Source organism: Petromyzon marinus, chromosome 74 (genome assembly GCF_048934315.1).
Source record: "Petromyzon marinus isolate PM22_M1 ecotype Great Lakes invasive population chromosome 74, UKy_Petmar_22M1.pri1.0, whole genome shotgun sequence".
In the NCBI taxonomy this organism is placed as follows: Eukaryota; Metazoa; Chordata; class Hyperoartia; order Petromyzontiformes; family Petromyzontidae; genus Petromyzon; species Petromyzon marinus.
Window position 1 is genome coordinate 7739424 of NC_133740.1, and position 72089 is coordinate 7811512.

General features: G+C 52.7%; 2 protein-coding genes and 1 long non-coding RNA gene across 5 annotated transcripts; 1 reads left to right on the top strand and 2 right to left on the bottom strand.

Moving 5' to 3' along the window:
- The first annotated feature begins 2132 nt into the window (after positions 1–2132).
- Positions 2133–9481, top strand: RPS18 (ribosomal protein S18). Of its 2 annotated transcripts, none has more exons than XM_032980766.2 (5): positions 2133–2276; positions 4239–4424; positions 5165–5266; positions 7295–7386; positions 9276–9481. In XM_032980766.2, exons 1-5 carry the CDS (start codon positions 2274–2276, stop codon positions 9349–9351), a joined length of 459 nt encoding a protein of 152 aa, XP_032836657.2. In that variant the 5' UTR covers positions 2133–2273; the 3' UTR covers positions 9352–9481. The 2 variants fall into 2 exon arrangements, with proteins under 2 accessions (XP_032836657.2, XP_032836658.1); XM_032980767.2 differs by lacking the exon at positions 2133–2276 and adding an exon at positions 2475–2498.
- On the bottom strand, positions 7373–7850 carry LOC142907074 (uncharacterized). Its single transcript, XR_012930758.1, has 3 exons — positions 7612–7850; positions 7485–7558; positions 7373–7431 (listed from the first exon to the last, which is right to left on the bottom strand). It is a non-coding gene; the product is annotated as an uncharacterized LOC142907074 (long non-coding RNA).
- A 10767-nt stretch (positions 9482–20248) lies between the features above and the next one.
- Positions 20249–50883, bottom strand: EIF3G (eukaryotic translation initiation factor 3 subunit G). Of its 2 annotated transcripts, none has more exons than XM_032980765.2 (10): positions 50733–50883; positions 48584–48630; positions 45926–46014; positions 44173–44232; positions 40426–40530; positions 37064–37244; positions 33372–33497; positions 30753–30886; positions 30502–30608; positions 20249–20917 (listed from the first exon to the last, which is right to left on the bottom strand). In XM_032980765.2, exons 1-10 carry the CDS (start codon positions 50744–50746, stop codon positions 20902–20904), a joined length of 879 nt encoding a protein of 292 aa, XP_032836656.1. In that variant the 5' UTR covers positions 50747–50883; the 3' UTR covers positions 20249–20901. The 2 variants fall into 2 exon arrangements, with proteins under 2 accessions (XP_032836656.1, XP_075912174.1); XM_076056059.1 differs by lacking the exon at positions 50733–50883 and adding an exon at positions 50323–50413.
- Positions 50884–72089: the final 21206 nt, after the last annotated feature.

The following is a 72089-nucleotide window of genomic DNA, read 5'->3' on the forward strand; positions in this document are numbered from 1 at the left end:
TTGGAGAGTAAACCCACAACATTCACTCTCCAACACACTCACACACAGTGGTGTGTTGGAGAGTAAACCCACAACATTCACCCTCCAACACACTCACACACAGAGGTGTGTTGGAGAGTAAACCCACAACATTCACCCTCCAACACACTCACACACAGTGGTGTGTTGGAGAGTAAACCCACAACATTCACTCTCCAACACACTCACACAGACAGCGGTGTGTTGGAGAGTAAACCCACAACATTCACCCTCCAACACACTCACACACAGTGGTGTGTTGGAGAGTAAACCCACAACATTCACTCTCCAACACACTCACACACACAGTGGTGTGTTGGAGAGTAAACCCACAACATTCACTCTCCAACACACTCACATAGCGGTGTGTTGGAGAGTAAACCCACAACATTCACTCTCCAACACACACACACAGTGTGTTGGAGAGTAAACCCACAACATTCACTCTCCAACACACTCACACACAGAGCGGTGTGTTGGAGAGTAAACCCACAACATTCACGAGTGGGGGGCGGGGTGGTGTGGGGGGGCCGGAGTGGGGGGCGGGGTGAAGTGGTGGGGGGGGGAGACCGGAGTGGTGTGGGGGGGCCGGAGTGGGGGGCGGGGTGAAGTGGGGGGAGTGGGGGGGGGGGGGTCCGGGGTGGTGTGGGGGGGCCGGAGTGGGGGGTGGGCGAAGTGGGGGGTGCGGGGTGGGGGTGGGGCTAGGCGTTGCCACGATAATAGACCTGCAGGAATTTACGTCACCATAACTTTACACTTATTTCGATTTAAAGCTTTCGTGATTGCAAGGATTCATCTTCTTTGGTTCTTTCGGTAAAGTCACCACCACGTAGAATGAGAATAAAATAATAAATTAATAAAATAAAATAACACAATAAAATTCTCACGACGTTTCGGCCACAACGCAAGCGGCCTTCATCAGGTGAAGGGACGATTTGTTTACCTTCCCGATACACGACTTGCACTTCCAGTAATAACAAATAATAAACATTAAAGATTATACTCTTTGGTTCTTTCGGTAAAGTCACGTAGGTATAAAATAAAATGTTTTAATTATTTATTTATATTTATCTTTTTTATAAATATTTTAAAATAAATATAAATAAAATAAATATAAGACAGTCTCGTCCCTTCACCTGATGAAGGCCACTAGTGTTGTGGCCGAAACGTCGTGAGAATTTTATCGTGTTATTTTATTTTATTAATTTATTATTTCATTCTCATTCTACTTGACTTTACCGAAAGAACCAAAGAAGATTTATACTTTGCTTCTTTCGGTAAAGTCAAAGAATAAGATTTATACTTATTCTTTATTATTATTATTTTTTAAATCTATTAACTTTCAATTACTTGCTCGCCATTCCTCTCGTTCTTTTCTTACACTCCGTGTTTGTTATTATTGTGGAAATTATTTATTGTGACTTGCTGATCGCCTGCCGTCCACTTACTTGGCCGTCCGTGACAATCAAAGAGCTTTAGAGCTCATCGGATTTCTCCACTCAACATCAATTATGATGATTCTGTACTTATATTTTTAATAAGTGATTTGTTTACCTTTTCCCATAACTTTGCACTACTATCGTGTTTATTTTTTGTAATTAATTGTTGTGAATTGCTGATCCTATTGCTCCCCCTCCCCCCGCCGCGTCCATACTTAACATCTGTGAAAGAGCTTGATAGCTCATCGTATTTCTCCAGTCGAAATTAACATTTTGTAAAAATTATACATTTTTAAAAAGTGATTTGTTAACCTTCCCGATACACGACTTGCACTTCCAGTAATAACAAATAATAAACATTAAAGATTATACTCTTTGGTTCTTTCGGTAAAGTCACGTAGGTCTAAAATAAAATTGAAAAAAATATTTATTTCATTTTATTTATATTTATTTTAAAATAAATATAAATAAAATGTAAATAATATAAATATAAAAATAAATAAAATAAACATTTTATTTTATTTTATACCTACGTGACTTTACCGAAAGAACCAAAGAGTATGGATTCCTGCAGTCACGAAAGCTTCAAATCAAGATTTAACATGATTTAATTAACAATGTAAATTTTATTATTTTATTGTTTCCCTTCTACGTGACTTTACCGAAAGAACCAAGAATATATAATGTAAATTTGTTACATATTTTCCCGCCTTTTATGTTAATTGAGCGGCGTGACGCATACTTCCGCCCAGCCCGCGCTCCCGCGCCACTTCCGGTTCCTTCCCCCCCTCCTCTCTCTCTCAGCCCGCCGCCATCATGGTGAGTGGATGCCACTGCTGCCTCATCCTCCCTCAACGCAATCCTCGTCCATCCTCGCCCTCCGTCCACTTCCATCCGCGGCGCCGTGGCGCTCTCGGTCGCTCGCGACGTCGACGACGGCGTGGGGGGCGTTTTGGCGAGAAATGAGGGCGCCGTGCGGCGGTGTGCGAGATATCAAGCGGGCAGGAGACGGGGCGGGCCTAGCGCGTTGGGATAGCGATGGTTGGTGGTGGCGGTGGTAGCGAGGAGGGTGATCGTGGCGAGGGTGATGGTAGTGAGGGTGATGGTAGTGAGGGTGATGGTAGCGAGGGTGATGGTAGCGAGGAGAGTGATGGTAGTGAGGGTGATGGTAGCGAGGAGTGATGGTGCTGAGGGTGATGGTAGCGAGGAGAGTGATGGTAGTGAGGGTGATGGTAGCGAGGGTGATGGTAGTGAGGGTGGTGAGGGTGATGGTAGTGAGGGTGGTGATGGTAGTGAGGGTGATGGTAGCGAGGAGTGATGGTGCTGAGGGTGATGGTAGCGAGGAGAGTGATGGTAGTGAGGGTGATGGTAGCGAGGGTGATGGTAGTGAGGGTGGTGAGGGTGATGGTAGTGAGGGTGGTGATGGTAGTGAGGGTGATGGTAGCGAGGGTGATGGTAGTGATGGTAGCATGCAGGGTGGAGGTAGTGAGAGTGATGGTGATGGTAGCGAGGGTGGCGAGTATCATGGTGGTGGTGATGGTAGCGAGTTGTGATGGTTATGCTGTTGATGGTAGCGAGGGTGGTTGAGGGTCGTGGTAATGAGTTTGAGGGTGATGGTCGCAAGGGTGGTGTTGGTTATGGTAGCGAGCGTGTTGAGGGTAATGGGAGTGAGGGTCATGGTGGTAATTGTAGCGAGTGTGATGGTGGAGATGGTAGCTAGGGTGGTTGAGGGTCATGGTGGTGATGGTATCGAGTTATAGTGGTGATGGTAGCGAGAGGAGGTCAGTGGCGGTGATTCCAGCTGCTGTACCGGTGATCGTCTTGGTGACGTTTGCCGATTGGTATTGCGATGTCGGTGGTGGCGGCGGTGTGTGATGGTAGCGATGGTGGTGAACGTTGATGGTGGTCTTGGTGGTTGATGGTAGAGAGATGTTTGCATAATAATAGTGGTGGTGGTGGTGATGGGAGAGAGGAGGCGATGTTTGTTGTAGCCACCAGAGCGCGGTCCGCATGTCCACCACGTGTCTCAGGTCCACGTGGCCTCGTGTCTCCCATTCTGTCCGAGTGTATCTCCCGTGTCTCGTGTCTATCCCCTAGTGCCCCCTCCCCCCCCCCCCCCCTGTCTCACCTGGTGTCTCTCTCGTGTCTCCCATTCTGTCCCCCGTGTCTATCCCCCGCGCCCCCCCCCCCGTCTCACCTGGTGTCTCCCTCGTGTCTCCCATTCTGTCCCAGTGTGTCCCCCGTGTCTATCCTCCGCCCCCCCTCCCCCCATGTCTGTGTCTCGTCTGTCTTCTTGTCCCCCCCTTTCCCCGTGTCTCATGGTTTCCCCATGTCTCCACTCTGTCCTCCACGTATCGCGTGTCCCCCCTCTGTCTCGCCTCTTTTCTCCGTGTCTCTCCACCTCCCCTCTTCGTCTGTCTCTCCGCAGTCTCTTGTGATCTCGTGTCTCCATGCTGTATCTCTCCCCCCCCCCCCCATGTCTCGTGTCTACCCCTGCGTCCCTCGATGTCTCATCAGTGTCCCACCTACCTTGTCTCCTGTGCCTCCATCATGTCCCTGTGTCTGCCCCCCCCCCATGTCTCGCGTTTACCACCGCGTGTCCCCCTATGTCTCCATTATGTCCCTGTGTCTGGTCCCCATGTCTCGCGTTTACCCCCGCGTGTCCCCCTGTGTCTCCATTATGTCCCTGTATCGCCCCCTCCCTCCCATGTCTCCCGTCTACCCCTCCCCCCCACATCTGTCTCACCCGGTGCCTCTCCATTCTCATCTTCCCCCCGCTAGTCGCTCGTCATCCCCGAGAAGTTCCAGCACATCCTGCGAGTGCTCAACACGAACATTGACGGTCGGCAGAAGGTGGCGTTTGCCATCACGGCCATCAAGGGCGTGGGGCGCCGCTACGCTCACATCGTGCTGCGCAAGGCCGACATCGACCTGAGCAAGCGCGCCGGCGAGCTCAGCGAGGAGGAGGTGTGGTGGAGTCCCGGGGGGGGGTTGGGTGCTGAGGGTGGTGTGTGTGTGTGAGAGGGTGGCGACGCTCACAACAACGACCGGAGCGCCGGGTGGCTAAAGCACAGCCTGTCAGCACAGCCTGTCAGCACAGCCTGTCAGCACAGCCTGTCAGCACAGCCTGTCAGCACAGCCTGTCAGCACAGCCTGTCAGCACAGCCTGTCAGCACAGCCTGTCAGCACAGCCTGTCAGCACAGGTGGTGCATCAGCCGGTCGTCCCAGTCAGTCGACCCGTGGCACCTGGGTCTGCCCCCGTGACCTCCTGCCGGCGGGCGTTCGACACTTCACGCGGCCTCAACGTGCACCTAGCCTGGCACAGGCGTAGCGTTGACGTCACCGTCACTTAGTGGCGATGGCGGTTGTTGTGTGCGGTGTGAGTGAGACGAGGGGGGAGCGGTAGTGGGTAGCGGTTAGCGCTACGATCCTGGCGACCCGAGTTCGATTCCCGCTCACCGTGAACACCAGTGACGATGATCTGAACGGGTCCTGAGCCTCCCCTAGGTCGACTCGGCGTCAAATGAGTACCTGGTGCGGTGCGTAAACATCGCCACTAGAGGGACAAAGGTGACCGGGCGTGGTGCTGGCCACCCACCCCCTCGTGTGCCGTTCTGGCCTTCATAGGTGCTCGCTAACAGCACTTGCCCCTACAGTCTGTTAAGGCTACAAGGGGGATCTTTGTCTTTTGTGTGTCCCCGTGCAGGTGGAGCGCGTGATCACCATCATGCAGAACCCTCGTCAGTACAAGATCCCAGACTGGTTCCTCAACAGGCAGAAGGACATCAAGGATGGCAAATTCAGTCAGGTAAGAGACACCCCCACCCCCCTAGCTCTCCTCACGCTCACCATCACGCTCACCATCACGCTCACCATCACGCTCACCATAACCCCAACTCTGTGGCAGTTGCTGGGCTGTGTGGTCTCACCATCACGCTCACCATCATACTCACCATCACGCTCACCATCATACTCACCATCACGCTCACCATCACCATAACCCCGAACCCTGTGGCAGTTGCTGGGCTGTGTGGTCTCACCATCACGCTCACCGTCATATTCACCATCACGCTCACCATAACCCCAACCCTGTGGTAGTTGCTGGGCTGTGTGACATCGTCGTGTGTGGTGGTGATATTGTTAGGTGCTGGCTAAGAGGCTGTGTGTGTGTGTGGTGGTAATGTTTCTAGGTGCTGGCTAACAGGCTGTGTGTGGTGGTGGTAATGTTGCTAGGTGCTGGCTAACAGGCTGTGTGTGTGGTGGTGGTGGTGGTGGTAATGTTGCTAGGTGCTGGCTAACAGGCTGTGTGTGGTGGTGGTAATGTTGCTAGGTGCTGGCTAACAGGCTGTGTGTGGTGGTAATGTTGCTAGGTGCTGGCTAACAGGCTGTGTGGTGGCAGTAGTAATGTTGCTAGGTGCTGGCTAACAGGCTGTGTGGTGGTGGTGATGTTGCTAGGTACTGGCTAACAGGCTGTGTGGTGGTGGTGGTAATGTTGCTAGGTGCTGGCTAACAGGCTGTGTGGTGGTGGTGATGTTGCTAGGTACTGGCTAACAGGCTGTGTGGTGGTGGTGGTAATGTTGCTAGGTACTGGCTAACAGGCTGTGTGTGTGGTGGTGGTAATGTTGCTAGGTGCTGGCTAACAGGCTGTGTGGTGGCAGTAGTAATGTTGCTAGGTGCTGGCTAATGGGCTGTGTGGTGGTGGTGGTGATGTTGCTAGGTGCTGCCTAACAGGCTGTGTGTAGTGGTGGTAATGTTGCTAGGTGCTGGCTAACAGGCTGTGTGGTGGTGGTGGTAATGTTGCTAGGTGCTGGCTTAACAGGCTGTGTGGTGGTTGTGGTAATGTTGCTAGGTGCTGGCTAACAGACTGTGTGGTGGTGGTGATGTTGCTAGGTGCTAGCTAACACGCTGTGTGGTGGTGGTAATGTTGCTAGGTGCTAGCTAACACGCTGTGTGGTGGTGGTAATGTTGCTAGGTGCTGTCTAACAGGCTGTGTGGTGGTAATATTGCTAGGTGCTGGCTAACAGGCTGTGTGGTGGTGGTGGTGATGTTGCTAGGTGCTGTCTAACAGGCTGTGTGGTGGTAATGTTGCTAGGTGCTGGCTAACAGGCTGTGTGTGTGTGTGGTAATGTTGCTAGGTGCTGGCTAACAGGCTGTGTGGTGGTGGTGGTTGTGGTAATGTTGCTAGGTGCTGGCTAACAGGCTGTGTGGTGGTGGTGGTGGTAATGTTGCTAGGTGCTGTCTCACAGGCTGTGTGGTGGTGGTGGTAATGTTGCTAGGTGCTGGCTAACAGGCTGTGTGGTGGTGGTGGTAATGTTGCTAGGTGCTGGCTAACAGGCTGTGTGGTGGTGGTAATGTTGCTAGGTGCTGGCTAACAGGCTGTGTGGTGGTGGTAATGTTGCTAGGTGCTGGCTAACAGGCTGTGTGTGGTGGTGGTGGTAATGTTGCTAGGTGCTGGCTAACAGGCTGTGTGTGGTGGTGGTAATGTTGCTGGGTGCTGGCTAATGGGCTGTGTGGTGGTGGTAATGTTGCTAGGTGCTGGCTAACAGGCTGTGTGTGGTGGTGGTAATGTTGCTAGGTGCTGGCTAACAGGCTGTGTGTGGTGGTGGTGATGTTGCTTAGGTGCTGGCTAACAGGCTGTGTGGTGGTGGTGGTAATGTTGCTAGGTGCTGGCTAACACGCTGTGTGGTGGTGGTAATGTTGCTAGGTGCTGGCTAACACGCTGTGTGGTGGTAGTGGTAATGTTGCTAGGTGCTGGCTAACACGCTGTGTGGTGGTGGTAATGTTGCTAGGTGCTGGCTAACACGCTGTGTGGTGGTGGTGGTGGTAATGTTGCTAGGTGCTGGCTAACGGGCTCGACAACAAGATGCGCGAGGATCTTGAGCGGTTAAAGAAGATCCGTGCTCACCGGGGCCTGCGTCACTACTGGGGGTGAGACAGCACGACCACACTACAGCCTACACACCACACTACAGCCTACACACCCTGCTGTGCACTAGACCACACTGTGTTCTACACTGCACTACAGCCTACACACCCTGCTGTACACTACACTAGACCACACTGTGTTCTACACCACACAACCTACACACCGCACTACAGCCTACACACCCTGCTGTACACTACACGACCACACAGTGTTCTACACCACACAACCTACACACCGCACTACAGCCTCCACACCCTGCTGTACACTACACTAGACCACACTGTGTTCTACACCACACAACCTGCACACCGCACGACAGCCTACACACCCTGCTGTGCACCACACTACAACACCGCGCAACAATCTACACGCCACACTACACACCCCACACCGCTCTACACCACGCCACCGACACACCGCTCTACATCACACTCTTCACCGCACGGCAGCTTACGCGCCCTGCTACGCACCATTCTACACGGCACCCACACTGCTGTACACCACGCAACCTACACACAGCAGTACAGCCTACATCTCGCTCTTCACCTCTCGCCCTACACACTCGAAATACCACTACACATGCCGGCTGAGCGTGGAGCTGGCCCACCCACCCCCTCGTGTGCCGTGCCGGACTTCATAGGCGCCCGCTAACAGCACTTGCCCCTACAGTCTGTTGAAGGCTATATGGGGGATTTTTGCCTCTTGTCTGAGCGTGTCTATGTTCGAGTGCGTGAGTGTGTGAGTGTGCTCTGTGGCCGGGCCTGGTGCTGGCCACCCCCACCCCCTCGTGTTGCCACAGTGCCGGCCTTCATAGGTGCTGCTACTCGCCTACTTACAGCACTTGCCCCAACAAGCCTGTTGAGGTTATACGGGAGATCTTTGTCTTTGTGCGAGTGTGTGTATGTGTGTGTGTACCGTTCCGGCCTTTATAGGTGCTGCTCCGCTAACAGCACTTGCTCCAAAAGTCTAAGGCTACGGGGGGGGGGGGGGTAGAGGGGGGGATCGTTGTGTGTGTGATAGTGTGTGATAGTGTGTGATTGTGTGTGCGAGAGCGAGTGTGAGTGCGAGTGTGTGTGTGTGAGTGTGTGCGAGTGTGTACGCATGTGCGCTGTGGTCGGGTGTGGTGTTGGGCGCACCCCCTTCGTGTGCCGTGCCGGCCTTCATAGGTGCTCGCGAAAAGGACTTGCCCCAACAGTATGTGTGTGAGAGTATATGTATGTGAGAATATATGTGTATGTGTGAGAGTGTGTGAGAGAGAGTATATGTGCGTGTGTGTGAGAGTGTGTGAGAGTGTGTGTGAGAGTGAGTGTGTGTGAGAGTGTATGTGTGAGAGTGAGACTATATGTGTGAGTGTACGTGTGAGAGTGAGCGTATGTGTGTGTGAGTGTATGAGTGTGTGTGTGAGTGTGCGTGTGTGAGTGTGTGTGTGAGTATGTGAGAGTATATGTGTGTGTGAGAGTGAGAGTGTGTGTGAGTGTGTGTGAGAGTGTATGTGTGAGAGTTTGTGTGTGAGAGTGAGAGTGTGCGCGTGCGCTGTGGCCGGGCGTGATGTTGGCCCACCCGAACCCCCCTCATGCTTGCCAACGGTGCCGGACTTGGTAGGTGTGCTGCCCGTCGCCACTAAAGGAGGACACTTTCTGCGTACAGTCTGCGAAAGCTACACCGGGGTGCGGGAGGAGGAGGATATTTACCTGCGCGTGTGTCCGTTGTGTGTGTCCCCATTGTGTGTCCGTTGTGCGTGTCCGTTGTGCGCGCGTGTGTGTGTCCGTTGTGTGTGTGCGTGTGTCCCCGTTGTGTCTCCGTTGTGTGTGTGTGTCCGTTGTGTGTGTGCGTGTGTCCCCGTTGTGTGTGTGCGTGTCCGTTGCGTGTGTCCGTTGTGCGCGTTGTGCAGCCTGCGTGTGCGTGGACAGCACACCAAGACGACGGGGCGACGAGGCCGCACCGTGGGTGTCTCCAAGAAGAAGTAGACGAGGAGGAGGAAGAGTTGGCGGTGGACAGCGACCGCCCCTCAACCGCGCCGCACCGACACCACCGGCACCGCTGCCGTCGTCACGCCTCAATAAAAACTCCCACAGCGTTGGCAAAAAAACCCCAAAATGCCTCTCTCTGTCTCTCTGTCTGTCTGTCTCTCTGTCTCTCTGTCTCCGCCGCGTCTCTCGTGCCTCGCGCAGCGTGGCTGCCGCGGGAAATTCGGATCGTGAGTCGTCTTGTTTGTAGACTCGAGGTGTTTTATTTCAGCGGGCTAAGGCCCCCTGAGCTGTATATTTATATGCGGCTCTTTATTTCAGAAGCGGGCGACCCCCGGCCCGTCACAAATGATAGCTCCGACCGAGCCGCCATCATCGCCGCCGCCGTGGCGGCGGCCGCGGGGAACTTTCCAGCGGCAGCCAAAGCCTCTTGAAACGCACGGGGGGGGGGGGGGGGGGGGGGGTGGAGGTTAAAACCTGGGGACCCGGAGAGAAATGCACGAAGACGTGCAAACGGAATCGAACCCACGACCTCCTGTATACCAAGCGAGGTAGTTAACATCGGCCACCGTGGTGATGAGAGGCATGTAAACTCGACATACACAGCAGGGGTCTGGATCGAACCCACGACCTCCTGTATACCCGGCGAGGTAGTTAACATCTCAGCCACCATGATGATGATAGACACGCAAACTCCACAACAGCAGGGGTCTGGATCGAACCCACGACCTGTATAGCAGGCGAGGTAGTTAACATCAGCCACCGTGGTGATGAGAGAGACGCAAACTTGACATACACAGCAGGAGTCTGGATCGAACCCACGACCTGTATACCGAGCGAGGTAGTTAACATCTAGCCACCGTGATGATGAGAGACACGCAAACTCTACATACACAACAGCAGGGGTTTGGATCGAACCCACGACCTCCTGTATACCAAGCGAGGTAGTTAACATCTCAGCCACTGTGGTGATGATAGACACGCAAACTCGACATACACGGCAGGGGTCTGGATCGAACCCACGACCTGTATAGTAGGCGATGTAGCTAACATCTCATAGCCACCGTGATGATGAGAGACACGCAAACTCCACAAACAACAGTAGGGGTCGGAGTCGGGATCGAAGCCACGACCTGTATACCAAGCGAGGTAGTTAACATCTCAGCCACCGTGATGATGGTGGTGATGAGAGACACGCAAACTCCACATACAACAGCAGGCGTCGGAGTCGGGATCGAAGCCACGACCTGTATACCAGGCGAGGTAGTTAACATCTCAGCCACAGGTGATGGTGGTGAGAAAGAGACACGCAAACTCGACACACAACCGCAGGGGTCAGGCGTCGGGATCGAAGCCACGACCTGTATACCAGGCGAAGTAGTTAACATCTCAGCCACCATGATGATAGACACGCAAACTCCACAACAGCAGGAGTCTGGATCGAACCCACGACCTGTATACCAGGCGAGGTCGTTAACATCTAGCCACCGTGGTGATGAGAGACACGCAAACTCGACAAACAACAGCAGGGGTTTGGATCGAACCCACGACCTCCTGTATACCGAGCGAGGTAGTTAACATCTAGCCACCGTGATGATGATGATGAGAGACACGCAAACTCCACATACACAACAGCAGGGGTTTGGATCGAACCCACTATCTCCTGTATACCAAGCGAGGTAGTTAACATCTCAGCCACTGTGGTGATGATAGACACGCAAACTCGACATACACAGCAGCGGTCTGGATCGAACCCACGACCTGTATAGTAGGCGAGGTAGTTAACATCTCATAGCCACCGTGATGATGAGAGACACGCAAACTCCACAAACACAACAGCAGGCGTCGGGGTCGGGATTGAACCCACGACCTGTATACCAGGCGAAGTAGTTAACATCTCAGCCACTGGTGATGGTGGTGAGAAGGAGACGTGCAAACTCGACATACACAACAGCAGGGGTCTGGATCGAACCCACGACCTCCTGTATACCCGGCGAGGTAGTTAACATCTCAGTCTCCATGATGATAGACAAGCAAACTCCACAACAGCAGGGGTCTTGATCGAACCCACGACCTGTATAGCAGGCGAGGTAGTTAACATCAGCCACCATGGTGATGAGAGAGACGCAAACTTGACATACACAGCAGGAGTCTGGATCGAACCCACGACCTGTATACCAGGCGAGGTCGTTAACATCTAGCCACCGTGATGATGATGAGAGACACGCAAACTCGACAAACAACAGCAGGGGTTTGGATCGAACCCACGACCTGTATACCGAGCGAGGTAGTTAACATCTAGCCACCGTGATGATGATGAGAGACGCAAACTCCACATACACAACAGCAGGGGTTTGGATCGAACCCACGACCTCCTGTATACCAAGCGAGGTAGTTAACATCTCAGCCACTGTGGTGATGATGATAGACACGCAAACTCCACAACAGCAGGGGTCTGGATCGAACCCATGACCTGTATACCAGGCGAGGTAGTTAACATCTCAGCCACTGGTGATGGTGGTGAGAAAGAGACACGCAAACTCCACATACACAACAGCAGGCGTCGGGGTCGGGATCGAAGTCACGACCTGTATACCAAGCGAGGTAGTTAACATCTCAGCCACTGGTGATGGTGGTGAGAAAGACACGCAAACTCCACATACACAACAGCAGGGGTCAGGCGTTGGGATCGAACCCACGGCCTATACACCAGGCGAGGTAGTTAACATCTCAGCCACTGGTGATGGTGGTGAGAAAGAGACGTGTAAACTCGACATACAACAGCAGGGGTCAGGCGAAGGGATTGAACCCACGCTCTCCTGTATACCAGGCGATGTAGTTAACATCTCAGCCACTTGTGATGGTGGTGAGTAAGAGACACGCAAACTCGACATACACAACAGCAGGTGTCGGGGGTCGGGATCGAAGCCACGACCTGTATACCAGGCGAGGTAGTTAACATCTCAGCCACTTGTGATGGTGGTGAGAAAGAGACGCGCAAACTCCACATACACAACAGCAAGGGCCAGGCGTCGGGATCGAACCCATGCCTGCATACGCAGGCGAGGTATGAGAAGAGGTTTTACCCCTCTCTGGCAATAAAAACGGGAGTTGTTGTGTTAAGCTGTTAAAAACGCCGAACAGAAACCGTTTGCGAAGGATTGTGCACCGCATGCACCACACGGTACTTGTGAACATGCAAACTAAATTATTGTCGGGAAATTTGGCGAGGTCGTTGACGCCGCACGTAGCCAATCGGGAGGTGTGGTGGGAAGGGCCGACGAAGTTAAAACGCACAAACGTCGGCTCGAAAGAAACTCGAGTTCGTTGTGGCGTAGCGTGTTTTTAACTTCTTTCACGCGCTTACGTAGCGGCCAATTGCTCATCGGGAGATGCGGTGCAAGGAATGGGCCAACTGAACGCAGTTCTAAAAGAAGTTTGAGTTTGTCAATCTATAGATGACGATTTTAAAAAGTCGCACGGCTCCCGGTTGGCTTCCTCATCTCGGAAGAGCGTTCCAGACGGCCGCGCAAAGCGCTTCGCCGTATTCGGATGGTTAGGCCAGAAGCCCCCCCCCACCCACCACCCACCGCGCCAGGATGCCTGACCGGAGTTCGTGCCACAATGTTTTGTGCTCCTTGCCGAGATTGGTGGTTAATTTGTGGCAAAGCCACTCTCTCTCTGTGCAACGCGCATGGGTGGCAAGACGAGGTTTAAAACAATTAGGTTTGATGTTTCAATTGAAAAAAAACCCCTCAATATCCCGAAGGGCCAGTTAGGGTGAGGATTTGAGGATTATTAAAAAAAACGCTCAATATCCCGAAGGGCCAGTTAGGGTGAGGATTTGAGGTTTATTAAAAAAAAAACTCAATATCCCGAAGGGCCAGTTAGGGTGAGGATTTGAGGATTATTAAAAAAAACCTCAATATCCCGAAGGGCCAGTTAGGGTGAGGATTTGAGGTTTATTAAAAAAAAACTCAATATCCCGAAGGGCCAGTTAGGGTGAGGATTTGAGGTTTATTAAAAAAAACCTCAATATCCCGAAGGGCCAGTTATGGTGAGGATTTGAGGTTTATTAATAAAACCTCAATATCCCGAAGGGCCAGTTAGGGTGAGGATTTGAGGTTTATTAAAAAAAACCCTCAATATCCCGAAGGGCCAGTTAGGGTGAGGATTTGAGGTTTATTAAAAAAACCTCAATATCCCAAAGGGCCAGTTCAGGTGAGGATTTGAGGTTTATTAAAAAAACCTCAATATCCCGAAGGGCCAGTTCGGGTGAGGATTTGAGGTTTATTAAAAAAAAAACTAAATATCCCGAAGGGCCAGTTAGGGTGAGGATTTGAGGTTTATTAAAAAAAACCCTCAATATCCCGAAGGGCCAGTTAGGGTGAGGATTTGAGGTTTATTTAAAAAAAAACCTCAATATCCCAAAGGGCCAGTTAGGGTGAGGATTTGAGGTTTATTTTAAAAAAAAACCTCAATATCCCAAAGGGCCAGTTAGGGTCAGGATTTGAGGTTTATTAAAAAAACCCTCAATATCCCGAAGGGCCAGTTAGGGTGAGGATTTGAGGTTTATTAAAAAAAACCTCAATATCCCGAAGGGCCAGTTAGGGTGAGGATTTGAGGTTTATTTAAAAAACCTCAATATCCCAAAGGGCCAGTTAGGGTGAGAATGTGAGGTTTATTTAAAAAAAAAACCCTCAATATCCCGAAGGGCCAGTTAGGGTGAGGATTTGAGGTTTATAAAAAAAAAACCTCAATATCCCGAAGAGCCAGTTAGGGTGAGGATTTGAGGTTTATTATAAAAAAAAACCTCAATATCCCGAAGGGCCAGTTAGGGTGAGGATTTGAGGTTTATTTTTTTAAAAACCTCAATATCCCGAAGGGCCAGTTAGGGTGAGGATTTGAGGTTTATTAAAAGAAACCTCAATATCCCAAAGGGCCAGTTAGGGTGAGGATTTGAGGTTTATTTAAAAAACCTCAATATCCCAAAGGGCCAGTTAGGGTGAGAATGTGAGGTTTATTAAAAAAAAAAACTCAATATCCCGAAGGGCCAGTTAGGGTGAGGATTTGAGGTTTATTAAAAAATACGACGTTTCGGCGCAGCAGGAGGATGCCGGCAGGTTTACAGCGGTTATGCTTCATAAGACCTCCTTTGCCAGTACCAAAATATAATAATAATTGGTGGGTTTGTCCCTTTTTTCTAGCAACAAACCTGAAACCTTCTTACGAGGAATCATGCGGTGCATTAACCACAATACTTGTGGTCAAAATGGGAACAAAAAAAAACACTTCTGCTAGTATCTGATGCATTGTCCTTGAAACTGATCGGTCCACACCAAGGGACGGCTTTCTTTTGAGCCTCGTCTCGATTTGGCTGCTCGACCAGATGACCCCACTTGGCGTTACACAGCTCAAAGACAACGCCGCTATCAACGTAATGAGGGCTCGGGGTTAAGCGTCAACATCATTGGACCTCCTCTGGCTCAATCAGTTTCAAGGACAATGCCATCATCATATTATCAAAGTGTGTGGTGGTTTTTTTCTTTCCTTCGCATTTGACCGCAAGTATTGTGGTGCACGCACGCACACACGATTCCTCGTTAAAAAAAAAAGGTTTAAGTTTTTCACGACCGGCGGAGATCTTCTGCAGCCTCGGAGCAAAACTTCTCGACCCGCGGGCTTTCGTGCACAGCGAAAATTCAGGGGGCAGCCTTGGGGCGCCCCCGTTCGGTGGAGAAGTTTGGGCGACTTCGAGAGCAGCTATGGGGCGTTCGTCAAATGCAGTTCGGGGTCGTCCATAAATGACGTCACGCACCTAGTAGGGGGGGGGGGGGTTTGGGTGAGGCATGTGAGGACGAGGCGGGGTGGTGGGGGCTGTCTTTTTTGTTTGCATTTTGACTGCTTGTGTTGTGGTTATTGCAAACGTGATGCCTTGAATACAGGTGTCAGTTTTTGTGCCAGTTAAAAGGGTAAAACCTATTACTATAGCTTGTTTCTGGCAAAGGAGGTCTCAATGTAAATGCTCACCCCGAGCCCTCAATACTCTGATAGTGCGCTGTTTTTGAGTTGTACGCCTTTTGGCGTCTTCTGGTCCAACACCAATGGAGACCAGGCTCTAAGTCTAAGAAAAGCTGTCTCGGGTGTGGACCAATCAAATTCAAGGACAGTGCATATTATTATCAGAGTTGTCTTTTTTGTTTGCATTTTGACTGCTTGTGTTGTGGTTATTGCAAACGTGATGCCTTGAATAAAGGTGTCAGTTTTTGTGCCAGTTAAAAGGGTAAAAACCTATTCCTTTGAGGTGGGGGTTGTTTGAGAAATGTGACGTCGCGTCAAAATGCGCAACTTTATAAGTAAATATAGACAACACGTTCCACTTAATGAAAGAGACTTTTTTTAAGGAAATGTTTTCTCCTGCGACATCGCAGCGCAGCGCCACATGAAATACACACTACTGCAATGACGATAGTTTAAAGCGATTTGAAGGTACGTTTTGATTTAAAGCTTTCGTGACTGCAGGGATTCATATTCTTGGTTCTTTCGGTAAAGTCACCACCACGTAGATAGGGAAACAATAAAATAATAAAAAAATAAAATTCTCCTACGTGACTTTACCGAAAGAACCAAGAATATCGATTTGAAGCATGTTCTATTTTGGGGGGGAGGGGGGTGGGGGCAGAGCTTTGTGACGTCATATTTGAGGGGGGGGGTCTGACTTTGTGACGAGGAGGGGGGGGGGGTCAAAAATCGTGTGACGTCATTTATGGACGGCACCTTTTATGTCCGAGGGTGACAACACCCTGCTATCACTACACCACACAGCCTACACACCCTGATATCACTACACAGCCTACACACCCTATCACTACACCACACAGCGTACACACCCTGCTATCACTACACCACACAGCCTACACCCTGATATCACTACACAGCCTACACACCCTATCACTACACAGCCTACACACCCTGCTATCACTACACCACACAGCCTACACACCCTGCTATCACTACACCACACAGCCTACACACCCTGCTATCACTACACAGCCTACACACCCTGTTATCACTACACCACACAGCCTACACACCCTGCTATCACTACATAGCCTACACACCCTGCTATCACTACACCACACAGCCTACACACCTTGCTATCACTACACCACACAGCCTACACACCCTGTTATCACTACACCGCACAGCCACACACCTTGCTATCACTACACCACAGCCTACACACCTTGCTATCACTACACTACACAGCCTACACACCCTGTTATCACTACACCACACAGCCTACACACCCTGCTATCACTCCACCACAGCCTACACACCCTGCTATCACTACACCACACAGCCTACACACCCTGCTATCACTACACAGCCTACACACCCTATCACCACACAGCCTACACACCCTGCTATCACTACACCACACAGCCTACACACCTTGCTATCACTACACCACAGCCTACACACCTTGCTATCACTACACTACACAGCCTACACACCCTGTTATCACTACACCACACAGCCTACACACCCTGCTATCACTACACCACACAGCCTACACACCCTGCTATCAATACACCACACAGCCTACACACCCTGCTATCACTACACCACACAGCCTACACACCCTGCTATCACTACACCACACAGCCTACACACCCTGCTATCAATACACCACACAGCCTACACACCCTGCTATCACTACACCACACAGCCTACACCCTGATATCACTACACAGCCTACACACCCTGCTATCACTACACCACACAGCCTACACACCCTGCTATCACTACACCACACAGCCTACACACCCTGCTATCACTACATAGCCTACACACCCTGTCATCACTACACCACACAGCCTACACACCCTGCTATCACTACATAGCCTACACACCCTGTCATCACTACACCACACAGCCTACACACCCTGCTATCACTACACCACACAGCCTACACACCTTGCTATCACTACACCACACAGCCTACACACCCTGTTATCACTACACCACACAGCCTACACACCTTGCTATCACTACACCACAGCCTACACACCTTGCTATCACTACACTACACAGCCTACACACCCTGTTATCACTACACCACACAGCCTACACACCCTGCTATCACTACACCACACAGCCTACACACCCTGCTATCAATACACCACACAGCCTACACACCCTGCTATCACTACACCACACAGCCTACACCCTGATATCACTACACAGCCTACACACCCTGATATCACTACACAGCCTACACACCCTGCTATCACTACACCACACAGCCTACACACCCTGCTATCACTACACCACACAGCCTATACACCCTGCTATCACTACACCACACAGCCTACACCCTGATATCACTACACAGCCTACACACCCTGCTATCACTACACCACACAGCCTACACACCCTGCTATCACTACACCACACAGCCTACACACCCTGCTATCACTACATAGCCTACACACCCTGTCATCACTACACCACACAGCCTACACACCCTGCTATCACTACATAGCCTACACACCCTGTCATCACTACACCACACAGCCTACACACCCTGCTATCACTACACCACACAGCCTACACACCTTGCTATCACTACACCACACAGCCTACACACCCTGTTATCACTACACCACACAGCCTACACACCTTGCTATCACTACACCACAGCCTACACACCTTGCTATCACTACACTACACAGCCTACACACCCTGTTATGACTACACCACACAGCCTACACACCCTGCTATCACTCCACCACAGCCTACACACCCTGCTATCACTACACCACACAGCCTACACACCCTGCTATCACTACACAGCCTACACACCCTATCACCACACAGCCTACACACCCTGCTATCACTACACCACACAGCCTACACACCTTGCTATCACTACACCACAGCCTACACACCTTGCTATCACTACACTACACAGCCTACACACCCTGTTATCACTACACCACACAGCCTACACACCCTGCTATCACTACACCACACAGCCTACACACCCTGCTATCAATACACCACACAGCCTACACACCCTGCTATCACTACACCACACAGCCTACACACCCTGCTATCACTACACCACGCAGCCTACACACCTTGCTATCACTACACCACGCAGCCTACACACCCTGCTATCACTACACAGCCTACACACCCTGCTATCACTACACAGCCGACACACCCTGCTATCACTACACCACACAGCCTACCCACCCTGCTATCACTACACAGCCTACACACCCTGATATCACTACACCACACAGCCTACACACCCTGATATCACTACACCACACAGCCTACACACCCTGCTATCACTACACCACGCAGCCTACACACCTTGCTATCACTACACCACGCAGCCTACACACCCTGCTATCACTACACAGCCTACACACCCTGCTATCACCACACAGCCTACACACCCTGCTATCACTACATAGCCTACACACCCTGTCATCACTACACCACACAGCCTACACACCCTGCTATCACTACACCACACAGCCTACACACCTTGCTATCACTACACCACACAGCCTACACACCCTGTTATCACTACACCACACAGCCTACACACCTTGCTATCACTACACCACAGCCTACACACCTTGCTATCACTACACTACACAGCCTACACACCCTGTTATGACTACACCACACAGCCTACACACCCTGCTATCACTCCACCACAGCCTACACACCCTGCTATCACTACACCACACAGCCTACACACCCTGCTATCACTACACAGCCTACACACCCTATCACCACACAGCCTACACACCCTGCTATCACTACACCACACAGCCTACACACCTTGCTATCACTACACCACAGCCTACACACCTTGCTATCACTACACTACACAGCCTACACACCCTGTTATCACTACACCACACAGCCTACACACCCTGCTATCACTACACCACACAGCCTACACACCCTGCTATCAATACACCACACAGCCTACACACCCTGCTATCACTACACCACACAGCCTACACACCCTGCTATCACTACACCACGCAGCCTACACACCTTGCTATCACTACACCACGCAGCCTACACACCCTGCTATCACTACACAGCCTACACACCCTGCTATCACTACACAGCCGACACACCCTGCTATCACTACACCACACAGCCTACCCACCCTGCTATCACTACACAGCCTACACACCCTGATATCACTACACCACACAGCCTACACACCCTGATATCACTACACCACACAGCCTACACACCCTGCTATCACTACACCACGCAGCCTACACACCTTGCTATCACTACACCACGCAGCCTACACACCCTGCTATCACTACACAGCCTACACACCCTGCTATCACCACACAGCCGACACACCCTGCTATCACTACACAGCCGACACACCCTGCTATCACTACACCACACAGCCTACCCACCCTGCTATCACTACACAGCCTACACACCCTGATATCACTACACCACACAGCCTACACACCCTGATATCACTACACCACACAGCCTACACACACTACACCACACACTGTGCCCTTACAACACACACCACACACGACCCACACACGGCACCACACATGCACCACACACACAACACACACCCCACACACACCACACACGCACCACACACACACAACACACCCCACACACACACACCACACCCCACACACACTCGCACATACACGACACACACACCACACACACCACACACACACCACACGCACGCCACACACACACCACACACACGACACACACCACACGCACACCCACCACACACGACACACACGACACACACGACACATACACACACGACACACGCACGCCACGAGGCCTCCACTCTGCCGTGTCGACTCGGCTGGTTTATTGTCTCCGCTCCTCTCCGACGCCTGGCGAGGCATCTGTGCGAGCCGTCGGCACCACGGTGGGGGGGGGGGCGTTGGGGGTCGCCAGCTCACACACGCACACACACGCATCACCCGTGTGTGCTTGTGTGTGTACAACGTATGTGTGTGTTTGTGTGCTTGTGTGTGTGTGTGGGGAGCGGTAGTGTAGTAGCGGTTAGCGCTACGCTGTGAACCCGGCGACCCGAGTTCGATTCCCGCTCACGGCCACCAAACAACGGTGACGATTATCTGAACCGGTCCTGGGCCTCCCCTAGGTCGGCTCAGCCTCAAATGAGTACCTGGTGCCGTGGTGTGTAGTAAACATCGCCACTGGGGAGACAAAGACGGCCGGGCGTGGTTGCTGGCCACCCCACCCACCTGGTGTGCCACAGTGCCGGTCTTCATAGGTGCTCGCTAACAGCACTTGCCCCTACAGTCTGTTAAGGCTATAGGGGGATCTTTGTTTTGTGTGTGTGTGGAGGTGTGTGGAAGTGCGTGCAGGTGCGTGCAGGTGTGTGTGTGTAGGTGTGTGTGGGTGAGGAAGTGTGTATAGGTGCGTGTAGGTGTGCGTGGAGGAATGTAGATCCCCGCTCCCACCGTGCCTCCGTCCACGAGTCTATGTGGTGGAAGGCCTGCAGCAGGGAACACGCACACACACACACAGATCACTCACTGGTGGTGAGCAGTGGTGGTGGTGAGGAGTGGTAAGCGGTGGTGGTGGTGAGGCGGTGGTGGATATGGTGAGAAGTGGTGGTGGTGAGGAGTGATGGGGTGTCACTTGGCCCACTCCACGTTCAGGATGAGGTGGTGGTGTTGAGTGGTGAGGAGTGATGGTGGTGGTGAGGAGTGGTGAGGAGTGATGGGGTGTCACTTGGCCCACTCCACGTTCAGGATGAGGTGGTGAGTGGTGGTGAGGAGTGGTGGTGAGGAGTGATGGTGAGGAGTGGTGGGGGTCTCACTTGGCCCACTCTACGTTCAGGATGAGGTGGTGAGGAGTGGTGGTGAGGAGTGGTGGTGGTGAGGAGTGGTGGTGGTGAGGAGTGGTGGTGGTGAGGAGTGGTGGTGAGGAGTGGTGGGGGTCTCACTTGGCCCACTCCACGTTCAGGATGAGGTGGTGGTGGTGAGGAGTGGTGAGAAGTAGTGGTGAGGAGTGGTGGTGAGGAGTGGTGGGGGTCTCACTTGGCCCACTCCACGTTCAAGATGAGGCGGTGGTGGTGAGTGGTGGAGGTGGTGGTGAGGAGTGGTGAGGAGTGGTGGGGGTCTCACTTGGCCCACTCTACGTTCAGGATGAGGTGGTGGTGGTGGTGGTGGTGAGTAATGGTGGTGGTGAGGAGTGGTGGTGAGGAGTGGATGGGGTCTCACTTGGCCCACTCCACGTTCAGGATGAGGTGGTGGTGGTGAGTGGTGGTGGTGAGGAGTGGTGGTGGTGAGGAGTAGTGGTGAGGAGTGGTGGTGAGGAGTGATGGGGTCTCACTTTGCCCACTCCACGTTCAGGATGAGGTGGTGGTGGTGAGGAGTGGTGAGGAGTGGTGGTGGTGAGGAGTAGTGGTGGTGAGTGGTGGTGAGGAGTGGATGGGGTCTCACTTGGCCCACTCCACGTTCAGGATGAGGTGGTGGTGGTGAGGAGTGGTGAGGAGTGGTGGTGGTGAGTGGTGGTGAGGAGTGGATGGGGTCTCACTTGGCCCACTCCACGTTCAGGATGAGGTGGTGGTGGTGAGGAGTGGTGAGGAGTGGTGGTGAGGAGTGATGGGGTCTCACTTGGCCCATTCCACGTTCAGGATGAGGTGGTGAGGAGTGGTGGTGAGGAGTGGTGGCAGTGAGTGGTGGTGGTGAGTGGTGGTGAGGAGTGGATGGGGTCTCACTTGGCCCACTCCACGTTCAGGATGAGGTGGTGGTGGTGAGGAGTGGTGGTGGTGAGGAGTGGTGGTGAAGAGTGGTGGTGAGGAGTGGTGGTGAGGAGTGGTGGTGGTGAGTGGTGGTGAGGAGTGGATGGGGTCTCACTTGGCCCACTCCACGTTCAGGATGAGGTGGTGGTGGTGAGGAGGAGTGGTGGTGAGGAGTGGTGGTGAGGAGTGGTGGTGGTGAGTGGTGGTGAGGAGTGGATGGGGTCTCACTTTGCCCACTCCACGTTCAGGATGAGGTGGTGGTGAGGAGTGGTGAGGAGTGGTGGTGGTGAGGAGTGGTGGTGGTGAGGAGTGGTGGTGGTGAGTGGTGGTGAGGAGTGGATGGGGTCTCACTTTGCCCACTCCACGTTCAGGATGAGGTGGTGGTGGTGAGGAGTGGTGAGGAGTGGTGGTGGTGAGGAGTGGTGGTGGTGAGGAGTGGTGGTGGTGAGTGGTGGTGAGGAGTGGATGGGGTCTCACTTGGCCCACTCCACGTTCAGGATGAGGTGGTGGTGGTGAGGAGTGGTGGTGGTGAGGAGTGGTGAGGAGTGGTGGTGGTGAGTGGTGATGAGGAGTGGATGGGGTCTCACTTGGCCCACTCCACGTTCAGGATGAGGTGGTGGTGGTGAGGAGTGGTGGTGAGGAGTGGATGGGGTCTCACTTGGCCCACTCCACGTTCAGGATGAGGTGGTGGTGGTGAGTGCTGGTGAGGAGTGGTGGTGAGGAGTGGTGGTGAGGAGTGGTGGTGAGTGGTGGTGAGGAGTGGATGGGGTCTCACTTGGCCCACTCCACGTTCAGGATGAGGTGGTGGTGGTGAGGAGTGGTGGTGGTGAGCGGTGGTGAGGAGTGGATGGGGTCTCACTTGGCCCACTCCACGTTCAGGATGAGGTGGTGGTGGTGAGGAGTGGTGGTGGTGAGTGGTGGTGAGGAGTGGATGAGGTCTCACTTGGCCCACTCCACGTTCAGGATGAGGCGGTGGTGGTGAGTGGTGGAGGTGGTGGTGAGGCGTGGTGGTGGTGAGTGGTGGTGAGGAGTGGATGGGGTCTCACTTGGCCCACTCCACGTTCAGGATGAGGTGGTGGTGGTGAGGAGTGGTGGTGAGGAGTGGTGGTGAGGAGTGGTGATGAGGAGTGGATGAGGTCTCACTTGGCCCACTCCACGTTCAGGATGAGGTGGTGGTGGTGAGGAGTGGTGGTGAGGAGTGGTGGTGAGGAGTGGTGAGGAGTGGTGGGGGTCTCACTTGGCCCACTCCACGTTCAGGATGAGGTGGTGGTGGTGAGGAGTGGTGGTGAGGAGTGGTGGTGAGGAGTGGTGAGGAGTGGATGAGGTCTCACTTGGCCCACTCCACGTTCAGGATGAGGTGGTGGTGGTGAGGAGTGGTGGTGAGGAGTGGTGGTGAGGAGTGGTGGTGAGGAGTGGTGGTGAGGAGTGGTGAGGAGTGGTGGGGGTCTCACTTGGCCCACTCCACGTTCAGGATGAGGTGGTGGTGGTGAGTGGTGGTGAGGAGTGGTGGTGGTGAGTGGTGGTGAGGAGTGATGGGGTCTCACTTGGCCCACTCCACGTTCAGGATGAGGTGGTGGTGGTGAGGAGTGGTGGTGAGGAGTGGTGGTGATGAGGAGTGGTGGTGGTGAGGAGTGGTGGCGGTGAGTGGTGATGAGGAGTGGATGGGGTCTCACTTGGCCCACTCCACGTTCAGGATGAGGTGGTGGTGGTGAGTGGTGGTGGTGAGGAGTGGTGGTGAGGAGTGGTGAGGAGTGGATGGGGTCTCACTTGGCCCACTCCACGTTCAGGATGAGGTGGTGGTGGTGGTGAGTGGTGGTGAGGAGTGATGGTGAGGAGTGGTGGTGAGGAGTGGTGGGGTGTCACTTGGCCCACTCCACGTTCAGGATGAGGTGGTGGTGGTGAGGAGTGGTGGTGAGGAGTGGTGGTGAGGAGTGATGGTGAGGAGTGGATGAGGTCTCACTTGGCCCACTCCACGTTCAGGATGAGGTGGTGGTGGTGGTGGTGAGGAGTGGTGGTGAGGAGTGGTGGTGAGGAGTGGTGATGAGGAGTGGATGGGGTCTCACTTGGCCCACTCCACGTTCAGGATGAGGTGGTGGTGGTGGTGAGTGGTGGTGAGGAGTGATGGTGAGGAGTGGTGGTGAGGAGTGGATGGGGTCTCACTTGGCCCACTCCACGTTCAGGATGAGGTGGTGGTGAGGAGTGGTGGTGAGGAGTGGTGGTGAGGAGTGGTGATGAGGAGTGGATGGGGTCTCACTTGGCCCACTCCACGTTCAGGATGAGGTGGTGGTGAGGAGTGGTGGTGAGGAGTGGTGGTGAGGAGTGGTGATGAGGAGTGGATGGGGTCTCACTTGGCCCACTCCACGTTCAGGATGAGGTGGTGGTGGTGGTGAGTGGTGGTGAGGAGTGATGGTGAGGAGTGGTGGTGAGGAGTGGATGGGGTCTCACTTGGCCCACTCCACGTTCAGGATGAGGTGGTGGTGAGGAGTGGTGGTGAGGAGTGGTGGTGAGGAGTGGTGATGAGGAGTGGATGGGGTCTCACTTGGCCCACTCCACGTTCAGGATGAGGTGGTGGTGAGGAGTGGTGGTGAGGAGTGGTGGTGGTGAGTGGTGGTGAGGAGTGGATGGGGTCTCACTTGGCCCACTCCACGTTCAGGATGAGGTGGTGGTGGTGAGGAGTGGTGGTGAGGAGTGGTGGTGAGTGGTGGTGAGGAGTGGATGAGGTCTCACTTGGCCCACTCCACGTTCAGGATGAGGTGGTGGTGGTGGTGAGGAGTGGTGGTGAGGAGTGGTGGTGAGGAGTGGTGATGAGGAGTGGATGGGGTCTCACTTGGCCCACTCCACGTTCAGGATGAGGTGGTGGTGGTGAGTGGTGGTGAGGAGTGGTGGTGGTGAGTGGTGGTGAGGAGTGGATGGGGTCTCACTTGGCCCACTCCACGTTCAGGATGAGGTGGTGGTGGTGAGGAGTGGTGGTGGTGAGGAGTGGTGAGGAGTGGTGGTGAGGAGTGGTGGTGAGGAGTGGATGAGGTCTCACTTGGCCCACTCCACGTTCAGGATGAGGTGGTGAGTGGTGAGGAGTGGTGGTGGTGAGTGGTGGTGAGGAGTGGATGGGGTCTCACTTGGCCCACTCCACGTTCAGGATGAGGTGGTGGTGGTGGTGGTGAGGAGTGGTGGTGAGGAGTGGTGGTGAGGAGTGGTGGTGAGGAGTGGATGAGGTCTCACTTGGCCCACTCCACGTTCAGGATGAGGTGGTGGTGGTGGTGAGTGGTGGTGGTGAGGAGTGGTGGTGAGGAGTGGTGGTGAGGAGTGGTGAGGAGTGGATGGGGTCTCACTTGGCCCACTCCACGTTCAGGATGAGGTGGTGGTGGTGGTGAGTGGTGGTGAGGAGTGGTGGTGAGGAGTGGTGGGGGTCTCACTTGGCCCACTCCACATTCAGGATGAGGTGGTGGTGGTGAGGAGTGGTGGTGAGGAGTGGTGGTGAGTGGTGGTGAGGAGTGGATGAGGTCTCACTTGGCCCACTCCACGTTCAGGATGAGGTGGTGGTGGTGGTGAGGAGTGGTGGTGAGGAGTGGTGATGAGGAGTGGATGGGGTCTCACTTGGCCCACTCCACGTTCAGGATGAGGTGGTGGTGGTGAGTGGTGGTGAGTGGTGGTGAGGAGTGGTGGTGAGGAGTGGTGGTGAGGAGTGGATGGGGTCTCACTTGGCCCACTCCACGTTCAGGATGAGGTGGTGGTGGTGGTGAGTGGTGGTGAGGAGTGGTGGTGGTGAGTGGTGGTGAGGAGTGGATGGGGTCTCACTTGGCCCACTCCACGTTCAGGATGAGGTGGTGGTGGTGAGTGGTGGTGAGTGGTGGTGAGGAGTGGTGGTGAGGAGTGGTGGTGAGGAGTGGATGGGGTCTCACTTGGCCCACTCCACGTTCAGGATGAGGTGGTGGTGGTGAGGAGTGGTGGTGAGGAGTGGTGGTGGTGAGTGGTGATGAGGAGTGGATGGGGTCTCACTTGGCCCACTCCACGTTCAGGATGAGGTGGTGGTGGTGGTGAGGAGTGGTGGTGAGGAGTGGTGGTGGTGAGTGGTGGTGAGGAGTGGTGGTGAGGAGTGGTGGTGGTGAGTGGTGGTGAGGAGTGGTGATGAGGAGTGGTGATGAGGAGTGGATGGGGTCTCACTTGGCCCACTCCACGTTCAGGATGAGGTGGTGGTGGTGGTGGTGAGTGGTGGTGAGGAGTGGTGGTGAGGAGTGGTGGTGGTGAGTGGTGATGAGGAGTGGATGGGGTCTCACTTGGCCCACTCCACGTTCAGGATGAGGTGGTGGTGGTGAGGAGTGGTGGTGAGGAGTGGTGGTGAGGAGTGGTGAGGAGTGGATGAGGTCTCACTTGGCCCACTCCACGTTCAGGATGAGGTGGTGAGTGGTGAGGAGTGGTGGTGGTGAGTGGTGGTGAGGAGTGGATGGGGTCTCACTTGGCCCACTCCACGTTCAGGATGAGGTGGTGGTGGTGGTGGTGAGGAGTGGTGGTGAGGAGTGGTGGTGAGGAGTGGTGGTGAGGAGTGGATGAGGTCTCACTTGGCCCACTCCACGTTCAGGATGAGGTGGTGGTGGTGGTGAGTGGTGGTGGTGAGGAGTGGTGGTGAGGAGTGGTGGTGAGGAGTGGTGAGGAGTGGATGGGGTCTCACTTGGCCCACTCCACGTTCAGGATGAGGTGGTGGTGGTGGTGAGTGGTGGTGAGGAGTGGTGGTGAGGAGTGGTGGGGGTCTCACTTGGCCCACTCCACATTCAGGATGAGGTGGTGGTGGTGAGGAGTGGTGGTGAGGAGTGGTGGTGAGTGGTGGTGAGGAGTGGATGAGGTCTCACTTGGCCCACTCCACGTTCAGGATGAGGTGGTGGTGGTGGTGAGGAGTGGTGGTGAGGAGTGGTGATGAGGAGTGGATGGGGTCTCACTTGGCCCACTCCACGTTCAGGATGAGGTGGTGGTGGTGAGTGGTGGTGAGTGGTGGTGAGGAGTGGTGGTGAGGAGTGGTGGTGAGGAGTGGATGGGGTCTCACTTGGCCCACTCCACGTTCAGGATGAGGTGGTGGTGGTGGTGAGTGGTGGTGAGGAGTGGTGGTGGTGAGTGGTGGTGAGGAGTGGATGGGGTCTCACTTGGCCCACTCCACGTTCAGGATGAGGTGGTGGTGGTGAGTGGTGGTGAGTGGTGGTGAGGAGTGGTGGTGAGGAGTGGTGGTGAGGAGTGGATGGGGTCTCACTTGGCCCACTCCACGTTCAGGATGAGGTGGTGGTGGTGAGGAGTGGTGGTGAGGAGTGGTGGTGGTGAGTGGTGATGAGGAGTGGATGGGGTCTCACTTGGCCCACTCCACGTTCAGGATGAGGTGGTGGTGGTGGTGAGGAGTGGTGGTGAGGAGTGGTGGTGGTGAGTGGTGGTGAGGAGTGGTGGTGAGGAGTGGTGGTGGTGAGTGGTGGTGAGGAGTGGTGATGAGGAGTGGTGATGAGGAGTGGATGGGGTCTCACTTGGCCCACTCCACGTTCAGGATGAGGTGGTGGTGGTGGTGGTGAGTGGTGGTGAGGAGTGGTGGTGAGGAGTGGTGGTGGTGAGTGGTGATGAGGAGTGGATGGGGTCTCACTTGGCCCACTCCACGTTCAGGATGAGGTGGTGGTGGTGAGGAGTGGTGGTGAGGAGTGGTGGTGGTGAGTGGTGGTGAGGAGTGGATGGGGTCTCACTTGGCCCACTCCACGTTCAGGATGAGGTGGTGGTGGTGAGTGGTGGTGAGGAGTGGTGGTGAGGAGTGGTGGTGGTGAGTGGTGGTGAGGAGTGGATGAGGTCTCACTTGGCCCACTCCACGTTCAGGATGAGGTGGTGGTGGTGAGTGGTGGTGAGGAGTGGTGGTGTTGAGTGGTGGTGAGGAGTGGATGGGGTCTCACTTGGCCCACTCCACGTTCAGGATGAGGTGGTGGTGGTGGTGAGTGGTGGTGAGGAGTGGTGGTGAGGAGTGGATGAGGTCTCACTTGGCCCACTCCACGTTCAGGATGAGGTGGTGGTGGTGAGGAGTGGTGGTGGTGAGTGGTGGTGAGGAGTGGATGGGGTCTCACTTGGCCCACTCCACGTTCAGGATGAGGTGGTGGTGGTGAGGAGTGGTGGTGAGGAGTGGTGGTGGTGAGTGGTGGTGAGGAGTGGATGGGGTCTCACTTGGCCCACTCCACGTTCAGGATGAGGTGGTGGTGGTGAGGAGTGGTGGTGAGGAGTGGTGGTGGTGAGTGGTGGTGAGGAGTGGATGGGGTCTCACTTGGCCCACTCCACGTTCAGGATGAGGTGGTGGTGGTGGTGAGTGGTGGTGAGGAGTGGTGGTGGTGAGTGGTGGTGAGGAGTGGATGGGGTCTCACTTGGCCCACTCCACGTTCAGGATGAGGTGGTGGTGGTGAGTGGTGAGTGGTGGTGAGGAGTGGTGGTGGTGAGTGGTGGTGAGGAGTGGTGGTGGTGAGTGGTGGTGAGGAGTGGATGGGGTCTCACTTGGCCCACTCCACGTTCAGGATGAGGTGGTGGTGGTGGTGAGTGGTGGTGAGGAGTGGTGGTGAGGAGTGGATGAGGTCTCACTTGGCCCACTCCACGTTCAGGATGAGGTGGTGAGTGGTGAGGAGTGGTGGTGGTGAGTGGTGGTGAGGAGTGGATGGGGTCTCACTTGGCCCACTCCACGTTCAGGATGAGGTGGTGGTGGTGGTGAGTGGTGGTGAGGAGTGGTGGTGGTGAGTGGTGGTGAGGAGTGGATGGGGTCTCACTTGGCCCACTCCACGTTCAGGATGAGGTGGTGGTGGTGAGGAGTGGTGGTGGTGAGGAGTAGTGGTGGTGAGTGTTGGTGAGGAGTGGATGGGGTCTCACTTGGCCCACTCCACGTTCAGGATGAGGTGGTGGTGGTGAGGAGTGGTGGTGGTGAGGAGTAGTGGTGGTGAGTGGTGGTGAGGAGTGGATGGGGTCTCACTTGGCCCACTCCACGTTCAGGATGAGGTGGTGGTGGTGAGGAGTGGTGGTGGTGAGGAGTGGTGGTGAGGAGTGGTGATGAGGAGTGGATGGGGTCTCACTTGGCCCACTCCACGTTCAGGATGAGGTGGTGGTGGTGGTGGTGAGTGGTGGTGAGTGGTGGTGGTGGTGAGTGTTGGTGAGGAGTGGATGGGGTCTCACTTGGCCCACTCCACGTTCAGGATGAGGTGGTGGTGGTGGTGGTGAGTGGTGGTGAGTGGTGGTGGTGAGTGTTGGTGAGGAGTGGATGGGGTCTCACTTGGCCCACTCCACGTTCAGGATGAGGTGGTGGTGGTGGTGGTGAGTGGTGGTGAGTGGTGGTGGTGAGTGTTGGTGAGGAGTGGATGGGGTCTCACTTGGCCCACTCCACGTTCAGGATGAGGTGGTGGTGGTGGTGAGTGGTGGTGAGGAGTGGTGGTGGTGGTGGTGGTGAGTGGTGGTGAGGAGTGGTGGTGGTGAGTGTTGGTGAGGAGTGGATGGGGTCTCACTTGGCCCACTCCACGTTCAGGATGAGGTGGTGGTGGTGAGTGGTGGAGGTGAGTGATGGTGAGGAGTGGTGGTGAGGAGTGGTGGTGAGGAGTGGATGGGGTCTCACTTGGCCCACTCCACGTTCAGGATGAGGTGGTGGTGGTGAGTGGTGGTGGTGGTGAGTGGTGGTGAGGAGTGGATGGGGTCTCACTTGGCCCACTCCACGTTCAGGATGAGGTGGTGGTGGTGGTGAGTGGTGGTGGTGAGTGGTGGTGAGGAGTGGATGAGGTCTCACTTGGCCCACTCCACGTTCAGGATGAGGTGGTGGTGGTGAGGAGTGGTGGTGAGGAGTGGTGGTGAGGAGTGGTGGTGAGGAGTGATGGGGTCTCACTTGGCCCACTCCACGTTCAGGATGAGGTGGTGGTGGTGAGGAGTGGTGGTGGTGAGTGGTGGTGAGGAGTGGATGGGGTCTCACTTGGCCCACTCCACGTTCAGGATGAGGTGGTGGTGGTGGTGAGTGGTGGTGAGGAGTGGTGGTGGTGAGTGTTGGTGAGGAGTGGATGGGGTCTCACTTGGCCCACTCCACGTTCAGGATGAGGTGGTGGTGGTGAGTGGTGGTGGTGAGTGGTGGTGAGGAGTGGTGATGAGGAGTGGTGATGAGGAGTGGATGGGGTCTCACTTGGCCCACTCCACGTTCAGGATGAGGTGGTGGTGGTGGTGAGTGGTGGTGGTGAGGAGTGGTGGTGAGGAGTGGTGGTGAGGAGTGGATGGGGTCTCACTTGGCCCACTCCACGTTCAGGATGAGGTGGTGGTGGTGAGGAGTGGTGGTGGTGAGTGTTGGTGAGGAGTGGATGGGGTCTCACTTGGCCCACTCCACGTTCAGGATGAGGTGGTCGTATCCGAAGCCGGAGACGCCGGCGATGGCGCGAGCTGCGTCCTCGCGGCGATGGAAGCTGATGAACGCAAAGCCCTGCAAAGCCACCACCACCACCACCACCACAACAACAACAACAAGGCACGGCCGTCAACAACAACAACAACACCACACGGTCAACAACGAGAGAGAGTGCCCCCTCCTCTCCTTCCCCCCCCATGCCCGCCCCTCCCCCCTCACCTTGGACTGCCCGGTGACTTTGTCTTTGGCCAGGTAAATGCGGGCGATGGAGCCGAATGGGCGGAACAGCTCCTGCAGGTCGGACTCGCGCGTGTCCTCCGACAGGTTCGTCACGCGGATCGTCGCGTTGTCATCTGGGCGGTCACACGCACGGTCAGTCAGTCACGCGGTCAGTCAGTCACACGCACGGTCAGTCAGTCACACGCACGGTCAGTCAGTCACACGGTCAGTCAGTCAGTCAGTCACACGGTCAGTCAGTCACACGCACGGTCAGTCAGTCACACGCACGGTCAGTCAGTCACACGGTCAGTCAGTCACACGGTCAGTCAGTCACACGCACGGTCAGTCAGTCACACGGTCAGTCAGTCAGTCAGTCACACGGTCAGTCAGTCACACGCACGGTCAGTCACGCGCACGGTCAGTCAGTCACACGCACGGTCAGTCAGTCACGCGCACGGTCAGACAGTCACACGCACGGTCAGTCAGTCACACGCACGGTCAGTCAGTCACACGCACGGTCAGTCAGTCACGCGTACGGTCAGTCAGTCACACGCACGGTCAGTCAGTCACACGCACGGTCAGTCAGTCACGCGCACGGTCAGTCAGTCACGCGTACAGTCAGTCACACGCACGGTCAGTCAGTCACACGCACGGTCAGTCAGTCACACGGTCAGTCAGTCACACGCACGGTCAGTCAGTCACACGCACGGTCAGTCAGTCACGCGCACGGTCAGACAGTCACACGCAGAGTCAGTCAGTCACACGGTCAGTCAGTCACGCGCACGGTCAGTCAGTCACACGCACGGTCAGTCAGTCACACGGTCAGTCACGTGCACGGTCAGTCACACACAGTCAGTCTCGCAAGCACAGTCACACAGTCACGCACAGTCAAGCAGAGTCACGCACAGTCATACACAGTCAGAGTCTCACACACAGTCACACAGTCACACACAGTCACGTAATCAAGCAGAGTCACACACAGCCACGCAGTCACGTACAGTAAGTCTCATGCACAGTCACGCACAATCAAGCAGTGACACACAGTCACGCACAGTCACGCACAGTCACACACAGTCGCGCACAGTCACACACAGTCAAGCAGAGTCACGCACAGAGTCTCACACACAGTCACGCACAGTCACACACAGTCACGCACAGTCGCGCACAGTCACGCACAGTCACACGCGCACAGTCAAGCACAGTCACGCAGAGTCACACACAGTAACACACAGTCACGCACAGTCACGCACAGTCGCGCACAGTCACGCACAGTCGCGCACAGTCACACGCGCACAGTCACGCACAGTCACGCAGAGTCACACACAGTCACACACAGTCACACACAGTCACACAGTCACACAGAGTCACACACAGTCACACACACTCTCACACAGTCACACACAGTCACACACAGTCACACACACTCTCACACAGTCACACACAGTCACGCAGTCACACACAGTCACACACAGTCCCACACAGTCACACACAGTAACACAGTCACACACAGTAACACACAGTCACACACAGTCACACACAGTCACACACAGTCCCACACAGTCACACACAGTAACACAGTCACACACAGTCACACACAGTCACACACAGTCACACACAGTCACACACAGTCACACACAGTAACACAGTCACACACAGTCACACACAGTCGCACACAGTAACACACAGTCACACACAGTCACACACAGTCACACACAGTCCCACACAGTCACACACAGTAACACAGTCACACACAGTCACACACAGTCGCACACAGTAACACACAGTCACACACAGTCACACACAGTCACACACAGTCCCACACAGTCACACACAGTAACACAGTCACACACAGTCACACACAGTCGCACACAGTCACACACAGTCACACACAGTAACACACAGCCACACAGTCACACACAGTCACACACAGTCACACACTCTCACACAGTCACACACAGTCACACACAGTCACACACAGTCACACACAGTCACACACAGTCACACACAGTAACACACAGTAACACACAGTCACACACAGTAACACACAGTCACACACAGCCACACAGTCACACACAGTCACACACAGTCCCACACAGTCACACACAGTAACACAGTCACACACAGTAACACACAGTCACACACAGTCACACACAGTCACACACAGTAACACAGTCACACACAGTCACACACAGTCGCACACAGTCGCACACAGTAACACACAGTCACACACAGTCACACACAGTCACACACAGTCACACACAGTCACACACAGCCACACAGTCACACACAGTCACACACAGTCGCACACAGTCACACACAGTAACACACACTCTCACACAGTCCCACACAGTCACACACAGTAACACAGTCACACACAGTCACACACAGTCACACACAGTAACACACAGTCACACACAGCCACACAGTCACACACAGTCACACACAGTCGCACACAGTCACACACAGTAACACACACTCTCACACAGTCCCACACAGTCACACACAGTAACACAGTCACACACAGTCACACACAGTCACACACAGTAACACACAGTCTCACACACTCACACACAGTCACACACAGTCACACACAGTCACACACAGTCGCACGCCGCGTGCCTGTGTCTCCGCGCCGGCTCGACTGCATCGACTCCCCGCGCCGGTTCCCGCCACCGTCTCGCAGCACCGGCGGGACGTACTTCCCCGTCTTGGCGGCGGGGCCCGCCTGAGCCGGCTCGCCCTCCACTGCACAAACACACGCACAACCATTAACACACGCACGCATTAACACACGCACGCATTAACACACGCATTAACACACACGCAAGCATTAACACACACACGCATTAACACACGCACGCACACGCATTAACACGCACACATTAACACACACGCAAGCATTAACACGCACACAAGCATTAACACACACACGCATTAACACACACAAGCATTAACACACACGCATTAACACACACAAGCATTAACACGCACGCAAGCATTAACACGCACACAAGCATTAACACACACACGCATTAACACACACACGCATTAACACACACGCATTAACACACACGCATTAACACACACAAGCATTAACACGCACGCAAGCATTAACACGCACACAAGCATTAACACACACACGCATTAACACACACGCATTAACACACACGCATTAACACACACGCATTAACACACACGCATTAACACACACGCATTAACACACACAACCATTAACACTCACGCATTAACACACACGCATTAACACACACGCATTAACACACACAAGCATTAACACGCACGCATTAACACACACAAGCATTAACACACACGCATTAACACACACAAGCATTAACACTCACGCATTAACACACACGCATTAACACACGCATTAACACACGCATTAACACACACAAGCATTAACACGCACGCATTAACACACACAAGCATTAACACACACGCATTAACACACACAAGCATTAACACACACAAGCATTAACACACGCACGAATTAACACACACGCAAGCATTAACACACACACGCATTAACACGCACGCAAGCATTAACACGCACGCATTAACACACACACGCATTAACACGCACGCATTAACACACGCACGCATTAACACACACACGCATTAACACACGCACGCATTAACACACACACACGCATTAACACACACATTAACACACACGCAAGCATGAACACACACGCATTAACACACACGCGCATTAACACACACGCATTAACACACACATTAACACACACGCATTAACACGCACGCATTAACACGCACACAAGCATTAACACACACGCATTAACACGCACGCAAGCATTAACACACACGCAAGCATTAACACGCACGCATTAACACACACAAGCATTAACACGCACGCATTAACACACACAAGCATTAACACACACGCATTAACACACACGCATTAACACACACACATTAACACGCACGCATTAACACGCACGCATTAACACACACGCAAGCATTAACACGCACGCATTAACACACGCAAGCATTAACACACACACGCATTAACACACACATTAACACACACGCATTAACCCACACGCATTAACACACACGCATTAACACGCACGCAAGCATTAACACACGCACGCATTAACACACGCAAGCATTAACACACACGCATTAACACACACATTAACACACACGCATTAACCCACACGCATTAACACACGCGCATTAACACACACGCATTAACACACACGCATTAACACGCACGCATTAACACGCACGCATTAACACGCACGCATTAACACACACGCAAGCATTAACACGCACGCATTAACACACGCAAGCATTAACACACACACGCATTAACACACACATTAACACACACGCATTAACCCACATGCATTAACACACGCGCATTAACACACACACATTAACCCACACGCATTAACACACACGCATTAACACGCACGCAAGCATTAACACACGCGCATTAACACACACGCATTAACACACACGCATTAACACACACGCATTAACACACGCGAATTAACACACACGCATTAAACACACACGCATTAACACACGCGAATTAACACACGCATTAACACACACGCATTAAACACACACGCATTAACACACACGCATTAACACACACGCATTAAACACACGCGAATTAACACACGCGAATTAACACACGCATTAACACACACACACAGGCACACACATTAATACACACGCACACACATTAATACACACACACAGGCACACATTCATACACACGCACAGACACACATTAATACACACACCCCTGTTAACAACTAATCGCGTAATGACGGGCCTCCATAGAGCCCAACCTGTAGTGTATAGTGTAGTGTATAATGTAGTGTATAATGTAGTGTATAGTGTAGTGTATAGTGTAGTGTATAGTGTAGTGTATAGTGTAGTGTATACTAGTATAGTGTATAGTGTAGTGTATAGTCGTGTATAATGTAGTGCTGTGTATAGTAGTGGTGTATAGTAATGTAGTGTATAGTAGTTTACAGAGTAGTGTAGTGTATAGTGTAGTGTATAGTAGTATAGTAGTGTAGTCTATAGTGTAGTGTATAGTAGTGTATTGTATAGTAGTATAGTGTATAGTGTAGTGTATAGTAGTATAGTTGTGTCGTGTATAGTAGTGTAGTGTATAGTGTAGTGTATAGTAGTATAGCAGTGTAGTGTATAGTAGTGTAGTGTATAGTAGTGTAGTGTACAGTAGTGTAGTGTATAGTGTAGTGTACAGTAGTATAGTGTATAGTGTAGTGTATAGTAGTATAGTAGTGTAGTGTATAGTAGTGTAGTGTATAGTGTAGTGTATAGTAGTAGTGTAGTGTACAGTAGTGTAGCGTATAGTGTAGTGTATAGTAGTGTATAGTGTAGTGTATAGTGTAGTGTTTAGTGACGATAGGCCTCCATAGAGCCCAATGTGTTCACTTACCGACCATTCCCCTGTTAATGACGGACTGCTGCACGTACGGTAAACATTAATTAACTAACCGTGTTCCTTTAAAAATGACGTCCTGATAACGCCGTCCAGTACCTTAACGTATTAACCCCCGCTGTTTAAACATTACAGAGTACATCATGTGGACCTCCTTGCCCAAAATATGATAATAGCTTTGTACCCCTTTTGGCGTCCGCTGGTCTAACACCGTTTGAGACGAGGCTCGAAAGAAAGCTGTCTCTGGGGGTGTGGACCAATCGGCTTCGAGGACAGTGCCAATAGATTTACCAGAGTATGTCTTTTTGTTTGCAGACGCGATTCCTCGTAAAAAGGTTTCAGTTTGGCGTTTTAACATCTTAGCAAAGCTGTTTTGCTGCCAGGCATATTACAGAGCAACGTGGTTTTTTCTTGGGTTGTGGGGGGGGGAAAGGTGGTAAACTTTCGACGCCGTCGGAACGAAACGGAGCCCTTAAACCGCACGTACCCCCCCACGCTCGTTTAGCGAGCACGCTTCGTGGAACCAATCGCCGTCGCCAAAGGACGGGGGTGGGGGGGGTGGGGTGGAGGGTTGGTGCCACATTTTCAAGAGCTCCCTGCAAGCACGGCATGCCAACGTCACCCCCGGGAACGTCGGGGATACAGCTTATCCAGCGGTCATGTGACTCTCACCTCTCTCACCTCCCTCCCCCCCTCTATCTCCCGCACCTCCCCCTCACCTCTCTCCTCCCTCTCCTCCCTCTCCTCCCTCTCCTCCCTCTCTCTTTCCTCCCCTCTCCCTCTCTTTCCTCCTCTCCCTCTCTTCCCTCCCCTCCCCCTCCCTCCCCTCCCCTCCCCCTCTCACCCTTCTCCTTCTCGCCGGTGCTGAGGCCCAGCTGCTCGGCCAGCTCCTTCTGCATGGGCCCCAGGGTGTCCTTGTAGGGGCACTTGGTGGTCCAGTGGTCGCCCTTGCAGATGCGGCAGGAGACCATCTTCTGCCCCCGCAGCTTGGCCATCGGATCCTCCTCCTGTTGGGTGTCCAGGTCCTGGTGGTGGCGGTGGGGAGAGAGGGGGAGGGCCGGGTGAGGGGGGGGGTGAGATCGTCATGGGCGAGAGGGGGGGGGGGGCAGTGGGGGGGAGTGAAGGGAGGGGCAGTGGGGGGAGCGAGGGGGAGGGGGGGTAGTGGGGGGAGCGAGGGGGAGAGGGGGTAGTGGGGGGAGCGAGGGCAGTGGGGGGGAAGTGGGGGGAGCGAGGGGAGGGGCAGTGGGGGGAGCGAGGGGAGGAGCAGTGGGGGGAGCGAGGGGAGGGGCAGGGGGGGCAGTGGGGGCAGTGGGGGGAGCGGGGGCAGTGGGGGGAGCGAGGAGAGGGGCAGGGGGGGGAGCGAGGGGAGGGGCAGTGGGGGGAGCGAGGGGAGGGGCAGTGGGGGGAGCGAGGGGAGGGGCAGTGGGGGGAGCGAGGGGAGGGGCAGGGGGGGGAGCGAGGGGAGGGGCAGTGGGGGGAGCGAGGGGAGGAGCAGTGGGGGGAGCGAGGGGGGGCAGTGGGGGCAGTGGGGGGAGCGGGGGCAGGGGGTGAGCGAGGGGAGGGGTAGTGGGGGGAGCGAGGGGAGGGGTAGTGGGGGGAGCAAGGGGGGGGTAGTGGGGGGAGCGAGGGGTGTAGCTACTTTATTGCGCAGATCGCCGGACTGATGAGAGCCTTCCGAGCGGTTTTGCCGGATCGGCGCAGGACTTCCGGATCATTTCGGTAAGCCGGATTATCGCGCAGTGTCGGATAACGTAATCAATGACGTCATCGGTGACGAGGTGCATGCCCCTTGTGGCCCTTGGTGCTCACCTCACTCTGTCGCTCACCACCACACTCCCTCACCCAATCGCTCACCACCACACTCCCTCTCACCCAATCGCTCACCACCACACTCCCTCACCCAATCGCTCACCACCACTCCCTCACCCAATCACTCACCACCACACTCCCTCACCCAATCGCTCACCACCATACTTCGTCACCCAATCGCTCACCACCACACTTCCTCACCACCACACTCCCTCACCCAATCGCTCACCACCACACTCCCTCACCCAATCACTCACCACCACACTCCCTCACCCAATCACTCACCACCACTACCTCACCCAATCGCTCACCACCACACTTCCTCACCCAATCGCTCACCACCACACTCCCTCACCCAATCGCTCACCACCACACTCCCTCACCCAATCGCTCACCACCACTCCCTCTCACCCAACCACTCACCACCACACGCCGTCACCCAATCGCTCACCACCACACACCCTCACTCTGTCGCTCACCAACCACACTCCCTTACTCTGTAGCTCACCACCACACTCCCTCACCCAATCGCTCACCACCACACTTCCTCACCCAATCACTCACCACCACACTCCCTCACCCATTCACTCACCCATTCACTCACGACCACACTTCCTCACCCAATCGCTCACCACCACACTCCCTCACCCAATAGCTCACCACCACTCTCCCTCACCCAATCGCTCACCACCACACTCCCTCACCCAATCGCTCACCACCACACTCCCTCACCCAATCGCTCACCACCACTCCCTCACCCAATCACTCACCACCACACTCCCCCTCACCCAATCGCTCACCACTACACTCCCTCACCCATTCACTCACCACCACACTCCCTCACCCAATCGCTCACCACCACACTTCCTCACCCAATCGCTCACCACCACACTTCCTCACCCAATCACTCACCACCACACTCCCTCACCCAATCGCTCACCACCACTCCCTCTCACCCAACCACTCACCACCACACGCCGTCACCCAATCGCTCACCACCACACTTCCTCACCCAATCGCTCACCACCACACTTCCTCACCCAATCACTCACCATCACACTCCCTCACCCATTCACTCACCACCACACTTCCTCACCCAATCGCTCACCACCACACTCCCTCACCCAATCGCTCACCACCACACTTCCTCACCCAATCACTCACCACCACACTCCCTCACCCATTCACTCACCACCACACTTCCTCACCCAATCGCTCACCACCACACTCCCTCACCCAATCGCTCACCACCACACTCCCTCACCCAATCGCTCACCACCACACTCCCTCTCACCCAATCGCTCACCACCGCACTCCCTCACTGTCGCCCACCACCAAACAATCTCACTGTCGCTCACCACCACAAGCCCTCACTCTGTCGCTCACCACTACAATTCCCCACTGTCGCTCACCACCACACCCCCTCACCAAATCGCTCACCACCACACTCCCTCACTCTGCCGCTCACCACCACACGCCTTCACCCAATCGCTCACCACCACCACTCCCTCACCAAATCGCTCACCACCACACGCCCTCACCCAATCACTCACCTCCACACTCCATCACCCTATCGCTCACCACCACACTCCCTCACCCAATCGCTCACCACCACACTCCATCACCCTATCGCTCACCACCACAATCCCTCACCCAATCGCTCAACACCACACTCCCATCACCCTATCGCTCACCACCACAATCCCTCACCCAATCGCTCACCACCACACTCCATCACCCTATCGCTCACCACCACTCCCTCACCCTATCGCTCACCACCACCACTCCCTCAACAAATCGCTCACCACCACACGCCCTCACCCAATCGCTCACCACGACAAGCCCACACCCAATCGCTCACCACCACACGCCCTCACCCAATCGCTCACTACCACACTCCCTCTCACCCAATCGCTCACCACCACACGCCCTCACCCAATCGCTCACCACCACACTCCCTCTCACCCAATCGCTCACCACCACACGCCCTCACCCAATTGCTCACCACCACACTCCCTCTCACCCAATCGCTCACCACCACACGCCCTCACCCAATCACTCACCACCACACTCCCTCACCCAATCGCTCACCACCACACTCCCTCTCACCCAATCGCTCATCACCACACGCCCTCACCCAATCGCTCACCACCACACTCACTCACCAAGTCGCTCACCACCACAAGCCCTCACCCAATCGCTCACCACCACACACTCTCACCCAATCGCTCACCACCACCACCACCACTCCCTCACCAAATCGCTCACCACCACACGCCCTCACCAAATCGCTCACCACCTCACACTCTCACCCAATCGCTCCCCACCACACGCCCTCACCCAATCGCTCACCACCACACTCCCTCACCCAAGTCACTCACCACCACACTCCCTCACCTCCTTGTTGGTGACGAAGGTCATGAAGACGTCGTCGCTGACCATGGTAGTCATGACGTTGGGGCCAACCGCGTCGAATTCCGAATTTCCAAACTTCTTCCAGTTCTGATGGGGCATCATGGAACATTGTCTCAGCGCTGTCTCTGTGTACATCATCTCAGCCCGTCTGTGTCCATCGTCTCAGCCCTGTCTCTGTGTCTCCATCATCACAGCTCTGTCTCTGTGTCTATCATCTCAGCTCTGTCTCTGTGTCCATCATCTCAGCCCTGTCTCTGTGTCTCCATCATCTCAGCTCCTGTCTCTGTGTCTATCATCACAGCCCTGTCTCTGTGTCTATCATCTCAGCCCTGTCTCTGTGTCCATCATCTCAGCCCCTGTCTCTGTGTCTACCATCTCAGCCCTGTCTCTGTGTCCATCATCTCAGCCCTGTCTCTGTGTCTCCATCATCATAGCCCTGTCTCTGTGTCTACCATCATCTCAGCCCTGTCTCTGTCTCCATCATCTCAGCTCCTGTCTCTGTGTCTATCATCACAGCCCTGTCTCTGTGTCTATCATCTCAGCCCTGTCTCTGTGTCCATCATCTCAGCCCCTGTCTCTGTGTCTACCATCTCAGCCCTGTCTCTGTGTCCATCATCTCAGCCCTGTCTCTGTGTCTCCATCATCATAGCCCTGTCTCTGTGTCTACCATCATCTCAGCCCTGTCTCTGTCTCCATCATCTCAGCCCTGTCTCTGTGTCTCCATCATCACAGCCCTGTCTCTGTGTCTACCATCATCTCAGCCCTGTCTCTGTCTCCATCATCTCAGCCCTGTCTCTGTGTCTCCATCATCACAGCCCTGTCTCTGTCCCCATCATCTCAGCCCTGTCTCTGTGTCTACCATCTCAGCCCTGTCTCTGTGTCCATCATCTCAGCTCTGTCTCTGTGTCTACATCATCACAGCCCTGTCTCTGTGTCCATCATCACAGCTCTGTCTCTGTGTCTCCATCATCTCAGCCCTGTCTCTGTGTCTACCATCTCAGCTCTGTCTCTGTGTCTACCATCTCAGCCCTGTCTCTGTGTTCATCATCTCAGCCCTGTCTGTGTCCATCATCTCAGCCCTGTCTCTGTGCCTACCATCTCAGCCCCTGTCTCTGTGTCCATCATCTCAGCCCTGTCTCTGTGTCCATCACCTTAGCCCCTGTCTCTGTGTCCATCATCACAGCCCTGTCTCTGTGTCTCCATCATCTCAGCCCCTGTCTCTGTCTCCATAATCTCAGCCCTTGTCTCTGTGTCCATCATCTTAGCCCCTGTCTCTGTCCCCATCATCTCAGCCCTGTCTCTGTGTCCATCATCTCAGCCCTGTCTCTGTATCCATCATCTCAGCCCTGTCTCTGTGTCTACCATCTCAGCCCTGTCTCTGTGTCCATCATCTCAGCCCTGTCTCTGTGTCCATCATCTCAGCCCTGTCTCTGTGTCTACCATCTCAGCCCCTGTTTCTGTGTCCATAATCTCAGCCCTGTCTCTGTGTCCATCATCTCAGCCCTGTCTCTGTCTCCATTATCTCAGCCCTGTCTCTGTGTCTACCATCTCAGCCCTGTCTCTGTGTCTACCATCTCAGCCCTTGTCTCTGTGTCTCCATCATCTCAGCCCTGTCTCTGTGTCTACCATCTCAGCCCTTGTCTCTGTCTCCATAATCTTAGCCCCTGTCTCTGTCCCCATCATCTCAGCCCTGTCTCTGTCTCTGTGCCCATCATCTCAGCCCTATCTCAGCTCTGTCTCTGTCCCTATCATCTCAGCCCTGTCTCTGTCTCTGTCCCCATCATCTCAGACCTGTCTCTGTGTCTCCATCATCTCAGCCCTGTCTCTGTCTCTGTCCCCATCATCTCAGCCCTGTCTCTGTGTCTCCATCATCTCAGCCCTGTCTCTGTCTCTGTCCCCATCATCTCAGCCCTGTCTCTGTGTCTCCATCATCACAGCTCTGTCTCTGTGTCTATCATCTCAGCTCTGTCTCTGTGTCCATCATCTCAGCCCTGTCTCTGTGTCTCCATCATCTCAGCTCCTGTCTCTGTGTCTATCATCACAGCCCTGTCTCTGTGTCTATCATCTCAGCCCTGTCTCTGTGTCCATCATCTCAGCCCCTGTCTCTGTGTCTACCATCTCAGCCCTGTCTCTGTGTCTCCATCATCATAGCCCTGTCTCTGTGTCTACCATCATCTCAGCCCTGTCTCTGTCTCCATCATCTCAGCTCCTGTCTCTGTGTCTATCATCACAGCCCTGTCTCTGTGTCTATCATCTCAGCCCTGTCTCTGTGTCCATCATCTCAGCCCCTGTCTCTGTGTCTACCATCTCAGCCCTGTCTCTGTGTCCATCATCTCAGCCCTGTCTCTGTGTCTCCATCATCATAGCCCTGTCTCTGTGTCTACCATCATCTCAGCCCTGTCTCTGTCTCCATCATCTCAGCCCTGTCTCTGTGTCTCCATCATCACAGCCCTGTCTCTGTGTCTACCATCATCTCAGCCCTGTCTCTGTCTCCATCATCTCAGCCCTGTCTCTGTGTCTCCATCATCACAGCCCTGTCTCTGTCCCCATCATCTCAGCCCTGTCTCTGTGTCTACCATCTCAGCCCTGTCTCTGTGTCCATCATCTCAGCTCTGTCTCTGTGTCTACATCATCACAGCCCTGTCTCTGTGTCCATCATCACAGCTCTGTCTCTGTGTCTCCATCATCTCAGCCCTGTCTCTGTGTCTACCATCTCAGCTCTGTCTCTGTGTCTACCATCTCAGCCCTGTCTCTGTGTTCATCATCTCAGCCCTGTCTGTGTCCATCATCTCAGCCCTGTCTCTGTGCCTACCATCTCAGCCCCTGTCTCTGTGTCCATCATCTCAGCCCTGTCTCTGTGTCCATCACCTTAGCCCCTGTCTCTGTGTCCATCATCACAGCCCTGTCTCTGTGTCTCCATCATCTCAGCCCCTGTCTCTGTCTCCATAATCTCAGCCCTTGTCTCTGTGTCCATCATCTTAGCCCCTGTCTCTGTCCCCATCATCTCAGCCCTGTCTCTGTGTCCATCATCTCAGCCCTGTCTCTGTATCCATCATCTCAGCCCTGTCTCTGTGTCTACCATCTCAGCCCTGTCTCTGTGTCCATCATCTCAGCCCTGTCTCTGTGTCCATCATCTCAGCCCTGTCTCTGTGTCTACCATCTCAGCCCCTGTTTCTGTGTCCATAATCTCAGCCCTGTCTCTGTGTCCATCATCTCAGCCCTGTCTCTGTCTCCATTATCTCAGCCCTGTCTCTGTGTCTACCATCTCAGCCCTGTCTCTGTGTCTACCATCTCAGCCCTTGTCTCTGTGTCTCCATCATCTCAGCCCTGTCTCTGTGTCTACCATCTCAGCCCTTGTCTCTGTCTCCATAATCTTAGCCCCTGTCTCTGTCCCCATCATCTCAGCCCTGTCTCTGTCTCTGTGCCCATCATCTCAGCCCTATCTCAGCTCTGTCTCTGTCCCTATCATCTCAGCCCTGTCTCTGTCTCTGTCCCCATCATCTCAGACCTGTCTCTGTGTCTCCATCATCTCAGCCCTGTCTCTGTCTCTGTCCCCATCATCTCAGCCCTGTCTCTGTGTCTCCATCATCTCAGCCCTGTCTCTGTCTCTGTCCCCATCATCTCAGCCCTGTCTCTGTGTCTCCATCATCTCAGCCCTGTCTCTGTCTCTGTCCCCATCATCTCAGCCCTGTCTCTGCGCCCGTCCACTGACGGTGGCGATGCTCTCACCTTCCTGTGGGCCACAACTTTGGACGCCTTCCGCGTCTCGATCTTGAAGGTGCGGACGATCTGGGGGTCACACCAGGACGAGAGCGTGAGCGTCGTCGCCCCGTCACCCGTGAGCGGCGACGGCCCCGCCTGAGGCCCCGCGAGGCCCGACTAGGCCCCACTAGGCTCCACAAGGCCCGACGAGGTGCCACATGTGGCCCCACGAGGCCCCATGTGAGGCGTCACGAGGCCCCACTTGGCCCCACGTGGCCTCACTAGCCCCAACAGGCACCCACGTGGGCTCACTAGGCCCCACGTGGCCTCACTAGGCCTCAGCAGGCCCCACCACGCACCCACGAGACCCCACTAGGCCCCACGCAGCCCCACGAGTCCCCACGTGAGGTCCCACTAGGCCCCATCAGGCATCAACGAGGCCTCACTAGGCCCCCTCAGGCACCACCAGGCACCCAATTGGCCTCACTAGGCCCCACAAGTCCCCACGTGAGGCCCCGCAAAACCCCACGAGGCCTCACTAGGCCCCATCAGGCCCCATCAGGCACCCACGTGGCCACACCAGGCCCCACAAGTTCCCACGTGAGGCACCACACAACCTCACGAGGTTTCGATTTGAAGCTTTCGTGACTGCAAGGATTCATCTTCTTTGGTTCTTTCGGTAAAGTCACCACCACGTAGAATGAGAATAAAATGATAAAATAACACAATAAAATTCTCACGACGTTTCGGCCACAACGCAAGTGAAGACGGCCGCTTGCGTTGTGGCTGAAACGTCGTGAGAATTTTATTGTGTTATTTTATTATTTTATTCTCATTCTACGTGGTGGTGACTTTACCGAAAGAACCAAAGAAGATGAACCCCACGAGGCCTCACTAGGCCCCACCAGGCCCCACCAGGCACCCACGTGGCCACACCAGGCCCCACAAGTCCCCACGTGAGGCCCCACAAAACCCCACGAGGCCTCACTAGGCGCCGCCAGGCCCCACGAGGCCCCAGGAGGGCCTTCCATGGAGCCCTCACACAGCACAAGGCGGACCGCCGAGCTTGGGGAGGGGCGACGACGATAGGGTGGGGGGGGGGGCGGATTCCAGAGTGGAGGGGCGGCGAGGAAGGACACAGAGAGACGGAGAGAGAAGTGAGATGACCTGCAGTGTGGTGAGTGGGTGGGTGGGTGGAGTTAATCGGTGAGTGAGTGAGTGGGTGAATGAGTTGGTGGGTGAGTGAGCGGATGAGTGAGTGGGTGAATGAGTGGTTGAGTGAGCGGGTGAGCGGGTGAGTGAGTGGGTGGGTGAGTGAGTGGATGAGTGAGTGGGTGAGTGAGTGGTTGAGTGAGCGGGTGAGTGAGTGGGTGAGTGGTGAGTGAGTGGGTGAGTGAGTGGTGAGTGACTGGGTGAGTGGGTGGGTGAGTGGTTGAGTGAGCGGGTGAGTGAGTGGTGGGTGAGTGGTGAGTGGGTGAGTGGTGAGTGGGTGAGTGGTGAGTGGGTGAGTGAGTGGGTGAGTGGGTGAGTGACTGGGTGAGTGGGTGGGTGAGTGGGTGGGTGGGTGAGTGGGTGGGTGAGTGGGTGGGTGGGTGGGTGAGTGGGTGAGTGACCCGGTGAGTGGGTGAGTGGGTGGGTGAGTGGGTGAGCGAGTGCTTGAGTGAGCGGGTGAGCGAGTGGGTGCGTGAGTGAGTGAGTGAGCGAGTGAGCGAGTGACGCGGGTGGTGACGACGGGGGTTTCGAGCGGTCACTCTCCACCACTCCACTCGGCTGTCCTCACCTTGACCTTCTTGTCATCTTCGTTGAGTTTGTACTCAGTCAGCGTCTTCACGCAGCCATCGATCTGCTCTTTGGGTGAGGGCAGCACTCCTGCGGTGTGGGTTGGTCGGGGTGACGGAGGTCGGGAGGTCACACTCGGCAAGAATTGATGGAAGAATCTCAGGGCTGGCTTTAAAGCGCGCTGTGTTCGACCACCAGCACGGTTGGCTACATGCTATACTGCTGTGCACTACACTATATACTACACTATACATTGCACTACACTACACACTACTATACACTCCACTGTACTAAGTGTACTAAGTGCCTCGGTGAATGTGTATGCTCTGACTTTAACGTAGCTATTTCTGTAGCAGTTACAAGCTAATCACTCAGCTATTTCAATGCTAAATTCTATGCTAATTCCATTGTCAAGGGGTGCCTCTGCGGATGTGTATGCCTTAACTTAGCTATTTCAATGCTAAATTCTATGCTAATTCCTTTAACAATGGGTGCCTCTGCGGATGTGTATGCTTTAACTTTTAACATAGCTATTTCTGTGACCAGTCACAAGCTAATCATTCAGCCATTTCAATGCTAAATTATATGCTAATTCCTTTGTCAAGGCGCTTTGTTCCTCTCACACAGCTTAAAGGCCGTGATCTGAACGTGGCTCTTTCACTCCAGCGCTGTCCTACCAGACAGTCTCGCCTCTTCACCTGATGAAGGCCGCTTGTGTTGTGGCCGAAACGTCGTGAGAATATTATTGTGTTATTTTATTTTATCAATTTATTATTTTATTCTCATTCTACGTGACTTTACCGAAAGAACCAAAGAAGATAAACTATACACTACGCTATACGATAGATTATACACTACACTATACACTACACACACTACGCTATACAATACACACACTATGATATACACTACAATACACTATACTATACAACACAACTCACTACAATACACTATGCTATACATTACACACACTACACTGTACACCACACTAAGCGATACACTTCACTATACTTCGCTATACACTACACACACTATGCTATACGCCACACTGTACACTACAATACACAAGGCAATGCACTACACTATAAACTAAACACACTTCGCGATACACTACACTATACACTACAATACACCACACTATATACTACACAACACTTACTATATACTATAATACACATACTACGCTATACACTACACATACTACACTATACAATACACATGCTACACTATACACTACACATACTACACTATACAATACACATGCTACACTATACACTACACATACTACACCATACACTATACTTACTACACTATACACTACACTTACTACACTATACACTACACTTACTACACTATACACTACACTTACTACACTATACACTACACATACTACACTATACACTACACACTACACATACTACACAATACACTACACATACTACACTATACACTACACATACTACACTATACTACACTACACTATACACTACACATACTACACTATACACTACACATACTACACTATACACTACACATACTACACTATACACTACACATACTACACTATACACTACACATACTACACTATACACTACACATACTACACTATACATTACACATACTACACTATACACTACACATACTACACTATACACTACACATACTACACTATACACTACACTTACTACACTATACACTACACTTACTACACTATACACTACACATACTACACTATACACTACACATACTACACTATACACACTACACTATACACTACACATACTACACTATACACTACACATACTACACTATACACTACACATACTACACTATACACTACACATACTACACTATACACTACACATACTACACTATACACTACACATACTACACTATACACTACACATACTACACTATACACTACACATACTACACTACACTATACACTACACATACTACACTATACTTACTACACTATACACTACACATACTACACTATACACTACACTATACATACTACACTATACACTACACTATACACTACACATACTACACTATACACTACACTTACTACACTATACACTACACTTACTACACTATACACTACACTTACTACACTACACTATACACTACACATACTACACTATACACTACACTATACACACTACACTATACTTCGAACGAGGTGGGTAACGAGGCGGGTAACGAGGTGGGTCACGAGGCGGGTAACGAGGCGGGTAACGAGGTGGGTAACGAGGCGGGTAACGAGGTGGGTAACGAGGCGGGTAACGAGGCGGGTAACGAGGCGGGTAACGAGGCGGGTAACGAGGCGAGTCACGAGGCGGGTAACGAGGTGGGTAACGAGGTGGGTAACGAGGCGGGTAACGAGGTGGGTAACGAGGCGAGTAACGAGGCGGGTAACGAGGCGGGTAACGAGGCGGGTAACGAGGCGAGTCACGAGGTGGGTAACGAGGTGGGTAACGAGGTGGGTAACGAGGTGGGTAACGAGGCGAGTCACGAGGTGGGTAACGAGGTGGGTAACGAGGTGGGTAACGAGGTGGGTAACGAGGTGGGTAACGAGGTGGGTAACGAGGCGAGTCACGAGGTGGGTAACGAGGCGGGTAACGAGGTGGGTAACGAGGTGGGTCACGGCTCTCACCATCTTCGCCTTCCTCCTCCACTTGGTCGGCCCAGCTCGGCTTGGCGCTGCGAGGGACAGAGAGGGGTGAGGAGGTGGTGAGTGGTGAGGTGGTGAGGATGGGAATGGTGAGGAGGTGGTGAGGAGGAGGTGTCGAGTTGTGAGGTGGTGAATGGTGAGGTGGTGGTGAGGATGGGAATGGTGAGGTGGTGAGTGATGAGTGGTGAGGTGGTGAATGGTGAGGTGGTGTTGAGTGGTGAGGTGGTGGTGAATGGTGAGGTGAATGGTGAGGTAGTGTTGAGTGGTGAGGTGGTGGTGTCAAGTGGTGAGATGTTGAGTGGTGAGGTGGTGTTGAATGGTGAGGTGGTGTCGAGTGGTGAGATGGTGAATGGTGAGGTGGTGGTGTCGAGTGGTGAGATGGTGAGGTGGTGTTGAATGGTGAGGTGGTGTCGAGTGGTCAGTGGTGAGGTGGTGGTGTCGAGTGGTGAGGTGGTGTTGAGTTGTGAGGTGGTGTCGAGTGATGAGGTGGTGAGTGGTGAGGTGGTGGTGTCGAGTGGTGAGGTGGTGAGGTGGTGTTGAGTGGTGAGGTGGTGAATGGTGAGGTGGTGTTGAGTGGTGAGATGGTGAGTGGTGAGGTGGTGGTGTCGAGTGGTGAGGTGGTGTTGAGTGGTGAGGTGGTGAATGGTGAGGTGGTGTCGAGTGGTGAGGAAGAGGGCGAGTGGAGGGGTGAGTGGTGAGGTGAGTGGTGAGGTGAGGAGGTTGAGCATGATGAGGATGTGACAGGCGTGTGAGGTGAGTGGTGAGGAGGTTGAGGATGATGAGGATGTGACAGGCGGGTGAGGGTGAGTGGTGAGGAGGTTGAGCATGATGAGGATGTGACAGGCGAGTGGAGGGATGAGTGGTGAGGTGAGTGGTGAGGAGGATGAGCATGATGAGGATGTGACAGGCGTGTGGAGGGATGAGTGGTGAGGTGAGTGGTGAGGAGGTTGAGCATGATGAGGATGTGACAGGCGTGTGAGGGTGAGGTGAGTGGTGAGAATGAGGTTTAAGGTGAGTGATGAGGCGAGTAGTGTCGGCAACCACGTGATGAGGTGAGCGTCGAAGAGTGAGATCAGTTAGGTGGTGAGTGATGAGGTGGGTGAGAGGTGAGTGATGAGGTGTGGGTGTGTGAGGGGAGTGGTGAGAATGAGGTGTGAGCTGAGTGATGAGGTTAGCGATGAGGTGAGGATGTGAGTGGTGAGGTGGTTTAGAGGATGTGAAGAGTGATGAGGATTGTGAGTGATGAGGTGGTTGAGAAGATGAGAGTGGTGAGAATGAGTGATGAGGTGAGTAACGTTCACGGAGAGGTGAGCATGCCAGTAACCACGCGATGAGGTGAGTGGTGAAGATGTGAGGCGAGTGAGATGAGTTAGGGGATGGTGAGGAGGTGGTAAGATGAGTTAGGGGATGGTGAGGTGGTGAGGAGGTGGTAAGATGAGTTAGGGGATGGTGAGGTGGTGAGGAGGTGGTAAGATGAGTTAGGGTGTGGTGAGGAAGGCGAGGGAGATAGCGAGAGAGATGAGTTAGGGGGTGGTGAGTAAGGAGGTGGCGAGAGAGCTGAGTTAGGGGGTGGTGAGTGAGGAGGCGGTGAGTAAGGCGGTGGTAAGTGAGCAGGTGGTGAGGAGGCGGTGGTGGTGGTGAGTAGCGGTGAGGTGGTGAGTGGCGAGGCGCTGCGGTGGTGAGCCGGTGGTAAGTGGTGAGCCGGTGGTGAGGAGGCTCACTCGAAGTCTAACATGGTGGTGAGTGGTGGTGAGGAGGTGGTGAGTGGTGGTGAGGAGGTGGTGGGAGGTGGTGAGTGATGGTGAGGAGGTGGTGAGGAGGTGGTGAGTGGTGGTGAGGAGGTGGTGAGGCTCACTCGAAGTCTAACATGGTGGTGAGTGGTGGTGAGGTGGTAAGTGGTGGTGAGTGGTGGTGAGGAGGTGGTGAGTGGTGGTGAGGAGGTGGTGAAGAGGTGGTGAGGCTCACTCGAAGTCTAACATGGTGGTGAGTGGTGGTGAGGAGGTGGTGGGAGGTGGTGAGTGGTGGTGAGGAGGTGGTGAGGAGGTGGTGAGGAGGTGGTGAGTGGTGGTGAGGAGGTGGTGAGTGGTGGTGAAGAGGTGGTGAGTGGTGGTGAGGAGGTGGTGAGGCTCACTCGAAGTCTAACATGGTGGTCTCCCCTCCGTGTTGCGTCCCGCGTGCTCAGGCCTCGGGGTCGCGGGGTCACGCGGGACGGGAAGTCGCGCGGAAAAACCGAACCCACAAACGCTAAAAAAACCGCGATTTTTTAATCCGCGCCCCACGTGGCGCAACGCAAAAGACAAAGATCCCCCGTGTAGCCTGAACAGACTGTAGGGGCAAGTGCTGTTAGCGAGCGGCAGCAAGGGAGGTCACATGGTGTAGCTGGTCACCTCGAGCTCTCAATGTCCTAAGGGGCCGTCCATAAATGACGTCACGCGATTTTGCACGATTTTTTGACCCCCCCTCTCCCCTCGTCACACGACGTCACAAAAAGTCAAACCCCCACCCCCTCTCAAATATGACGTCACAAAGCTCTGCTCCCCCCCCCAAAAATATATATATAAAACATAGTTCAAATCGCTTTAAACTATTGTCATTGTAGTGCGTGTTTAATGTGCCGCTGCACTCTGATGTTGTAGGTAGAAAACATTTATTTAAAAAGTCTTTTTAATTAAGTAGAACGTGTTGTCTGTATTTATTTATAAAGTTGCGCATTTTGACGTGACGTCACATTTCTCAACCCGCCCCCCCCTCCCCCCACTCGTCACACATCGTCACAAATGTCTGACCCCCCCCCACCCACCCACCTCTAGGTGCGTGACGTCATTGACAATGACAATAGTTTAAAGCGATTTGAAGCATGTTTTATTAAAAAAAATTGGGGGGGGGGGGAGCAAAGCTTTGTGACGTCATATTTGAGGGGGGTCTGACTTTTTGTGACGCCGTGTGACGAAGGGGGGGGGGGTCAAAAATCGTCCAAAAACGCGTGACGTCATTTATGGACGGCCTCCTAACACCTACTCTTATAAATTCTGATTTGAAGCTTTCATGACTGCAGGGATTCACATTCTTGGTTCTTTCGGTAAAGTCACCACCACGCAGATAGGGAAACAATAAAATAATTAAAAAAATATAAAACAATACAATTCTCACGACGTTTCGACTGCAACACAATCATTATCAAGGTGTGAAAACCACAGCAAGAAAATTTGAATTTTAAAATGTTTTTTATTTGATTGTTTCCCTTCTACGTGACTTTACCGAAAGAACCAAGAATAGTGGCAAGGGAGGTCCCATGTTGTAGCTGCTCGCCTCGAGCTCTTAACGTCCCTGATAATGGCATTGTCCTTGTGCTGTCTTGGCCTGTTTGTCGTCGTCCCTCTGGTCGAACGCTGTCAGCGAGACGAGGCTCTTGAGAAAGCCGTCTCTGGTGTGGACCAATCAGTTTCAAAGACAACGCCATCATCATAAACTACCGCAGCGTGTGGTGTGCTTGCACGTTCACCACAAATACCGTGCGTGTGTTGTGTGTGTGGTCAATGCGGACTATTATTCCCCGGCAAAAGGTTTCAGTTTGGTGTTTTAACATCTTAACACAAACTGTTGTTTTATTGCCAGAGAGGGTGACACCTACTCTTTACAATTGTTGATAGTGGCAAGGGAGGTGCCCCATGTTGTAGCTGCTCACCACGTGCTCTCAATGTCCCTGAGAGTGGTATCGTCTGTTCGACTTTTGGCGTTCTCTCTGCTCTAACGCCGTTTAAGCAGAAGGCCTTGAGTCTCTGGCGTGGACCAATCAGTTTCAAAGACAATGCCATCAGACGTAATTACCGGAGCGTGTTTTCGTTTGCCAGTTCACCACGAGGAACTTGTGCGCGTGGTTCAAGCGGTCAACTTGGTTCCCTGCAAAAAAGGTGCGGTGTTGCAGTAAACGTCGCCACTGGGGAGACAAAGGCGGCCGGGCGTGGTGCTGGCCACCCAGCGGTGTCAAGATCGGCCTCTGTGGAGGAGGCTCGTGAAGGACGCTACTGGGCAGTTGGAGGCAGTCGCCCTCCAACAACAACAACGGAGGGCGGAGGAGCGACGCTCACAACAACGAGCGGAGCGCCGGGTGGCTAAAGCACAGCAGGTTGGCACAGTAGGGGGCACAGGTGGTGCATCAGCCAGTCATCTCAGTCAGTCGACCCGTGGCACCTGGGTCTGCCCCGTGACCTCCTGCCAGCGGGCGTTCGACACTCCACGTGGCCTCAAGGTGCACATGGCCTGGCACAAGCGTCGTGGTGACGTCACCGCCACTTAGTGGTGAATGGCGGTTGTTGTTGTGTGTCTGTGTGCCTCTGTGTGTGTGTGTCTGTGTGTGTGTGTGGTTGTGTGTCTCTGTGTGTGTGTCTGTGTGTGTGAGTGTGGTTGTGTGTGTCTGTGTGTGTGTGGTTGTGTGTCTCTGTGTGTGTGTCTGTGTGTGTGTGGTTGTGTGTCTCTGTGTGTGTGTCTGTGTGTGTGTGGTTGTGTGTCTCTGTGTGTGTGTCTGTGTGTGTGTGGTTGTGTGTCTCTGTGTGTGTCTCTGTGTGTGTCTGTGTGTGTGTGTCTGTGTGTGTGTGGTTGTGTGTCTCTGTGTGTGTGTGTCTGTGTGTGTGTGTGTCTGTGTGTGTGTGGTTGTGTGTCTCTGTGTGTGTGTCTGTGTGTGTGTGGTTGTGTCTCTGTGTGTGTGTGTGGTTGTGTGTCTCTGTGTGTGTGTCTGTGTGTGTGTGGTTGTGTGTCTCTGTGTGTGTGTGTCTGTGTGTGTGTGGTTGTGTGTGTGTGTGTGGTTGTGTGTCTGTGTCTCTGTGTGTGTGTCTGTGTGTGTGTGGTTGTGTGTCTCTGTGTGTGTGTCTGTGTGTGTGGTTGTGTGTCTCTGTGTGTGTGTGTGTCTGTGTGTGTGTCTGTGTGCCTCTGTGTGTGTGTCTGTGTGTGTGTGGTTGTGTGTCTCTGTGTGTGTGTCTGTGTGTGTGGTTGTGTGTCTCTGTGTGTGTGTGTGTCTGTGTGTGTGTGGTTGTGTGTCTCTGTGTGTGTGTCTGTGTGTGTGTGTCTGTGTGCCTCTGTGTGTGTGTCTGTGTGTGTGTGGTTGTGTGTCTCTGTGTGTGTATGTCTTTGTGTGTGTGTCTGTGTGTGTGTCTGTGTGTGTGTGTCTGTGTGTGTGTGACTGGCTCCAGTTTAACAGCAGAGGTCTCACTCCGAATCAGTCGAGCGGCAATATCTTTTCATCGGTTGCGTAACGCTGTGCGGAAGCTACCTGGTCTGTCGCTCCGCACTAAGCTTCAGGTCTTCTCGGCCACGGTCATTCCCTCCCTTCTCTATGCTTGCGAAACGTGGACCCCCCTAATGGAACATCTTCGCCGGTTAGAAACATTTAGGCTGGCCTGCCTACGATCCATCCTGGGTTTAACCAGACTGGATTGTGTGAGGAGCTCACAAATCCTTGAAAGATCTGGGCAGGGTCCCATCGGTGAGCTCCTCCGGCAGGCAAGGCTGCGATGGCTGGGTCATGTAGCCCGCATGCCCAGCCACCGCATGCCGAAACAGCTTTTGTTCGGCCGGATTGAGGGGGCTAAGCGGGCGCGGCACGGGCTAGAGAAGAGATGGAGTGATGTGGTACAGGAGGACGTGGAGCTGAGTGGACTTGCCGATGACTGGTACCAGCGGTGTCAAGATCGGCCTCTGTGGAGGAGGCTCGTGAAGGATGCTACTGGGCAGTTGGAGGCAGTCGCCCTCCAACAACAACGGAGGGCGGAGGAGCGACGCTCACAACAGCGAGCGGAGCGCCGGGTGGCTAAAGCACAGCAGGTTGGCACAGTAGGGGGCACAGGTGGTGCATCAGCCAGTCATCTCAGTCAGTCGACCCGTGGCACCTGGGTCTGCCCCGTGACCTCCTGCCAGCGGGCGTTCGACACTTCACGTGGCCTCAGGGTGCACATAGCCTGGCACAAGCGTCGTGGTGACGTCACCGCCACTTAGTGGCGAATGGCGGTTGTTGTTGTTGTGTGTGTGTGTGGTTGAGTGTCTCTGTGTGTGTGAGTGTGTGGTTGTATGTCTCTGTGTGTGTGTGTGGTTGTGTGTCTCTGTGTGTGTGTCTGTGTGTGTGTGGTTGTGTGTCTCTGTGTGTGTGTCTGTGTGTGTGTGGTTGTGTGTGTGTGGTTGTGTGTCTCTGTGTGTGTGTCTGTGTGTGTCTGTGTGTGTGGTTGTGTGTCTCTGTGTGTGTCTCTGTGTGTGTGTCTATTTCGGTAAAGTCACGTAGAAGGGAAACAATAAAATAATAAAATATATAAAGCAATAAAATTATCACGACGTTTCGACTGCAACACAAGCAATCATCATCAGGTGTGGTTTTCACAAGAATATAGTGTTATACTTGTAAATGTACAATATTTCTTCTGAGTTTATGAGTTTAACAGTGCTTCCCGTCTCATCGAACTGCAACACATTTTCATAACACCGACCGTTCTGACTTATGAACCGTTCCACTTACGAACCGTTCCCAGTGACGAACCGTTCCCACTTACAACCCGTTCCAACTTACGAATCGTTCCATCTTACGAATCCTTCCCAGTGATGAACCGTTCCCACTTACAACCCGTTCTGACTTACAAACCGTTCCAACTTACAAACCGTTCCCACTTACGAACCGTTCCCACTTACAAACCGTTCCGACTTACAAACCGTTCCCACTTACGAACCGTTCCCACTTACAAACCGTTCCGACTTACAAACCGTTCCCACTTACGAACCGTTCCCACTTACGAACCGTTCCCACTTACGAACCGTTCCGAGTTACAAACAAACCGTTCCCACTTATGAACCGTTCCCACTTACAACCCGTTCCCACTTATGAACCGTTCCCACTTACAACCCGTTCCCACTTACAACCCGTTCCGACTTACAAACCGTTCCCACTTATGAACCGTTCCCACTTACAACCCGTTCCGACTTACAAACCGTTCCCACTTACAAACCGTTCCCACTTATGAACCGTTCCCACTTACAACCCGTTCCGACTTACGAACCGTTCCCACTTACAAACCGTTCCCACTTACAAACCGTTCCCACTTACGAACCGTTCCCACTTACAACCCGTTCCCACTTACAACCCGTTCCCACTTACAAACCGTTCCCACTTACAAACCGTTCCCACTTACAAACCGTTCCCACTTACAAACCGTTCCCACCTACTAACTGTTCCCACTTACAAACAAACCGTTTCCACTTACGAACCGTTCCGAGTTACCAACAAACCGTTCCCACTTACAAACCGTTCCCACTTACGAACCGTTCCGAGCTACAAACCGTTCCCACTTACGAACCGTTCCCACTTATGAACCGTTTTGAGTTACAAACAAACCGTTCCCACTTACAAACAACGAGGTCTCAGGAACGAGTTAGGCTCGTCAGCCCGAGGACCGGGGGGGGTCCTGCGTGGATCGCGAAAATCACCGTCGCGTTTCTTGAGGGCATCGCTCCCGCTCGGTCGAACAGCGAATCGCGGTTAGGGGCCATCCATAAATGACGTCACGCACCTTGGGGGGGGGGGGGGGAGGGGGTCAGACATTTGTGACGATGTGTGACGAGGAGGGGGGGGGGGATGTTTGAGAAATGTGACGTCACATCAAGATGCGCAACTTTATACATTAATATAGACAACGCGTTCTACTTAATTAAAGAGACTTTTTAAATAAATGTTTTCTCCTGCAACATCAAAAGCGCAGCGCCACATTAAATACGCACCACTACAATGACAATAGTTTAAAGCGATTTGAAGCATCTTCTTTGGTTCTTTCGGTAAAGTCACCACGTGGAATGAGAATGAAATAATAAATTGATCAAATAAAATAACACTATAAAATTCCCACGACGTTTCGGCCACAACACAAGCGGCCTTCATCAGGTGAAGGGACGAGACTGTCTGGAGGACAGCGCTGGAGCGAAGACAGTCTCGTCCCTTCACCTGATAAAGGCCGCTTGTGTTGTGGCCGAAACGTCGTGAGAATTTCATCGTGTTATTTAATTTTATAGACTTATTATTTTATTCTCATTCTACGTGGTGGTGACTTTACCGAAAGAACCAAAGAAGATGAATCCTTGCAGTCACGAAAGCTTTAAATCGATTTAAATCGATTTGAAGCATGTTTTATATATTTTGGGGGGGGGGGAGGAGGGGGGGGGGCAGAGCTTTGTGACGTCATAGTTGAGGAGGAGGGGGAGGTTTGACTTTTTATGACGCCGTGTGACGATGGGGGTGGTGGGGGTGGGGGTAAAAAAAATCGTTCAAAATGGCGTGACGTCATTTGTGGGACAGCGCACAGCGCCCCCTGTTGGCGAGTCGCTGCGAACTGCTTCGCCTCCTCCGCCAGGTGGCGGCAGTGCAGCGGTCGAGAGCGCTGCGCGGGCAATCCGCGAACCCCACGGACGCGCGGGTTCGATTCCCCATCGCGGCGAACGAACCCCAAGCCGCTGTGCACGCCAACCCGTGCGGACGGATTTACCCCGTATCGTTGTGCAGGGGAATTGTGAGTGAATACTAAAAAATATATATGTATGTAAAAATGTGTTTTTTTTAATTTGTTTGTGTGATTCTCCCGTGCGATGGGACTTTGTGGGATGGATGAACGTTGTAGATTTACACCGGGCGAGGGGTGACGGTCTGAGTTGGTCTGTTATTATGGCACTGATAAGGGGTTGACAGGTTTGGAGTAGTGTAGTAGTGTAGTGTAAGTGTAGTGTATAGTGTAGTGTATAGTAGTGTAGTCTATAGTGTAGTAGTGTAGTGTATAGTGTAGTGTATAGTGTAGTAGTGTATAGTGTAGTAGTGTATAGTGTAGTGTATAGTGTAGTGTAAGTGTAGTGTATAGTAGTGTAGTGTATAGTGTAGTGTAAGTGTAGTGTATAGTAGTGTAGTGTATAGTGTAGTGTATAGTAGTGTAGTGTATAGTAGTGTATAGTAGTGTAGTGTATAGTGTAGTGTAAGTGTAGTGTATAGTAGTGTAGTGTATAGTGTAGTGTATAGTAGTGTAGTGTATAGTAGTGTAGTGTATAGTAGTGTAGTGTATAGTGTAGTGTAAGTGTAGTGTATAGTAGTGTAGTGTATAGTAGTGTAGTGTATAGTGCAGTGTATAGTGTAGTAGTGTATAGTGTAGTGTATAGTGTAGTGTATAGTGTAGTAGTGTATAGTATAGTGTATGGTAGTGTAGTGTATAGTGTAGTGTATAGTGTAGTAGTGTATAGTGTAGTAGTGTATAGTGTAGTGTATAGTGTAGTAGTGTATCGTGTAGTGTATGGTAGTGTAGTGTATAGTAGTGTAGTGTATAGTGTAGTGTATAGTGTAGTGTATAGTGTAGTGTAAGTGTATAGTAGTGTAGTGTATAGTAGTGTAGTGTATAGTGTAGTAGTGTATAGTGTAGTGTATAGTGTAGTGTATAGTGTAGTGTAGGTGTAGTGTATAGTAGTGTAGTGTATAGTAGTGTAGTGTATAGTAGTGTATAGTGTAGTATTGTATAGTGTAGTGTATAGTAGTGTATAGTGTAGTAGTGTATAGTGTAGTGTATAGTAGTGTATAGTAGTGTAGTGTATAGTAGTGTATAGTGTAGTAGTGTATAGTGTAGTGTATAGTGTAGTGTATAGTGTAGTGTATAGTAGTGTATAGTGTAGTAGTGTATAGTGTAGTAGTGTATAGTGTAGTGTATAGTGTAGTGTATAGTGTAGTGTAAGTGTAGTGTATAGTAGTGTAGTGTATAGTGTAGTAGTGTATAGTGTAGTAGTGTATAGTGTAGTGTATAGTGTAGCGTATAGTGTAGTGTATAGGATGAACGTTGTAGATTTACACCGGGCATGGCGTGACTGATGCGGTCTGAGTTGGTCTGTTATTATGGCACTGATAAGGGGTTGACAGGTTTGTAGTAGTGTATAGTGTAGTGTATAGTAGTGTAGTGTATAGTAGTGTAGTGTATAGTGTAGTAGTGTATAGTGTAGTAGTGTATAGTGTAGTAGTGTATAGTGTAGTGCATAGTGTAGTAGTGTATAGTGTAGTGTATAGTGTAGTAGTGTATAGTGTAGTGTATAGTAGTGTAGTGTATAGTAGTGTAGTGTATGGTGTAGTGTATAGTGACCCATACTCATAGAGACCCACACTCATAGGGACCTATACTCAGAGACCCATGCTCATAGAGCCCCATACTCATAGAGACCCATAGAGACCCATATTCATAGAGACCCATACTCGTGGAGACCCATACTCATAGAGAATCATAGAGACCCAAACTCAAAGAGACCCATACTCATAGAGACGCATAGAGACCCATACTCACAGAGACCCATACTCATGGAGACCCATATTTAGAGACCCATACTCACAGAGACCCATAGAGACCCATACTCATAGAGACCCATACTCATAGAGACCCATACTCACAGAGACCCATACGCACAGAGACCCATAGAGACCCATCCTCAAAGAGACCCATACTCATGGAGACCCATATTCAGAGACCCATATTCACAGAGACCCATAGAGACCCATACTCATAGAGACCCATACTCACAGAGACCCATACTCACAGAGACCCATAGAGACCCATACTCATAGAGACCCATACTCATAGAGACCCATACTCACAGAGACCCATAGAGGCCCATACTCACAGAGACCCATACTCACGGAGACCCACATTCAGAGACCCATACTCACAGAGACCCATAGAGACCCATACCCACAGAGACCCATGCTCACAGAGACCCATATTCATAGAGACCCATACTCACAGAGACCCATAGAGACCCATACTCACAGAGACCCATAGAGACCCATACTCACAGAGACCCATACTCATAGAGACCCATACTCATAGGGACCCATACTCACAGAGACCCATAGAGACCTATACTCACAGAGACCCACAGAGACCCATAGAGACCCATACTCATAGAGACCCATACTCACAGAGACCCATAGAGACCCATACTCACAGAGACCCAAAAAGACCCATAGAGACCCATACTCATAGAGACCCATACTCATAGAGACCCATACTCACAGAGACCCACAGAGACCCACAGAGACCCATACTCATAGAGACCCATACTCATAGAGACCCATACTCACAGAGACCCATACTCACAGAGACCCATACTCACAGAGACCCATAGAGACCCATACTCACAGAGACCCATACTAAAACTACATTTCTATTTTACCAGCTAAGGCCCCACTGATCTGTGTTGCTCTTTTTCAGAAGCGACCCCCACAGAGTGGCTGATCACCGTCGTCATCGTCATCGTCACGTGGACATTTAGAGCAGCAGCCAAACACTCGGGGAAAAATCCACGTGACCACGGAGAGAGACAGAAAGAGAGAGAGACACCGCAAACTCCAAATATACAGCAGCAGCAGCAGGCGTCGTCAGGGTCGGGATCGAACCCACGACCTCCTGTAGACCAGATGAGGTAGTCAACATCTCCTAGCCACCGTGATGATGATGAGAGAGAGAGAGAGACACCGCAAACTCCAAATATACAGCAGCAGCAGGCATCGTCAGGGTCGGGATCGAACCCACGACCTCCTGTACACCGGGCGAGGTAGTTAACATCACGCTACCAATCATCGGGCACGTGTAGAGTGCCCACACACAGAGTCACCCACACTCACCCACACTCACTCACCCACACACACCCACCTACACTCAACACACTCACTCACCCACACTCACCCACACTCACCCACACTCACTCACACTCACCCACACTCACTCACACTCACCCACACACACTCACCTACACTAAACACACTCACCCACACTCACACTCACCCACACTCACACTCACCCACACTCACTCACACTCACCCACACACACTCACCTACACTCAACACACTCACCCACACTCACATTCACTCACCCACACTCACTCACACACACCCACACTCACTCACACTCACTCACCCACACTCACTCACACTCACTCACCCACACTCACCCACACTCACATTCACTCACACTCATTCACACACACCCACATTCACCCACGCTCACCCACACTCACACTCACTCACTCACACTCACCCACACTCACCCACACTCACACTCACCCACACTCACACACTCACCCACACTCACTCACACTCACTCACCCACACACACTCACACACACTCACTCACACTCACACACTCACCCACACACACTCACTCACCCACACACACTCACACTCACTCACTCACACTCACTCACTCACACTCACTCACCCACTCACCACTCACTCACTCACCAGTCACCACTCACTCACTCACTCACCACTCACTCACTCACCACTCACTCACTCACCACTCACTCACCACTCACTCACTCACACTCACTCACCAACACTCACACTCACTCACCCACACACACTCACACTCACTCACACTCATTCACCCACACTCACTCACTCTCACTCACTTACCCACACTCACTCACCCACACTCACCCACACCCACACTCACCCACACCCACACGCCCCCAACCCACACGCCCCCACACTCACTCACACTCACCCACACCTCACTCACTTACCCACACTCACCCACACATTTACTCACCCACACTCACTCACACTCACTCACCCACACTCACCCACACTCACTCACCCACACGCCCCCACGCACCCTCTCACACTCCCACCCACGCCACACAGGTGTGTGCGTGGCGCCGGGAGTAGTCTCCGCCATCCATGAATTATTCATCCCAGCAAGATGCATTGTTCATGCGGGGGTGGAGTGAGCATTAGCCTGATTAGTCTGAACCCACACCCCCACCCACACCACCACACACCACACACACACCACCCACACCACACCACACACACCCCACACACACACCACACACACACACACACCACACACACCCCACACACACCACACACACACCCCACTCACACCCCACACACACACACCACACACACCCCACACACACACACACCACACACACACCCCACACACACACACCACACACACACACCACACACACACACACACCACACACACACCCCACTCACACCACACACAAACCCCACTCACACCCCACACACACACACACCACACACACACCCCACACACACACACCACACACACACACATCCCACACACACCACACCTCACCCACACCTCACCCCACTCACACACACACACCACACCCACACCACACACACACCGCACACTCACCACACCCACACCCCACACCCCACCTCACCCCACTCACACACACCCACACATCACTCCACTCACACCACACCTCACCCACACATCACTCCACTCACACACACCCCACACCCACACCCCACCCACACGACACCACCCCATCCATCCACCCCCGGCCCCCCACACCCCCCCCCCTTCAATATCCCGCCATGCGCGACTCTGAGTGACGGGGACGTCACCACGGCGTCTGTGCCAGGCTAGGTGCACTTCGAGGTCATCACGTGAAAACCTCGAGTCTGCTGGCAGGTCACGGGACAGACCCTATAGGTGCCACGGGTTGACTGACTGAGATGACCGGTAGATGCACCACCAGCTGTAACCCCCCCTACTGTGCCAGGTTAGGTGCAGGAGGGCACGGGACAGACCCATAGAGATACAAAGAGACTAATATAGATATAAAGAGACTCATAGAGATACATAGATAAACATAGAGACCCATAGAGATGCATAGCTACCCATAGAGATACATAGAGACCCATAGAAATACATAACCACCCATGGAGATACATAGAGACCCATAGAAATACATAACTACCCATAGAGATACATAGAGACCCGTAGAAATACATAACTACCCATGGAAATACAAAGAGACCCATAGAAATACATAATTACGCATGGAAATACATAGAGACCCATAGAAATACATAACTACCCATGGAAATACAAAGAGACCCATAGAAATACATAATTACCCATGGAAATACATAGAGACCCATAGAAATACATAACTAACCATGGAGATGCATAGAGACCCATATAAATACATTACTACCCATGGAAATACATAGAGACCCATAGAAATACGTAACTACCCATAGAGATACATAGAGACCCATAGAAATACATACCTACCCATAGATATACATAGAGATCCATAGAAATACATAACTACCCATGGAGATACATAGATAGCCATATCAATACATAACTACCCATTGAGATACAGAGAGACCCATGGAAATACATAACTACCCATGGAAATACATAGAGACCCATGGAAATACATAACTACCCATGGAAATACATAATTTAGTAATTTGGCCGGAGTCATTATTCAACGTGACGTAGGTGGCACATCGTGGCCAACTCTTGTGCGTGACGTCAGGCGCACACAACAACAATCCCTAAGTGGCGGTGACGTCATTATAGCGCTTGTGCCAGGCTAGGTGCACGTCAAGGCCACGTGAAGTGTCAAAGGCCCGCTGGGAGGAGGTCACGGGGCAGACCCAGCAGGTGCCACGCGTCAACCGACTGAGATGAGTGGCCGATGCACCACCACCTGTGCCCCCTGCTGTGCCAACTTCCTATGCTTTAGCCGCCCGGCACTCCGCTCGTTGTTGTGAGCGTCGCTCCTCCGCCCTCCGTTGATGTGGCTGGAGGGCGACTACCTCCAACTGCCCAGTAGCGTCATTCACGAGCCTCCTCCACAGAGGCCGATCTTGACACCGCTGGTACCGGTCATCGGAAAGTCCACTCAGCTCCACTCCTTCCTGTACCACATCACTGCATCTCTTCTCTAGCCCGTGCCATGTCCGTTTAGCCCCCTCTATCTAGCCGAACAAAAGCTGTTTAGGCATGCGGTGGCTGGGCATGCGGGCTACATGACCCAGCCAACGCAGCCTTGCCCGCCGGAGGAGCTCACCGATGAGACTTTGTCCAGATCTTTCAAGGATATGTAAGCTCCTCACAACCCAGGATGGATCGTAGGCAGACCAGCCTAAATGTTTCTAACCGGCAAAGATGTTCCATTAGGGGGGTCCACGTTTCGCAAGCGTAGAGAAGGGAGGGAATGACCGTGGCCGAGAAGACCCGAAGCTTTCGTGCGGAGCGACAGACCAGGTAGCTTCCACACAGCGTTACGCAACCGATGAAAAGATATTGCCGCTCGACTGATTCGGAGTGAGACCTCTGCTGTTAAACCAGAGCTGGTCGCGAGCACACTCCCCAGGTATGGGAAACTCTCCACTCTCTCCACATCTGCCCCATCACTAATTGAGAGGTGTGGGGGTGGAGTGTCTGATGGTAAAAATACCCAGGCAGGTGCGTCGTTTTGGTGGGGCTGATGGTAAGGCCCCACCTCTTAGTGGCCATGAGTATGATGAGTGTAGTTATGATGATGAGTATGATGAGTATGATGATGAGTGTGATGGTGATGATGATGAGTGTGATGAGTGTAGCTATGATGATGAGTATGATGAGTGTAGTTATGTTGATGAGTATGATGAGTATGATGATGAATGTGATGATGATGATGATGAAAATGATGAATGTGATGAGCATGATGAGTGTGATGATGAGTGTGATGAGTATGATGAGTATAATGAGTATGATGATGAGTATGATGATGATGATGAGTATGATGAATGTGATGATGATGAGTATGATGAGTGTGATGAGAGTGATGATGAGTATGATGATGATGAGTATGATGAGTATGAGGATGTGTGATAAGTATGATGAGTGCGATGATTGTGATGATGAGTGTGATGATGATGAGTATGATGAGTATAGTTATGTTGATGAGTATGATGATTAGTATGTTGAGTGTGATGATGATGAATATGATGAGTGTGTTGAGTATGATGATGAGTGTGATGAGCATGATGAGTGTGATGATGAGTATGATGATGAGTGTGATGATGAGTGCAATGATGATGATGATGAGTGTGATGAGTATGATGATGAGTATGATGCTGAGTGTGATGAGTATGATGATGAGTGTGATGATGAGTGTGATGATGAGTGTGATGAGTGTGATGATGAGTGTGATGATGAGTGTGATGATGAGTGTGATGATGAGTGTGATGAGTGTGATGATGAGTATGATGATGAGTTGGATGATGAGTGTGATGAGTATGATGATGAGTATGATGATGAGTATGATGAGTGTGATGAGTGTGATGAGTGTGATGATGAGTATGATGATGAGTGTGATGAGTGTGACGAGTGTGATGATGAGTATGATGAGTGTGATGATGAGTATGATGAGTGTGATGATGACTATGATGATGATCGTGATGAGTGTGATGATGAGTATGATGATGAGTGTGATGAGTGTGATGATGAGTATGATGATGAGTATGATGATGAGTGTGATGAGTGTGATGATGAGTATGATGATGAGTATGATGATGAGTGTGATGAGTGTGATGATGAGTATGATGATGAGTATGATGATGAGTGTGATGAGTGTGATGATGAGTATGATGATGAGTATGATGATGAGTGTGATGAGTGTGATGATGAGTGTGATGATGAGTATGATGATGAGTGTGATGAGTGTGATGATGAGTATGATGATGAGTATGATGATGAGTGTGATGAGTGTGATGATGAGTGTGATGATGAGTATGATGATGAGTGTGATGAGTGTGATGATGAGTGTGATGATGAGTATGATGATGAGTTGGATGATGAGTGTGATGAGTATGATGATGAGTATGATGAGTATGATGATGAGTATGATGAGTGTGATGAGTGTGATGAGTGTGATGATGAGTATGATGATGAGTGTGATGAGTGTGACGAGTGTGATGATGAGTATGATGAGTGTGATGATGAGTATGATGAGTGTGATGATGACTATGATGATGATCGTGATGAGTGTGATGATGAGTATGATGATGAGTGTGATGAGTGTGATGATGAGTATGATGATGAGTGTGATGAGTGTGATGATGAGTATGATGATGAGTATGATGATGAGTATGATGATGAGTGTGATGAGTGTGATGATGAGTATGATGACTATGATGATGAGTATGATGATGAGTATGATGATGAGTATGATGATGAGTGTGATGATGAGTATGATGATGAGTGTGATGATGAGTATGATGACTATGATGATGAGTATGATGATGAGTATGATGATGAGTGTGATGATGAGTATGATGATGAGTATGATGATGAGTATGATGATGAGTGTGATGAGTGTGATGATTATTAGCCCAGGGCTCGCGTCTGCTACCCGCCCTGCACCTGCGCGTTCCGGGCTGAGCGTGACCAGGTGACCAGCTGCAAGGCGAGGACCCCCCTCACCCCCTCCCCTCACCCCCTCACCCCCTCCCCTCACCCCCTCACCCCCTCCCCTTACCCCCTCACCCCCTCCCCTCACCCCCTCACCCCCTCCCCTCACCCCCTCACCCCTCTGTGTGTTTGACGATAAATCCCGACATTGAAATGTTGAGAATCAACATCACCCGACTTGTAACAGGTCATGACTCATCAGCATTACCACACTCACCAGTAACACTCACCACCACACTCACCATCAACACTCACCAGCAACACTCACCTGCAACACTCACCATTACCACACTCACCAGTAACACTCACCACCACACTCACTCACCACCACACTCACCATCAACACTCACCAGCAACACTCACCTGCAACGCTCACCATTACCACACTCACCAGTAACACTCACCACCACACTCACCAGCAACACTCACCTGCAACACTCACCATTACCACACCCACCAGTAACACTCACCACCACACTCACTCACCACCACACTCACCATCAACACTCACCATCACACTCACCAGCAACACTCACCAGTACCACTCACTCACCACCACACTCACCATCAACACTCACTCACCATCACACTCACCAGCAACATTCACCAGTAGCACTCACTCACCATCACCACCACACTCACCATCAACACTCACCATCAACACTCACCATCAACACTCACCAGCAACACTCACCAGTACCACTCACTCACCATCAACACTCACCATCACACTCACCAGCAACACTCACCAGCAACACTCACCACCACACTCACCACCACACTCACCATCAACACTCACCAGTAACACTCACCAGCAACACTCACTCACCAGTATCACACTCACCACCACACTCACCATCAACACTCACCAGCAACACTCACTCACCAGTACCACACTCACCACCACACTCACCACCACACTCACCATCAACACTCACCAGCAACACTCACTCACCAGTACCACACTCACCACCACACTCACCAGTACCACACTCACCACCACACTCACCATCAACACTCACCATCAACACTCACCAGCAACACTCACTCACCAGTACCACACTCACCACCACACTCACCAGTACCACACTCACCACCACACTCACCATCAACACTCACCAGCAACACTTACCAGTAACACTCACCATCACACTCACTCACCAGCACACTCACCACCACACTCACCACCACACTCACCATCAACACTCACCAGCACACTCACCACCACACTCACCACCACACTCACCATCAACACTCACCAGTCACACTCACCATCACACTCACCACCATACTCACCAGCAACACTCACTCACCATCACACTCACCAGCAACACTCACCACCACACTCACCAGCAACACTCACTCACCATCACACTCACCAGTACCACACTCACCACCAACAGCCGCAATTCGCCACTAAACAGTGGTAAGGTCACCACGACGCCTGTGCCAGGCTAGGTGCAGTTTGAGGCCACGTGAAGTCTGGAAGGCTCGCCTGTGCCAGGCGAGGTGCACTTTCAGGCCACGTGAAGTTTGGAAGGCTCGCTGTTGCTGGCAGGGGGTCACGGGACAGACCCTGCAAGTGCCACGGGTTGACTGCTGTGCCAGGCTAGGTGCAGAAGGAATTCACGGGACAGACCCAGCAGGTGCCACGGGTTGACTGCTGTGCCAGGCTAGGTGCAGGAGGAGGTCACGGGACAGACCCAGCAGGTGCCACGGGTTGACTGCTGTGCCAGGCTAGGTGCAGGAAGAGGTCACGGGACAGACCCAGCAGGTGCCCCGGGTTGACTGCTGTGCCAGGCTAGGTGCAGGAGGAGGAGGTCACGGGACAGACCCAGCAGGTGCCACGGGTTGACTGCTGTGCCAGGCTAGGTGCAGGAGGAGGTCACGGGACAGACCCAGCAGGTGCCACGGGTTGACTGCTGTGCCAGGCTAGGTGCAGGAAGAGGTCACGGGACAGACCCAGCAGGTGCCCCGGGTTGACTGCTGTGCCAGGCTAGGTGCAGGAGGAGGAGGTCACGGGACAGACCCAGCAGGTGCCACGGGTTGACTGCTGTGCCAGGCTAGGTGCAGGAGGAGGAGGTCACGGGACAGACCCAGCAGGTGCCACGGGTTGACTGCTGTGCCAGGCTAGGTGCAGGAGGAGGTCACGGGACAGACCCAGCAGGTGCCACGGGTTGACTGCTGTGCCAGGCTAGGTGCAGAAGGAGGTCACGGGACAGACCCAGCAGGTGCCACGGGTTGACCGACTGAGATGAGTGGCCGATGCACCACCACCTGTCCCCCCTACCGTGTCAACGCGCTGCGTTTTACCCGCCCGGCCGCTCCGCCCGTTGTTGTGAGCGTCGCTCCTCTGCCCTCCGCTGTTGCTGAAGGGGCGACTGCCTCCAACTGCCCAGCAGCCTTCTAGGTGCACCTAGCCTGGCACTCCCCCTCCTCCGTGGAGTCCGACCTTGTGACACCGCTGTGGTTTCATCGGTTGTCAGCAAGTCCTCCACTCAGCTCCACGTCCTCCCCCTGTGCCACATCAGCTCTGTCTCCTCTCCGCTGTTGCTGGAGGGCGACTGCTCAAGATGCACCTAGCCTGGCACTGCCCAGCAGCGGTCCTTCGCGAACTTCCCCCTCTTCCACGGAGGGCGATCTTGTGACAGCGCGAAAGATTCAAATCTAGAACTATATATAAACCATTAAAAGAAACTGTTTATTTTTTAATTATTTTTACCAGGTTAAGGTCCCCACAAACGATGGCTCAACAAAAGTGGGCTCGTCATCATCATCGTCGTCATCATCATCATCGTCATCATCGTCGTCATCATCGTCGTCATCATCATCGTCATCATCATCATCGTCGTCATCATCGTCGTCATCACCATCGTCGTCATCATCGTCGTCATCATCATCATCGTCATCATCGTCGTCATCATCATCATCGTCGTCGTCATCATCATCGTCGTCATCATCATCGTCATCATCATCGTCATCATCGTCGTCATCATCATCGTCGTCATCATCATCGTCGTCATCATCATCGTCATTATCATCGTCGTCATCATCATCGTCATCATCATCGTCGTCATCATCATCGTCGTCATCATCATCATCGTCATCATCGTCGTGATCATCATCGTCGTCATCATCATCATCGTCATCATCGTCGTCATCATCATCGTCGTCATCATCGTCGTCATCATCATCGTCGTCATCATCATCGTCGTCATCATCATCGTCATTATCATCGTCGTCATCATCATCGTCAGCATGGACGTTGATAGCGGCAGCCAAATACCCGAATCGCGTGGCGATGTCGATTCTGAACGTGGAGGAGAAACGACCCCAGAGAACCCCGGATTACAAAAAAATTAAATCCACGCGATCAAAATCTGCAGCAGCAGCAGCAGGCATCGTCAGGGTCGGGGTCGAACCCACGACCTCCTGCATACCAGGCGAGGTAGTTAACATCTCCTAGCCACCGTAGCGCCCCATACATACAGTCCTGTGTTGCGCCCGTTGAGCTGACTGACACTCTATCCGACCAAACAGAAGCTGCTTGGGCATGCGGTGGCTGGGCACTAATCACTCACTCACCCACCCACTCACTCACCCACCCACTCAACCACTCACTCACTCACCCACTCACTCATCCACTTACCCACTCAATCACTCATTGACTCACTCACTCACCCACTCACTCACTCCCCCACTCACCCACTCACTCACCCACCCACTCAACCACTCACTCACTCCCCCACTCACCCACTCACTCACCCACCCACTCATCCACTTACCCACTCAAGCACTCATTGACTCACTCACTCACCCACTCACTCAACCACCGACTCACCCACTCACTCACCCACCCACTCACCCACCCACCCACTCACTCACCCACCCACTCTCTAACTCAACCACTCACTCAACCACCCACTCACTCACCCACCCACTCAACCACTCATTCACTCCCCCACTCACCCACTCACTCACGCACCCACTCAACCACTCACTCCCCCACTCACCCACTCACTCACTCATCGACTTAGTCACTCGCTCGGCCACTCAACCACCCACTCACTCACCCACCCACTCATCCACTCACCCACTCAACCACTCACTCACTCATTGACTCACTCACCCACTCCCTCAACCACTGACTCACTCACCCACCCACTCACCCACTCAACCACTCACCCACTTACCCGCTTACTCACCCACTCAACCAACCACTCACCCACTCAATCACTCCTCCACCAACTCACTCACCCACCCACTCATCCACTTACCCACTCAATCACTCCCCCATTCACGCACTCACTCATTCACCCACCCACTCTCTCACTCACCCACCCACTCAATCACCCACTCACTCACCCACTAACTCACCACTCACCCACTCACTCACCACTCACTCACCACTCAACCACTCACTCACCACCCACTCACCACTCACCCACTCATCCACTTACCCACTCAACCACCCACTCACTCACCCACTCACTCACCACTCACTCACTCACCACCCACTCACCACCCACTCACCACTCACTCACCACCCACTCACCACCCACTCACCACTCAACTCACCAGCACCGCTCACCCGCCCAGTCACTCCACAGCACGCCAGGCGACTGCTCCTTAAAGGCAGCCAGGTTGCCTATCGCGCCCCCGGTTTCCACCGCTCAGCCCTAACCCGGCCCGCGCGGCTCCTTAAACGCGCAGGGGCCACCGGCTACAGGTGCCACTTTGCTCGCTTATCTCAAATCGCTCCCTCTCCCTCCCTCACCCCCCCCTCTCACTCCCTCCCCCGCTCCCTCCCCACCCCTTCAACCTCACCCCCACCACCCCCAACGCTCCGTCAGTGGCCCCGGGGATAGCTGAATGAATGGGTGGGTGGTGGGTGGAGTGGGGTGAGTGGTGGGTGGAGTGGGGTGGGTGGTGGGTGGAGTGGGGTGGGTGGTGGGTGGGTGGTGGTGGTGGTGGTGACTATAAGTGGATGATGACACCCACCCTCACACCTCACTCGCCCACTGCACCGCGAACCCAACGGGAGAATCAACAACATCAACAACATTAACAACAACAACATCAACAACAACATCAACAACAACATCAACAGCGGCGGGAGTGGCTTTGCCCTTCAGCACGCTCATCAGTAACATTGCTTGAGAGTGACCAAAGCGACGACAATGATGACGCTGCTGCTGGTGGTGGTGGTAACAGCAGGCGAGATCAGCTACTCGCCTTGCCGTCACGTGCGTATGTAGTGTATAGTGTAGTGTATAGTTGTTGTGTGTAGTGTAGTGTATAGTTGTTGTGTGTAGTGTATAGTGTAGTGTATAGTTGTTGTGTGTAGTGTATAGTGTAGTGTGTAGTGTATAGTATAGTGTAGTGTATAGTGTAGTGTAGTGTGTAGTGTATAGTGTAGTGTGTAGTGTAGTGTACAGTGTAGTGTGTAGTGTATAGTGTAGTGTATAGTGTAGTGTATAGTGTAGTGTATAGTGTAGTGTGTAGTGTATAGTGTAGTGTGTAGTGTATAGTGTAGTGTATAGTGTCGTGTAGTGTGTAGTGTATAGTGTAGTGTGTCGTGTAGTGTAGTGAATTGTGTAGTGTAGTGTAGACTGTGGTATGTAGTGTAGTGTATAGTGTAGTGCAGTGTGTAGTGTAGTGTATAGTGTAGTGTAGTGTGTAGTGTAGTGTATAGTGTAGTGTGTAGTGTATAGTGTAGTGTATAGTGTAATATAGTGTAGTGTATAGTGTAGTGTATGGTGTAGTGTATAGTGTAGTGTGTAGAGTAGTATGTAGTGTAGTGTATAGTGTACTGTAGTGTATAGTGTAGTGTATAGTGTAGCGTATAGTGTAGTGTATAGTGTAGTAGTATATAGTGCAGTGTGTAGTGTATAGTGTAGTGTAATGTGAGTCGTAGTGTAGTGTGTGGTAGTGTAGTGTATAGTGTAGTATGTAGTGTATAGTGTAGTGTATAGTGTAGTGTATAGTAGTGTATCGTGTAGTGTATAGTTTAGTGTATAGTAGTGTATAGTGTAGTGTATAGTGTAGTTTATAGTAGTGTATAGTGTAGTGTATAGTGTGTAGTGTATAGTGTAGTTTAAAGTGTGTAGTGTATAGTAGTGTAGTGTATAGTAGTGTATAGTGTAGTGTATAGTAGTGTATAGTGTAGTGTATAGTGTGTAGTGTATAGGGTAGTGTATAGTGTAGT

What these genes read in the sequence shown, in the direction of transcription:
- RPS18 (XM_032980766.2), top strand. An exon ending in AGGATGGCAAATTCAGTCAG is followed by an intron (nt 5,267 to 7,294) that starts GTAAGAGACACC and finishes TAATGTTGCTAG; the next exon opens with GTGCTGGCTAACGGGCTCGA. An exon ending in GGCCTGCGTCACTACTGGGG is followed by an intron (nt 7,387 to 9,275) that starts GTGAGACAGCAC and finishes CGCGTTGTGCAG; the next exon opens with CCTGCGTGTGCGTGGACAGC.
- EIF3G (XM_032980765.2), bottom strand. An exon ending in AAGTTGTGGCCCACAGGAAG is followed by an intron (nt 40,531 to 44,172) that starts GTGAGAGCATCG and finishes ATGCCCCATCAG; the next exon opens with AACTGGAAGAAGTTTGGAAA. An exon ending in CACCGGCGAGAAGGAGAAGG is followed by an intron (nt 33,498 to 37,063) that starts GTGAGAGGGGGA and finishes GTGTTTGTGCAG; the next exon opens with TGGAGGGCGAGCCGGCTCAG.